The 72,089-nt window shown below is 39.0% G+C and overlaps 2 protein-coding genes across 7 annotated transcripts; both read right to left on the bottom strand.

Moving 5' to 3' along the window:
* Nucleotides 1-59,923: 59,923 nt before the first annotated feature.
* Nucleotides 59,924-64,187, bottom strand: LOC122022497 (pentatricopeptide repeat-containing protein At2g29760, chloroplastic-like). Of its 6 annotated transcripts, none has more exons than XR_006122988.1 (8): nucleotides 62,988-64,176; nucleotides 62,364-62,384; nucleotides 62,081-62,200; nucleotides 61,829-62,000; nucleotides 61,190-61,242; nucleotides 61,026-61,083; nucleotides 60,736-60,896; nucleotides 59,924-60,597 (listed from the first exon to the last, which is right to left on the bottom strand). XR_006122988.1 is itself a non-coding variant. In XM_042580520.1 (3 exons), coding segments are annotated over exons 1-2 (1,143 nt in total). In that variant the 5' UTR covers nucleotides 64,146-64,187; the 3' UTR covers nucleotides 61,947-62,200; nucleotides 62,364-62,383. The 6 variants fall into 6 exon arrangements, 3 of the variants coding, with proteins under 3 accessions (XP_042436454.1, XP_042436453.1, XP_042436452.1); XR_006122987.1 differs by having other exon boundaries at nucleotides 59,924-60,331; nucleotides 60,418-60,597; nucleotides 62,081-62,384; nucleotides 62,988-64,113; XR_006122986.1 differs by having other exon boundaries at nucleotides 62,081-62,384; nucleotides 62,988-64,113.
* Nucleotides 60,172-60,857, bottom strand: LOC122023137 (WAT1-related protein At5g07050-like). Its single transcript, XM_042581227.1, has 3 exons — nucleotides 60,685-60,857; nucleotides 60,418-60,597; nucleotides 60,172-60,331 (listed from the first exon to the last, which is right to left on the bottom strand). The coding sequence occupies exons 1-3, from the start codon at nucleotides 60,855-60,857 to the stop codon at nucleotides 60,172-60,174; spliced, it is 513 nt and encodes a 170-aa protein (XP_042437161.1).
* Nucleotides 64,188-72,089: the final 7,902 nt, after the last annotated feature.

The following is a 72,089-nucleotide window of genomic DNA, read 5'->3' as shown; positions in this document are numbered from 1 at the left end:
ATAGAGAGATTTTTTTTTCAACAAGCATAGAGAGATTTTTTTTTCAACAAGCATTCGTCCATACATATTTGCCTCCCCCACACTTAAACTTGTCCGTCTCGGACAATATAACAAATCATAATAAAACTCACAACAATAGGGGGCTTAAAAAAAATAATAAAGATATGCCAAAGAAAATGTAACTCTTCATGCAATCACCCAATGCTCTCATCAAAGGACTAGGGAATGAATGAATCGATAAAGATATGATAGTGAAAATATAACGACAATGAGAAGATATGACAAAGGGAAGTACAATGAAACATATAAGAAATAGGTGAAATGCTTACTGGTAAGAACAACAAAGTAGAGGAACAACTAAGAGATGAATAAGAAAATTTGCCTCTATCATATTCATGCAAGTCTATGTTACCATAATTTCAAAAAGAATCAAAGCAAGTTCTAGAGTGTCAAGTATCACAAGTGCTATCACACACAAGAGGATTAAGGATAAGCGTGGAAAAAAACCTCACTAGGTGAATAACAAAATATCATGCATAATCTAACAAGATAGAGTCCATCACCATAACAAATGACTAAATGCAATAAATGTACCCAACAATACCAAGGAAACAAAAACTTGATAGTCAAACTTAACTGTCTTTTTCGATTCTCAAAGCATTATAAAGGGACATCTAGGGAGATATGACTCAAAATCAAGCAAGGTATAAAAAAGACCAAACAAAATGCAAAACAAAAAAATCAAAGTATGAAAGCAAAGTATGGAAGCAAACAAACATGCAAGTATAAAGATAAAGAAAAGTAAGAAAAAGAAAGGAAAGGAACGAACTCCCCTTTATTCCTGGCGGTTGAAGACGATTCAGAAGTAGAAGCCACGCCAGTAGTGGAATGATCTTTCCCGGTGGTTGCAAACGATTAAGGTGCAAAATCTAAGTTGGGAGTGGAATATTTGCATTTGAAGTAAAGACCGCTCCCTTCCCCCTATTCTTTTTGAAAGTTTTTCCCGGAGGTTGAAGGCGATTCAACTTAAGCATCCACTCCAAGGGCCTGTAAAAACCTGCAAGGCCAAGGACAGGATGCACCTTCCACACGCATGTGGGGTAAGGAAGAGATAAAACACTATCAAACTTAGATAAGCATGAATCCAAATATAAGTCACATCCAATAAAATCAATATTCGGAACCTCTATGGAATTCTCTAAAAGATCACAAGAAATATTTACCTTGCTGTACCGAAATGTACCTGGAGGTTCTAGAATAGTGGATGTGACTTCCTCTTCATCAAGTAATAGCTCAGGCTCTGTTGGTGCATCAAACAGAAGTGATTCTTGGAGCTCTGCCTCTACAGCACAAGTCCCTACACTCTCATCATCCACATCTGATTCAAGTGATGATCCAATCAAAATAGGTGATTATTGGGGTATTGCTTCCAATTTGCAATTCCCTACACTTTCCTTATCAACAAATGTATAATCAGGCTCAGCTAGCTCCTCAACATCACCAACAACACCTGCATCAACAATATCTGCAGCAACAATATTAGAAGAAGTAAAATCATCTACAACTACAACATCATCACATAAAAAGGTAAAGGAGTCCTGTATAGGAGTAGAATCAGGGTCTGGGTTATGACATTCTCTAGAATCCATCTCCTCACTAGATAATTGAGCTTGTCGTTGGCTGATAAATGCTGCAATTTGATCCAGATACATCTGACAATTCTATAGTGATGCTTCATTCCTTTGCTGAGACTGGATATATGCCTCTTGTTGTTGTTGCATTTGCTGTATAACATCCTGCAGATGTTGAAATTCTGATGGACTAGGGGCATGAACTTCTTCAGTGCTCTCTTGAAATGTTCCCCAAGGTACTGGATCGATATGCTGGACTGAATTTGACCATGTGGACATAGAATCATCCTGAAATCCTTGTGACATCTGATATGCTAAAAAGATTGATTCAATTGTTGTTGTTCATTCCCATGCATAAAATTTGGATGGATCATCCAGTCTGAATTGTAACACTGACGAAGCTCAATAGCCTATTGTTGTGTATTTCCATATTGCTCAGGAATTTGTTGGGGTTGATAGCATTGAGATTGGAAGTATCCATACTGCTTTGGAATCTGGGGTTGAAAGTACTGAGTCGAATAATTACCCCAGTCATGACTATAGGTACTAGGAGCTGGAGCATATGCCTGTTGATATTGATGTTGGAAATACTGGGGTTCCATAGGAAATCTAGCAGTCTTTTGAATGAAATGACATATAGCAACTGATGCAATGGACTGCCATAATTAGTACATATGTGCCTCACTTGCCCAGTATTCAAATTATGATATGTTGGGTATTTCGGGTCGCGAAAACCGCTTTTTCACGTCGCGGAAACCCCGAAACTCCCTAGCCAACAAATCCGTGTAAAGAAATTTTTTTGAAAAACTATGAGTACGAGTTTACCTAGATCTACATTTAGATCTACATGGAGAAAATCTTATACCTTCGATGCGTGCCCTTCGCGAGTCCCGCTTGTCCAAGGAGATGTCAGATCTCTAGTTGTCAAAGTAGACAACTCTCTAGAAGTATCCACACGAACAAGATGTGTTCTCTAACACACAAGGATGGAGAAGAGAACACCACAACTGTGCTAGCACTTCTTGATGCTCTCGGATGGGATTGGAAGAAGAAGAAAGGAAATGAAGAGAACACACTCCTTTAAAATCTCTATGTGACTTTCACTAACCTTTCTTCTTGGATTAGATTCACTCTCCTTTCTTCTCCCTTGCTTGAAACCCACGACCAAGAGAAGAGAAGGAGCAAGAAGAGAGCTTAGGAGGAGGAAGATCACTTGAATGAGAGTTACTCACCAAAAGAAAACTTCTCTTTTTCCATCAAGTGGTGTAACCCCCTTCACATTAATCACAATTAATGTGGAGGCCATTAAAGAGAATAGTTGTAACCTCCATGAGGTGGCACATGTGATGATGTGGCACATCATCATTAGTTCTCCTAATGCCAAGTCACAAATGATTTGGCATAAAGTCAAGTCAAACTTGACTCTTCCTCTTCCTCTCTAGTCAAGTCAAACTTGACTTAATCTCTTTCATGGTTGATCTAATCCAACCATTTAATTCAAGCCAATTTAATATAATGAATCTAATTCATTTAATTAAATTGATTCGATGAGTCATAATCTAAATTAGACTCATTGAACATATGAATCAACTTGAGTCCAACTCAATTAGCCCAATTAGGATTACTCTTAATCCAATTTGATTCATCACATGAATCTAATCCTCTTGGTTCATCATATGAACCTAATCTCCATCCACTTGTTCTTTGTGTGTGACCCAATAGGTTCTTGTAACGTTGGCAATGCCCCTAAACTCATTTAGAAGCATAAGTAATGAGCGGTATCTAGCAATACATCATTACTACCCAAGTTACAAGAATGTTGAGAACCAACATCACCTTGTGACTACTAATTGTGACTCCTCTCAAAATATGACAAGTGTCCTTCTATCCTAGACATCTAGATTGATCAATGTGAGGCATAGATCGTGTCATCCTCTGATCAATCTAAATCCTGAACTCCAAGTAGACTCACTAAATAAAATGAGCTCAATATCTCATATTGACTCATTTGGGCATGGCCATGCACTTCGTGGTCTCACTCTATCAAGAATACCGATGTATCTCCCGTCATATAGGAGGGATAGATCTCATCTACATCACTCACATTCCTCCGCATAATTTGTTACATACCCAGTAATCGCCTTTATAGTCCACCCAGTTACGGGTGATGTTTGACGAAACCAAAGTACATAACTCCTTATGTAGGGAACCATGGTGACTTCAGGTCTAAGGACTAGTAGTCATACTAATAGCCACATGAGAAAGTATATGACACTCATATAACGATCCATGATACTTTCTCATGGCGGGTCATTCAGTATACATTCTCTAATGCATACCCATGTGTCAAATTGATATCTCTATATCCATGACTTACGATATCAAGTCATTGAGTTGACTTACATGCTAGTCTTATTGCATTAACATTGTCGCTGAATGTTAATATTCGACTAAGAATGATTAAGAGTAGTGTTCCCTATATCATCTCACTATCGATTCAACCAATCGATTGATATAGGTAAGAACCTTCTACTCAAGAACGTTATTTTACTTAGTTTATTTGGCACCAATACAAGTAAGTATAATAACCAAAAACCAAATGCCTTTATTTATATAAAATATTATACAACAAGTCCAAAATACAATCATCAAATGATTGGCTCTAGGGCTCTAGCTAACATGATATTCATTGAAACCTCCAAATTGCTTAGAATTAAGATACATGTTGAACTGAAAAAATTGTCCTGGTCTTACACTGAAACACTAACAGACAAGATTAGAAGACACAGGAATATATGATATCAAGTTATCAATAATGAATCTATGAACATAAAAGCATTTGACAATTTTTTTAACAAAATTTTATAGAAAAATAAGAAAGCAATCCTAAAATTATCAAACACCGCTACAAAATTTCCCCGGCAACGACGCCAAAATTTGATGTGAAACTCGAGTGTCGTGCTATGGGAGCTTATCAAATTACAATTAAAGTTACCGAACCCCCTCTACACTAAAGTAGTATAGAGATGACTCGGGTCGTCTCCCCAAAGAATGTAGCGGTAAATGATAAAATTAGGATCAATTATTGCTTTGAATTTTAATGTGAAAATGGAGGGGTTGGGTTTGAATTTTGAACTACGATATGAAATAACAAAACAAGTATGAAATTAAACCTAAGGAACAAAAGAGCAAAGCAAGTATGAAATTTAATCCTAATTAATGAAAGACATCCTATCTATCCATTAATAGTGAGCTCATAGCGCATTGTCACTCTACACTACGATTTCACCATCAACGAGATTAAACTAGGGAATGAAATAGCAAAGCATTAAATGAACCTAACCTAGTAAATGAAAGACAGTGCATGTAAAATCAAAAACCTAGTCTTACTTAAACAATGATTGCAAAGAAATTAAAGACAACATAAAGTAAGCATCGAATGAAATCTAGAGCATTAAAGAAATTTAATCTAACCTAACCTAATTGCATGAAAATGAAGCACAAACATCATGAAAATATAAATCACTAAACTAACAAACATTGCATGGAATTACACTAAAGAAATAGCATCAATTAGAATAGCACAATTGGTTGAGGCATTTCACCGAACATGTTGTGTGCGAAAATCAAACTAGCCAAAGTTTATGCAATCTAAGCATGGGGAGTTCTAATCAATACAAGCATTTCACATTCAACAATAACAATCCACAAAAATAAATCAATGCATAACCAAATCAACACAACCAACACATGAAGATCAAACTAATGCTGGAAGGAAGCTGCTGCTCGGAAGAAGGGCTGCTGTTGATCCAATGAAGAAGATCTACTGCTGGAAAACGCTGGAATGAAGTCAGCTGTGGATAGGATCTGCTACTGTCCAGATCTGAACCTGATGAAGAGCTGCGACTGGCCAAATCTGTTGCTAGGAGGCGGATGAGGTGAGGAATCTCACCGGACAACCCCTCCAGTGAGGTGGATGAACGGAGCAGAAGATTGCCGCCTGGACTTGCTTGTCGTGGTTGCTGCCCTAGCCCACGCGCCGTTGAGGATTGATCGTGAACAGAAAAAGAGTGGTGGATAGGAGATGACCACGAAAGGTGAGAGAAGTCCGGCCGGCGGCGATGGATGAGCCGAGATGGCCGTCGGCCGTCGGTGAAGGAGAAGAAGTGCAGCGAGGTGTTGGCGTCGGTGCGTGTGAGAAGTCGTGAACAGAAGACAACCAAAGCCACAAGAGAGGAGAAGAGAAAAGCTTATTTCCCCCGAATCTGATCCAACGGCCGTGATCACTCCAGATCTGATGGATGGTTGAGATCAAATCTGAGTAAATGGTTGAGATCAACTGGAACCCATTAAATGGTCAGGATGGCTAGATCAAGATGAGCGGCTCAGATCATGCCAGATCTACACAGATTGACCAAAATCAATCAGATCTTGATGAACAGCTAAAATTAATCTGATCTGAATCTTTCATTAATTTTCTTCAGATTTGATCCAATGGCTCAGATTTCTTCAGATTGGACTTCTCATTAACACTAGCCTTTATGTTCATTTTGGTTCAACTTGAGCTCAATTCCTACAAAAATAAAAGTGCACAATTATAAGTAGAAATCCATAAAAATAGGAAGAATTATAACAAAACTCATAATGTGAATCTAACTCAATAAACATGATAAGAATCAACAATTAATCATATGAAAGGATTATAACATGAGGACTAAGGGCAGAAATAATGTATCAAAATGCTAATTATCACACAGCTTACATCATCTCATAACAAACTCTAACAAACCGGGGTCTACTTCATGACTACGGAGGTTATATGAAGTGGTATAAAAGGGGAAATCTTTTCCGTTGGCAAGGTAAGTTCACATCACCAGGCACATTCGTAACCCTAATTTTTCAACTACTGTTCATCTTCTTCCACCTTCTTCTTCCACACCAAGAGAGATCACTGACTTGAGCGTCAAAGGGCCTAGCCAGGGATTCCCACCCCAGTCTTAGGTCACTGATGATAGTGTTGGTTGGTCTTTGGTGCGCAGGAAGTCTCGGAAGCTCCGGATTTTGGTGTCTCTTTAATTGGGTTTCTTTCTCATTACCAGGTCTTCGTGCCACGAGGGCATTTGGTGACCTTACTCTCCCTGATCCGCTTTGGGTTTCTCGGATCAGTATTCTACAGGTATTATTCTTCACCGGTGGTAGGTTTTTTCTCCCGGATCTCCGTCTTGTCCAGCTTCTCAGACAGGATCAGCGGCGGCGGCGACATCACCACCAGCATCGGGAGGAATACCACTTGGACTAGAGCTAAACTGCTGAAATTGTCGCATAATAAATTCTTGTTGTCGGCACATTGCTATTATATCTTGATCTCGTTGTGAGTCTTGTTGTTGTATTGCTTGAATTTGACGATCCCTTTCAAGTATTAAGCCTTTTAAATTATTGACTTCTTCAGTTAAGTCATGGATCTGTGTCATTACTGTTGATGGGGTAGAAGAAGAAAAAGATATACGAGGAACATTATAAGTTCTGATCATACTCATATCTAATATCCTTCCTCCTTTGACTCCCCTAGATGCCTCTTGCCATAGCTCTAAATTATTAGTAACATACAGTGTAAAATACTGAAATAATAATAATAATAATAATAATAATAATGATAATAATAATAAGGGGAATTTTCCATAATTTTTGGAAATTTTTCTAGAATTTTTCGGAGACCGTATGGACGAGTTTACGGGGATAAAATTTGGGTCCCAGAAAAGCCTGTTTAGGCTACCCCACTGAACGAGGAAAAGTTTTATTTTTCTTTTCCTATTTTCTTTTTCTTTTCTTTTTATTTCCTTTATTTCTTTCCTTCATTTCCTTTCCTCCCAGCGTGCCCTCGCGTGCCTGAGCCCCTCACTTGACGCCTACTCCCGCTGAGTCGTCCCCGATGCAGATCTGCCCTAACTGCAGCACGCGACGGTTTCCTCACGATTAAAGCCGCGATCGAGGGTTTGTCGATCCCCTTCCTTCTCTTCTTCGCACTCCCGATCCTTCCTCCCTCACTCTCTCACGACGCCGCCCAAGCACTTTCTTGCCCTTCCCCTCTTCAGATCTGCGTGCCGACGCCGATCCACCTCCGCCGGCCACTGGGTCCGACCTAGCGCCTTGTCGCCTCAGCCCTAGCGCCGTCCAAACCCCTCTACCCTAGATTTGTTCCTCTTTGTTGCATCTCTACACAGCGTCGCCGCCACCTGAGGTCGCGCCACTGTGTGTCGATCACCGGGCATCGACGCCGATCTTTACATCCCACCTCTCCGGCGTGCCTAGCAGTGATGTTTATGGTAGGCGATCTAACTAACTGTGGAATTAGGGATTTTGGTTGATTGATTGCTCTTGTTGTGATTTTCTTCCTGTTCTAGACTAGGAGGAAGATCTCGGATCAGTTCTTACTGTATTTCCAGGTCAGGGTGTGGATCTTCCCCTATGTTCTTGATCATCCCTTCCTTGCGGTGGATTTAGGTCATGGTTGAGGTAAGTTTGGGTTGTTGGTTTTGGATCTTCTATTCTTGATCCGAACATTGTAATTTGTTCCCAGCCATGAGTTGTTTCATTATGTGATATGGAATCTGTGCTTACTTGTTTTCTAGCAGCAAAGCTTTAAACTCCATCAGGAAACATTCTTCTCTGTGGGGTTTTCTTGGTCCATCAATTTAATCCAGTAGCTGCTCACATTAGGTCCAGCAGCAACAATCCTTGTTGTTGAGCAACAACGACTGTGGTTGAGGTATAGTGTAGGAATTGATCTTCGTTGTAGATGATTGCTAGTTATGTTAGCAATAGTTGTTAACTTAGATTTAGAATTAATCTAATAGTATGGTTAGGGATAATGAAGCTAACCCTAATTGATTAATGGGTTAGGATTTAGTTTAGTTATTGGATGCATGATAGAATTAACTAAACTAAATATTATGACACAGGACTTTGACGCGAGACGAGTATCTCGACTACTGGTTTGGACTTTTCGATTGGAGGCGGGTACTTTGACTTTATCTCATTTGATATGCATAGTAATGTTTTTAACAAATAGCAATGATTGTGTTTCTTATCTGCTTCGGTTGTCACTACCTGATCTGTTACATGCTTATTTGTTTATTTGTTATGCACTTCATGTTAGTACCTACTTGATTATACATGCTTATAGGGGTAGTGACACAACCATGTTTTTATTATGTTCTGGACCTAGGTTTTATACCTTATCTGATTTGTGTACCTTTGATTTGGTTCATTATCCAATGTTACACATTTTACATATATATGGATATTGCTATGCTGCTCAGGATTTTTCCATACTTAGTGTCATACACCATTTACATGATTGCATGCTACGCGATAGTCTGCTCCACTATTGTTGATCACATCGCCAGTTTCATCTCTGTCGGTGCTCCGCTGGTCCGCTCATGGGAAGCATGATGCAGCGTGGTAGCACGTCAGTTTGCTCGGTGGTGCTACGCTGGGGCGCTCATGGGTAGTGTACTGCAGCGTGGAAACACGTCGGGATCCCTCCCCGTCATCGTGTATCGGGAGATGAGAGCATTGAGCTCCCCCACTTATGATTTGGGGTAAGAGAATAGGTGTACTCCGACAGCATCCCATCCACTCGGTCACTTATCAGAGCAGTGATGGCAGAGTGCATGGTTGTCACAGCCCTACCCACTCGGTCTCACCATCGTGTGTGAGATGGCTGACTGGCATCAGGGGTGACCTTGTCATTGGCATCATATGCATGATGCATTAATTGCTTGTCTTTGCTGCATTTGGATGGATGCATATGATTGACATACATGCAGGATTTATGATACTCTCGGTCTGACGACCTTGTTATACTTATTCCCAGGTCCTGGTTAGTACAGTTTTCTCTTGTTTATTCAGTTGCATCTTTACCTTTCTTATATCAGGAGACTGTACGCATGATTACTGCTAGATGTTATTTTCTTACTATGCATGTCGATATTACCCGCTGAGGAGTTGACTCACCCCATTGATATTACCATTTCAAGTTGAGGCTGTACGGAGAAGTTCTAGTCGTTAGTCCCCTGTAGTCCAGGAGGACGTTTATTGGTCTTTTGGTTTTTCTTTATTAGACTATGTTTAGACTTGTTCTATTTTGATACTTTGGATCTTGTATGGATTTTTACTTGTCGATGGATTTTTATTCGATATGATCTTCTACATGCCTGCCTGGACGGCAGAAGAGGTAAGTTGATTTTATTTGTGTCGTTGAGTTTTTGTGCTTTATGAGTGTAGTTGAGTAGGATGATTTGAGATGTTTACTTATCATTTGTTTTAGTTCACTATTTAACTGTGTGGATGGTGTGATTGTTTGCTTATTTATTTATTGTTATATACATATGTTCCGGCCGTGTTGGCCGTGTATGACTATGGATGTAGAAAAGTTTCAGATTGTCACCTGTACTGGGGAGATGCTGTCAAAATTTCTTCGGATAGGGACTCCCCCGGGGCGTGACAATTTATTTGGTATCAGAGTCAGGTTGGCGATACTTGTTTGTATATCGTGTTACCAATTTCTAGATTTAGCTTATATCAATTTATTTGGTATCAGAGCGGGTTATGAATACCTGCTTTTGGTGTTCTGGATTTTTGGGGTAGCCCAAGTTTGCGAGTAAACTTGGGTACTTATTTTCGGATTTGTATGGGTTCCCGTTGGTTTTCTTGTACGGAATTCCGAAATAAAAGGGACCTGGACAACGACGGAACATCTCCAGACGGCAAATAGGTATAAAGGTAATTTAAGTAATCTTTTTACTTGTAGTGATATTTATGTTATAACTTAATAGATATGAGGAGGTCTACACGAATAGCTGTGAGTCGTGGTGCTGGACGACCACGTACGAGGAATTTGGGGTCTCTGGACTCGCCAGAGATGCCTATTGGGCTTGAGCCTGTCAGTTAGGGACAGACTCAGGATATTGCGGGCACGTCGGCTCTCAGACCTCGATGGCTCCTTTAGAGGTACCTACCTTGGCTGCACCGACAGTACCCACCCCTACTGTATTTACGGTACCACCAGGGGTACCACCGGCATACCCCACACCTGCTCCAGCAGAGCCTATGGCATACCCCACCGCCACCTGGACCTACCGTGTACCCGACACCAGCGACACCTATGCCCCCAGTACCTACGGTGTACCTAGCAGCACCTGTACCAGCGGTACCGGTTGCACCATATCCGGTACCACTACCTACCGTACATCCAGCCATGACTGTTGGGTTTTTTCTGTCCGCGAAAATCGCTTTTTCGCGTCGCGGAAACCCCGAAACCCCGCCATCGGATCCATACGAAGAATAAAACTTTCGAAAAACCTATGAGTACGAGTTTACAAACTCTAGATCTACATTAGAGTATGAGTTTTACCCTTGATGCGTGCCTTTCACGAATCCCGCTCGTCCAAGTTGACAGATCTCAAGATTGTCAAAGTAGACAACCCTCTAGAAGTATCCACACGAACAACTCGATGGAGGGAGAACCTTAGAGAGTGCTAGCACTCCAAGATGGTCTCGGCAAGATGAGGAGAGGGAGAGCAAGAAGAGAGAGCAAGGAAGAAGATGGAATCAAAAAATGCCTTGAATGAAAATGAATCCCATTCATTCCCCTTAGTGGTCGGCCACACATGTGTAACTCCTCTCATTTAATGTGGCCGGCCAAATTAAAGCAAAGGGAATTTGTAACCTCCATTAGGTGGCACACACATGTGCTAACTATGATGATGTGGCACATCATCATTGGCCACTTAATGCCAAGTCACAAATGATGTGGCATAAAGTCAAGTCAAACTTGACTCTTCCTCTTCCTCTCAAGTCAAGTCAAACTTGACTTAATATCTCTCATGGTTGATCTAATCCAACCATTTAATTCAAGCCAATTTAATATAATGAATCTAATTCATTTAATTAAATTGATTCAATGAGTCATAATCTAAATTAGACTCATTGAACACATGAATCAACTTGATTCCAACTCAATTAGCCCAATTAGGATTACTCTTAATCCAATTTGATTCATCACATGAATCTAATCCTCTTGGTTCATCATATGAACCTAATCTCCATCTAATTGTCCTTAGTGTGTGACCCTATAGGTTCTTGTAACGTTGGCAATGCCCCTAAACTCATTTAGAAGCATAAGTAATGAGCGGTATCTAGCAACACATCATTACTACCCAAGTTACAAGAATGTTGAGATCCAACATCACCTTGTGACTACTAATTGTGACTCCTCACAATATATGACAAGTGTCCCTCTATCCTAGACATCTAGATTGATCAATGTGAGGCATAGACCGTGTCATCCTCTGACCAATCTAAATCTTGAACTCTAAGTAAACTCACTAAATCAAATGAGCTCAATATCTCATATTGACTCATTTGGGCATGGCCATGCACTTCGTGGTCTCACTCTATCAAGAATATCGATGTCGCTCCCGTCATATAGGAGGGATAGATCCCATCTACATCACTCACATCCCTCTGTATAATTTGTTACATACCCAGTAATCACCTTTATAGTCCACCCAGTTACGGGTGACGTTTGACGAAACCAAAGTACATAACTCCTTATGTAGGGATCCATGGTGACTTCAGGTCTAAGGACTAGTAGTCATACTAATAGTCACATGAGAAAGTATATGACACTCATATAACGATCCATGATACTTTCTCATGGCGTGTCATTCAGTATACATTCTCCAATGCATACCCATGTGTCAACTTGATATCTCTATATCCATGACTTGTGAGATCAAGTCATCGAGTTGACCTACATGCTAGTCTTATTGCATTAACATTGCCCATGAATGCTAATACTCGACTAGTAATGATTAAGAGTAGTGTTCCCTATATCATCTCACTATCGGTTCAACTAACCGATTGATATAGGTGAGAACCTTCTACTCAAGGGCGCTATTATACTTTGTTTATTTGGCACTAATACAAGTAAGTATAATAACCAAAAACAAATGACTTTATTTATATAAGAATATGATACAACAAGTCCATAATACAATCATTAAATGATTGGCTCTAGGGCTCTAACTAACAATCTCCCACTAGCACTAGTGCCAATCAGTGTAGGCTCTAAGCCCCAATGACCTAGTGTGACCATCATGCTTCCTCTGTGCCAAAGCCTTGGTCAAGGGATCTGCGATGTTAGCCTCTGTAGGTACTTTGCAAATCTTCACATCTCCTCTCTCGATAATTCTCGAATGAGATGGAAGCGCTGTAGTATGTGTTTGGTCCGCTGGTGTGAGCGAGGTTCCTTAGCCTGTGTTATAGCTCCATTGTTGTCACAATAGAGCTCAATAGGGTCAGCGATACTAGGAACCACCCCAAGTTCAGTGATGAACTTGCGGATCCAAACTGCCTCCTTTGCTGCCTCTAATGCAGCAATGTACTCGGCCTCTGTCGTAGAATCAACGACTGTGTCCTGCTTCGAACTCTTCCAGCTCACAACACCACCATTAATGCAAAACACGAACCCTGACTGCGATCGATAATCATCCTGATCGGTCTGGAAGTTGGCATCACTATAACCCTTTACAACTAGCTCGTCATCGCCTCCATATAGCAAGAAATATTCTTTACTCCTTCTTAAGTGTTGGAATGTATACTGAAAGCCTAAGCTTTTGTAAACATTTGTTTTGAATAAAGAATCACATTTGGTCAAATAGTCTACATTTGTTTGTAGTTGTTCATTTAATTTATATTGTAAATAACATAGTATGTGGTATCACATACAGAAGATGATGTTATCAGTACCTTATAAATTATAAACAGTAGCTCACGACCAGAATGGAAAGGAACAAACTATTAGAAGGTCGTAGTGTAATTAGGTATTAGTTTATCTTGACTATATAATTACACTAGTGCACTCAGAGTGTATTGAGTAGGACCATTTGAGGTCGTTTCTTTTATACTGACTTTATAAAGGAACAAAAACCTCGGTTATTATGGAAGTGTGTGCTCTTAATCCTAATATAATAACAAACACATATATTTGATATTTATTTCTTTAATTTATCAATGGGTGAGATTTAGTTTGATGAATCAATAAGCCTGATAAGTTGAGAAATGATATCACTTATAGTGTGTGTTGTTTATTATAGAAGGAAACTGTGTATTAGAGATACTAGGTTGATAATGTCCCCAAGAGGAGCTCATAAGGATTGTCATGTTAAACCCTGCAGGTGGACTTAGTCCGACATGACGATAAGGTTGAGTGGTACTACTCTTGGACTTAGATATTAATTAAATGAGTTGTCAGTAATTCACTTAATTAGTGGACATTCGATATCTTAAACACAGGGAGACTAACACACTCATAATAAGAAGGAGCCCAAAAATGTAATTTGGGATTGGTGCGGTAGTTCAATGATAGTTCTCTAGTGGAATGAATTATCATTGATAAAATTAAGTTGTGTGTTCGGGGCGAACACGGGATGGTTAATTTTATCGGGAGACCAAAACCAATTCCTCCTCTCGGTCCCTATCGTAGCCTCTTATTTGTAGAGTTCTATACCCACCAATACCCACCTTCTATACCCACCCAATAGGGGCCGGCCAAGCTAGCTTGGGAAACAAGCTAGGGCCGGCCTAGGTATAAAATTGGGTGGCCGGCCCTAGCTTGAACCCAAGCTAGTGGGGGCCGGCCAAATTAAATTAAAAAGGGATTTTAATTTTAGTTTTTATTATGTGGAAGAAATAATTTATTAAAAAGAATTTAAATTAAATTATCTCTCATGTAAAAGATCTACAAAAGATTAAAGAAAGAGATTAGATCTCATTCCTTATTTGGTGATTGGTGAGTTATTTTATTTTCTCTTTAAAAATTATCCACATGTTGAGAAAATTAAAATTATAGAAATTTCCTTTTATCAACCATGAAGAAATTTTTAAAGAGAAATTTTAATTTTTAAAATTTCCGGAAACAAATTAGAAAGTTTTAATTGTTGATTGAAACTTGTCCAATTTGTTCTCCAATGATGTGGCCGGCCAATGTAGATTTAATTGGGAAATTTTGTTTTATTTTTCTCAATTAAATCATGTCAAGGAAATTAAGGAAATTTTATTGTAATTAAATTTCCTAATTTGCCTAGGCCAAGGAATATAAAAGAAGGGGTGAGGGTGCCTTCATGAGACACAACATCTATTATTTCTCTCCCTCTTTTGTTCCTTGGTGTGGCCGGCCATCCTTCCCCTCTCTTCCTCTTGTGGTGGCCGAACCCTTCTCTTCCCTTGGAGCTCTTATGGTGGACGGATACTACTTGGAGAAGAAGAAGAAGAAGGAGAGGAAGCTAGCATCTCTTGGAGCTTGGTTGGTGTTTTGATTTTCTTCCTTGGTGAAGCTTCTTCCTTTGTGGCCGAACCTAGCTAGGAGGAGAAGAAGGTGGTTGGTGGTTTCTCATCTCGGAAGATCGTTGCCCACACAACGTCCGAGGTTAGAAGAGGAATACGGTAGAAGATCAAGAGGTTTTTCTACAAGGTATAACTAGTAATTTTCTTTCCGCATCATGCTAGTTATTTATGGAAATAATACCAAATACAAGAGGCTTACATTCTAGAATTTCGAATATGTTTTTCGATGTAGTGTTCTTTTGTTTTTTCTTTTCCTTGTGATTTGATTATTCTCTTTGGTTAACCTAAAGTTATTTTAGGAAATTAAATATTAGATTTCTATAAAAGGTTTTGTCTAGTCGGTGGTGGTTGCTCCCATATCCAAGAAGGCCATGTGCCTCGCCACGTCAGTATTGGGAACCAATTATGGAAATTAATATTTAATGGAATTAATAACTTAAGGAGACTTGGGTCGAACGTGTTAAGTTCCGCAGGAGATCCAAGTCAAAACCTAAAAGAACAAATAGATTAAGTTTTGGATCAAACGTGTTAAGTTCCGCAGGCGATCCAAAATTTAATTTAAAAGAACACATGGTAGCTAGGAAAAGGTTCAGACCTTTGTACAAAATTTTTGTACAGTGGAACCTATAGGTTTTCCGAGTAGCAACCAACAATTGGTATCAGAGCTAGGGTTTTGTCTCTATGTATTTGGTATTAGGTTAATTATGCACATGTCATACATAATTTAGGCAGGTTAATAGTAGGATGTGCTAACTTTGTAGATGCAGGATCCAACTATTATAGCTTTTAGTTAATTATGTGTGTGATTGGACCCTTGGACATGTCATGGGCATTTATATGTGTGTGCATGATTGTATTATAATACAGCAGGAGCTGTATTTAGTTTTATTAGGATTTTATTTTTGATCTAGATACATGTACATTCCTTTTATGGAATATAGGATCAAAAATGTAAAATTCTATTTATGTCGCGGATCGAATCTTGCAAAGCGTGAAACCTTCTTAGGACCAGAGGCGCAGCGGAACTAGGAGCAAGATGGATGCAACAGCTAGATCCGGTGGCGGTGGCCAAATATGGCAGCAGCTTGAGATCACAACACACGGAGAACAACTAGAGATAAAAACTATAATAGTTGAAAATTAAATTTTCTATTTATTGCTTTTATATTGTGCTGTGTGTGCATGTTAGTTTACAAGTTTAGTAGGCTAGCATAGTTAAAATTCCTCATTTATAAATAACTAAGTGGGAGAGGGATTTTTAAATAAATCCCATGGTCTCCATTACTGGTTTGTAAGTGATGCAAACAAGCTTGCGCGTTGGCTCTGAGTGCCTTCCTCCATAACGGATGAGCTTGTTTGTGGATCACTAGAACAGACTTCCATTTTTGGATGACTATAGGAAATTATTTAAGAGCGTGTGATCTTCCCCAACGGAAGGGGCATAATCTTATTAATGGACTTAGTGTCAAGTAATGGTATACACTTAGACACATCTAATAGTATCCTCCCCAACGGAGTCACTACTATTATTTGTGTGACCAAATAATACCAACTATTAATTTTATTTGTCAAAAAGTTAGGTTGACAAGATAATAAAATTAATGGGTTAAAACCCTCCTTTTACAAATGTTGAATTTGTATACGTCCACACTAACGTGGCATACAAAATTCACGGTGTTATGAGGTGTTGGTTAATTTAAAATAGTATTGTTTGAGGAATCAATATTATTCTAAATTTAGAGTTCTGACCAAAAGTTATTTGTGATTCTTAGGATGACTTTCAACCCACTGTCCATCATACTTCAACAGAATAGACTTACTGGACCTAATTACATAGATTGGAAAAGGAACCTGGACATTGTTATTACTGCTGAAAGCTATAAATTTATATTGACTGAACCTTGTCTTGATGCACCTACTGGTGAATCTACCCAAGAGGAGATTGAATATCATAGGAAATGGGTAAAAACATATGAGATGGCGCGGTGTTACATTTTGGCTTCAATGTCAAATGTATTGCAACATCAGCATCAAGATTTACCAATGACTTATGATGTTATGAACAATCTCAAGGAGCTCTTTGGTCATCAGGATAGGGCTTCTAGACAAGAAGCTATGAGAAAGATAATGACAGCCACCATGCAAGAGGGTACTCCTGTAAGGGATCATATCCTAAAGATGATGGCTTATCTGAATGAGATATAGATCCTTGGAGGAGAAATTGATGGGGAAACCCAGATCAATATGATCCTCCAAACGCTACCTAGAAGTTTTGAGCAGTTCCGCCTGAACTATAATATGAATAAAAGGATTTATTCATTAGGGGAACTACTGACAGAACTTCAAGCAGCAGAAGGATTATTTCGTCACAATTCTCAAATTCACTATGCTGAAAATGGTTCTACTTCTAAACCGAAAGGAAAGAAGAAGAAGAAACAAGCTGGCTCAGCAAAGAAAGTGAATAAATCTCAGAGTACGGGATTTAAAGCTGGAGTGAAGAAGCCGAAGGGCAAGTGCTTCATCTGCAAGCAGGCAGGACATTGGAAGGCGGACTGTCCTCGTAGGAACCAAAACAAAGGTATATCTCATGCTCTAGTTGTTGAAACATGTTTAGCGGTGTTATCTACCAGCACCTGGTGTGTAGATACGGGAGCCACTGATCATGTCTGCAATTCCTTGCAGGGGTTCCAGGAAACCCGACGACTATCTGAAGGAGAAATTACCGTCTACATGGGCAATGCAACTAAGGTGGCAGCTGTTGGAGTGAGAGACGTCTACTTATCTTTTAGTAGAAATAGAAATTTGGTTTTAAGAAATTGTCTTTATGTACCCAGTTTTAGAAAGAATTTAATTTCAGTTTCTAAACTGTTTTTAGATGGATATTCAGTTTCTTTCAGTAACGATGTAGTTATTAAAAGAGATAAAGTGATTATCTGTTCTGGTGCATTGGTTGGCAATTTGTATACTTTAAATCCAAATTCTTCCACAAAGCAAAACATGGAAATTTATAACTCATCTTCTAATTCTAATAAGAGAAAAGAACCTTCGGAAATGAATCAAGCATATCTTTGGCATCTAAGGCTTGGTCATATTAACTTAAGTAGGATTCAGAGGCTTATAGCCGATGGACTTTTGAGTTCATTAGAGTTGGAAAATTTTCCAACTTGTGAATCTTGCTTAGAAGGTAAAATGACCAAGAGGTCGTTCAAGGCCAAGGGGTATAGAGCCAAAGAAGTATTAGAATTGGTTCACTCTGATTTGTGTGGTCCTATGTCTGTCCAGGCAAGAGGAGGTTTTGAATATTTTGTCTCTTTTATAGATGATTATTCAAGATATGGATATATTTACCTAATGCGCCGCAAGTCCGAGTGCTTTGATAAGTTCAAAGAATACAAGGCTGATGTGGAAAAACGATTAGGTAAAAGTATCAAGACACTACGATCTGATCGTGGTGGCGAATACCTCTTAGGAGAGTTTAGGAATTACTTATCAGAAGCCGGGATTCAATCCCAATTGTCTGCACCTGGAACACCCCAACAGAATGGTGTAGCAGAACGAAGGAATAGGACTCTTATGGAGATGGTTAGATCAATGATGAGTTATTCAGAATTACCAAATTCGTTTTGGGGATATGCTCTGGAAACAGCAGTATACGTTCTGAACTTAGTACCTTCTAAATCAGTTTCTTCTACTCCCATAGAATTGTGGAATGGGCGAAAGCCCAGTCTAAAACATATTCGGATTTGGGGTAGTCCAGCACATGTGCTGAAACCAGATGCTGATAAGTTAGAATCTCGTACAGAAGTTCGCGTGTTTGTAGGATATCCCAAAGGAACGAAAGGTGGTTTATTTTATAGTCCTAAAGACCAGAAGGTCATTGTTAGCACCAATGCCCAGTTTTTAGAAGAGGACTATATAATGGATCACAAGCCCAGTAGCAAAGTTGTTTTAGAAGAACTCCGAGAGGATACGTCTACTTCAGTACCAACAGTACAAGATGAAGTATCACAAGAGACTGCAACACGTGTCACACATGATACACAACCACAGACAGTACCTCGTCGTAGTGGGAGGGTTGTGAGGCAACCTGAAAGATTCATGTTTTTGGGAGAGTCTTCGGACTTGATCCCGGGTAAACATGAACCTGATCCACGAACATATGACGAAGCACTCCAAGATATAGATGCAGCATCTTGGCAAAAGGCAATGAATTCTGAAATAGAGTCTATGTACTCTAATAAGGTCTGGGAGCTTGTAGAACCACCTGATGGTGTAAAAGCCGTTGGATGCAAGTGGATCTACAAAAGGAAAAGAGGGACAGACGGGAAGGTAGAAACCTTCAAAGCTAGGCTTGTTGCGAAAGGGTACACTCAAAAAGAGGGAATCGATTATGAGGAGACCTTTTCACCGGTAGCCATGCTTAAGTCTATCCGGATACTCTTATCCATTGCTGCTCATATGGATTATGAGATTTGGCAAATGGATGTCAAGACAGCTTTCCTTAATGGAAGTCTTGAAGAGAACATCCATATGAAGCAACCAGAAGGATTTATTGAAAAAGGCAAAGAGCATCTAGTGTGCAAGTTCAATCAGTCCATTTATGGACTGAAGCAAGCTTCAAGGTCTTGGAACATCCGGTTTAATGAAGTAATCCAGTCGTATGGATTTATTCAAAGTCCGGATGAGTCTTGTGTATATAAGAAGTGTAACGGAAACGTGGTGGTATTTCTTGTACTATACGTAGATGATATTTTGTTAATTGGAAACAATGTCAAGGTATTATCAGACGTAAGGGTATGGTTGTCCAAACAATTTGATATGAAGGACTTAGGAGATTGTGCACACATTCTTGGGATCAAAGTAATAAGGGATCGTAAGAAAAGAATGTTGTGTCTGTCCCAAGCTTCATATATAGATACAATCCTTGCTCGTTTTAGCATGCAGGATTCCAAGAAAGGTTTTTTACCTTTTAGACATGGAATAGCTCTATCTAAAGAGATGTCTCCGAAGACGTCGAAAGAGATAGAGGACATGAAAGCAGTTCCTTATGCTTGGTGTAGGAAGCCTAATGTATGCAATGCTATATACGAGACACGATATCTATTTTGTGGCATGGTCAGCAGATATCAGAGTAACCTGGACAAGGACATTGGATGCGGTAAAGCATATATTAAAGTACCGAGAAGGACTAGAGATTATATGCTAGTTTACCAAGCACACGTTCCTGTGGGTTACACGGATTCAGATTTCCAATCAGATAGGGACAATAGTAAGTCTACATCAGGCTATGTGTTTACTTTAGGAGGTGGAGCCATTTCATGGAGGAGAGTTAAGCAGAAATGCGTATCGGACTCAACATGGAAGCTGAGTATGTAGCAGCCTCTGAGGCAGCTAAAGAAACAGTATGACTTAGGAACTTTCTAATGGACTTAGATGTGATTCCTGGTTTGCCCAAAATCATCACAATTTATTGTGATAATAGTGGTGCAGTTGCAAACTCGAAGGAACCACGAGCCTATAAGGCAAGTAAACATATAGAGCGCAAGTACCACCTGATACGAGATATCGTGAAGCGAGGAGAAGTTGTCATCGCCAAGATTGCATCAGCGGATAACCAGGCAGATCCTTTCACTAAGGCCCTTCCGGCGAAAGCTTTCGATCGGCATGTGGAGGGAATGGGAATCAGATGTATGGTAGAAGATATGGCAGCTTAGACACTAGTATAAGTGGAAGATTGTTGGAATGTATACTGAAAGCCTAAGCTTTTGTAAACATTTGTTTTGAATAAAGAATCACATTTGGTCAAATAGTCTACATTTGTTTGTAGTTGTTCATTTAATTTATATTGTAGATAACATAGTATGTGGTATCACATACAGAAGATGATGTTATCAGTACCTTATAAATTATAAACAGTAGCTCACGACCAGAATGGAAAGGAACAAACTATTAGAAGGTCGTAGTGTAATTAGGTATTAGTTTATCTTGATTATATAATTACACTAGTGCACTCAGAGTGTATTGAGTAGGACCATTTGAGGTCGTTTCGTTTATACTGACTTTATAAAGGAACAAAGACCTCGGTTATTATGGAAGTGTGTGCTCTTAATCCTAATATAATAACAAACACATATATTTGATATTTATTTCTTTAATTTATCAATGGGTGAGATTTAGTTTGATGAATCAATAAGCCTGATAAGTTGGGAAATGATATCACTTATAGTGTGTGTTGTTTATTATAGAAGGAAACTGTGTCCTAGAGATACTAGGTTGATAATATCCCCAAGAGGAGCTCATAAGGATTGTCATGTTAAACCCTGCAGGTGGACTTAGTCCGACATGACGATAAGGTTGAGTGGTACTACTCTTGGACTTAGATATTAATTAAATGAGTTGTCAGTAATTCACTTAATTAGTGGACATTCGATATCTTAAACACAGGGAGACTAACACACTCATAATAAGAAGGAGCCCAAAAATGTAATTTGGGATTGGTGCGGTAGTTCAATGATAGTTCTCTAGTGGAATGAATTATCATTGATAAAATTAAGTTGTGTGTTCGAGGCGAACACGGGATGGTTAATTTTATCGGGAGACCAAAACCAATTCCTCCTCTCGGTCCCTATCGTAGCCTCTTATTTGTAGAGTTCTATACCCACCTTCTATACCCACCCAATAGGGGCCGGCCAAGCTAGCTTGGGAAACAAGCTAGGGCCGGCCTAGGTATAAAATTGGGTGGCCGGCCCTAGCTTGAACCCAAGCTAGTGGGGGCCGGCCAAATTAAATTAAAAAGGGATTTTAATTTTAGTTTTTATTATGTGGAAGAAATAATTTATTAAAGAGAATTTAAATTAAAATATCTCTCTTGTAAAAGATCTACAAAAGATTAAAGAAAGAGATTAGATCTCTTTCCTTATTTGTAGATTGGTGAGTTATTTTATTTTCTCTTTAAAAATTATCCACATGTTGAGAAAATTAAAACTATAGAAATTTCCTTTTATCAACCATGAAGAGATTTTTAAAGAGAAATTTTAATTTTTAAAATTTCCGAAAACAAATTAGGAAGTTTTAATTGTTGATTGAAACTTGTCCAATTTGTTCTCCAATGATGTGGCCGGCCAATGTAGATTTAATTGGAAAATTTTGTTTTATTTTTCTCAATTAAATCATGTCAACGAAATTAAGGAAATTTTATTGTAATTAAATTTCCTAATTTGCCTAGGCCAAGGAATATAAAAGAAGGGGTGAGGGTGCCTTCATGAGACACAACATCTATTATTTCTCTCCCTCTTTTGTTCCTTGGTGTGGCCGGCCATCCTTCCCCTCTCTTCCTCTTGTGGTGGCCGAACCCTTCTCTTCCCATGGAGCTCTTATGGTGGCCGGATACTACTTGGAGAAGAAGAAGAAGAAGGAGAGGAAGCTAGCATCTCTTGGAGCTTGGTTGGTGTTTTGATTTTCTTCCTTGGTGAAGCTTCTTCCTTTGTGGTCGAACCTAGCTAGGAGGAGAAGAAGGTGGTTGGTGGTTTCTCATCTCGGAAGATCGTTGCCCACACAACGTCCGAGGTTAGAAGAGGAATACGGTAGAAGATCAAGAGGTTTTTCTACAAGGTATAACTAGTAATTTTCTTTCCACATCATGCTAGTTATTTATGGAAATAATACCAAATACAAGAGGCTTACGTTCTAGAATTTCGAATATGTTTTTCGATGTAGTGTTCTTTTGTTTTTTCTTTTCCTTGTGATTTGATTGTTCTCTTTGGTTAACCTAAAGTTATTTTAGGAAATTAAATATTAGCTTTCTATAAAAGGTTTTGTCTAGTCGGTGGTGGTTGCTCCCATATCCAAGAAGGTCATGTGCCTCGCCACGTCAGTACTGGGAACCAATTATGGAAATTAATATTTAATGGAATTAATAACTTAAGGAGACTTGGGTCGAACGTGTTAAGTTCCGCAGGAGATCCAAGTCAAAACCTAAAAGAACAAATAGATTAAATTTTGGATCAAACGTGTTAAGTTCCGCAGGCGATCCAAAATTTAATTTAAAAGAACACATGGTAGCTAGGAAAAGGTTCAGACCTTTGTACAAAAATTTTGTACAGTGGAACCTATAGGTTTTCCGAGTAGCAACCAACATTAAGTACTTAAGAATATTCTTGACTGCTATCCAGTGACTTTTACCTGGATCTGACTAGTATCTTCTCGTCATGCTCAAAGCATACGAGACATCAGGACGAGTACATAGCATGGCGTACATGATAGATCCTATGGCTGAGGCAAAAGGGATCTGATCCATGCGGTCTCTCTCCTCTCTAGAAGAGGGACCTTGAGTCTTCGAAAGACTCACACCATGTGACATCAACAGAAATCCCTTCTTGGAGTTCTGCATGGCAAACCGAAGGAGTACCTTGTCAATATATGTACTTTGACTTAGGTCAAGCAATCTCTTAGATCTATCTCTATAGATCTGTATCCCTAGAATGCGGGATGCCTCACCTATGTCCTTCATTGAGAAACATGTCCCTAGCCAAGTCTTGACAGACTGTAGCAAAGGGATGTCTTTCCCAATGAGTAGTATGTCATCCACATACAATATGAGGAAGACAACTATGTCCCCTAATGTTAGTTAGAGCTCTAGAGCCAATCATTTGATGATTGTATGGACTCATGTATATCATATTCTTGTATATATATTAAGGCATTTGGTTTTTGGTTATTATGCTTATTTGTATTAGTGCCAGATAAAATAAGTATAGTAACGTCCTTGAGTAGAAGGTTCTTACCTATATCAATCGATTGGTTGAATCGATAGTGAGATGATATAGGGAACACTACTCTAAATCATTCCTAGTCGAGTATTAACATTCAGGGACAATGTTAATACAATAAGACTAGCATGTAGGTCAGCTCGATGACATGATCTCACAAGTCATGGATATAGAGATATCAAGCTGACACATGGGTATGCATTAGAGAATGTATACTGAATGACCCGCCATGAGAAAGTATCATGGATCGTTATATGAGTGTCATATACTTTCTCATGTGGCGATTAGTATGACTATTAGTGTTTTGACCTGAAGTCACCATGGATCCCTACATAAGGAGTTATGTACTTTGGTTTTGTCAAACGTCACCCGTAACAGGGTGGACTATAAAGGCGATTACTGGGTATGTAACAAATTATGCAGAGGGATGTGAGTGATGTAGATGAGATCTATCCCTCCCATATGACGGGAGCGACATCAATATTCTTGATAGAATTAGACCACGAAGTGCATGGCCATGCCCAAGTGAGTCAACATGAGATGTTGAGCTCATTTGATTGAGTGAGTCTACTTGGAGTTCAAGATTTAGATTGATTAGAGGATGACACGGTCTATGCCTCACATTTATCAATCTAGATGTCTAGGATAGAAGGACAATGTCACATATTGTGAGGAGTCACAATTAGTAGTCACAAGGTGATGTTGGATCTCAACATTCTTGTAACTTGAGTAGTAATGATATGTTGCTAGATACCGCTCATTACTTATGCTCCTAAATGAGTTTAGGGGCATTGCCAATGTTACAAGAACCTATAGGGTCACAAACTAAGGACAATTAGATGGAGATTTGGTTCATACGATGAACCAAGATGATTAGATTCATTTGATGAATCAAATTGGATTAAGAGTAATCCAAATTGGGCTAATTGAGTTAGACTCAAGTTGATTCATATATTTAATGAGTCTAATTTAGATTATGACTCATTAGATCAATTTAATTTAATGAATTAGTTTCATTATATTAAGTTGGCTTGAATCAAATGGTTAGATTAGATCAACCATGAGAGAGATTGAGTCAAGTTTGACTTGACTAGAGAGGAAGAGGAAGAGTCAAGTTTGACTTGACTCTTTACCACATCATGAGTTAGGTGGCAAGATGTGGACCAATAGTGTTGTTCCACATCATCTTGCTTTTCCACCTCATGGAGGTTACAAGCCTCCATTGCATTTAATGTGGGTTGGCCACATTAAATGAGTGGAGGTTACTCATTTGCCACATCATTGTGAGGTGGCAAGATGTGGACCAATGGTAATGGTCCACATCTTCATGATGTGCCACATCATAGGAGTTATAAAACACCTCTTAATGGCTTCACATTAATTGTGATTAATGTGGAATGAGAGTTACAGTCCATGGAGTGGCCGGCCACACAAAAGTGGTGAATGAAATTTGATTTTCATTCAAGGCATTACTCCCTTCTTCTTCCTCAAGAGAGCTCTTTCCCTCTCCTCCTCTTGCCGTGACCACACAAGGTGCTAGCACACCTTTGTGTGAGGTCTTCTCCACCTACGTGTCCGTGTGGATACTTCTAGAGGACCGACGCTTGACGGTCTAGAGATCCGGCAACTCCTTGGACGAGCGGGAACGCGAAAGGGCACGCTTCGAAGGTATAACTCTCATCTAGTGTAGATCTAGAGTCTTTGAAACTCGTACTCGTAATTTTCGTTTAGTTTTCCTTGCACGGATCTACGGCTATGGGTGATTCAGGATTTCCGCGACGCGAAAAGCGGTTTTTGCGGCCCGAAAAACCCAACAGTGGTATCAGAGCCACGTGCAAGGCTTGTACGAGTTTAATTTTTGGTTTTATGAAAACTAAAGTTTCTGTAATTTTCTGTAAAATATGATTTTTATAGTTTTTATGGGTAATTTTTCCGTAGAAGCGAAGCACAAGTGTCTCGGCACTTGTAGGCTTCGGCTATCGGAAATATTGTTCCAAAACGGCTTCGTTTTACCCCAAATCCGTTTGGGACAGCGGGCTTGGGTGCCATTAGATCGTAAAGGAGCAACTCACGATGGTTAGATCGTGGGTAGGGGTACTGCCCTAACCCCGCAAGGGGATTTGCTCCGCGATTGCACCCGAAATCGCTAAAAACGAACCTGCCGGGAAGATTTTTCCGAAACAGCAATGTCTCGACCCAAATCGTTTTGGGACAATGAGTTTGGGTGCTGTTGGATCGCAAAGGAACCCTCACGATGGTTAGATTGCGGGTAGGGGCGCTGCCCCTGGCCCCGCAAGGGGATCCGTTCCGCGATTGCGCCCGAAACCGCTAAACGGGACCGCCGAGAAATTTTACTCGTAAAAATTGTAAAAATTATTTTTAAAATTACAGAAAATTATGAAAAATATATAATTTTGAATTATATATTAAATTTTGTGATAGTCATGGCCCAAAAACCCAATGTGATTGGATTGTGTTGTAATTCATAATACGGCCTGCGTGCCGTTATGTGTTTGCGCGTGTTGTATGTTTTTATTTTTTCGCGACCTGCGCGTCGTGCCTTTCTCTTATATTCTTGTTGTAAATTAGATTTAGACTCGAATGTAACTCGAGTTTCAAATTGTAATGTACAAATTGGAGCGGTGGAGGGTCCACACGAGACGGAGTTCCGAGGCGGGCACGAGCAACACAAGGTGGTCAAAGGGAGGAGCTTGGAGAAGCTGTTGACCCTAGGTTGACCATTCGATCTTCTCATTGGCTTGAGAAGATCGTAGTAGGGCCATGACTAAATCACAAATAGATTAATTAGTTAATTGCTTATGTGTATGATGCATGTTTAATAAGTAATTAATTAATTAGTGTCTTACGATTAGATTAGATCTAAGTCGTGCACATGATGCACCCTTGCGATTAGATTAGATCTAAGTCGTGCACAAGATGCATCCTTTTCGATTAGATTAGATCTCGATCGAACCAACTCTAAATGCCTAACCGTGCCGTGATACCTATCACTACCTCGATCACATGTATTGTTGAATCTGCCAAAGCAGAGCAATACATATTATCTTGGTAGGGTACGGAGGAACAATCTTGGTCCCGCCTATCAACGCTTGGGTGAATACAACCTCAATTAGATTGAGTATTCCTAGTTGCTCGGTTAGATCGAGTCAACTATAGGCATTCTTCCAACGGTTGGAAAAGATAGGTCAAAATCACATCTATATTAACTCTCGGGCGTATTAGCCAAAGCTAACTCGAGTTTTAATATAAATGCGGATATTGATTTTATAAACAAGAGTTGCATAGAGATGTAATTGGTAATCGTTACCTACCGATCATACTAAACCTTGGGCGTATTAGCCAAAGCTAACTCAAGGGTTAGTATGATGTGGATCTTGTCCCACAAGAATTATAGAATTCAGTGGGAGCATCATTTAATTAAAGGCCTAATTAAATGATTTTAAAAAAATATGATATTTATTTCTGCAAATTTTCTGTTGTAGATAACCATGACGTCGAACACGAATTCCTTCTCCCTGCGATCTGTCCTTGAGAAGGACAAGCTCAACGGAGCGAATTTCCTGGACTGGTACAGGAACTTGAGAATAGTTCTCACCCAGGAACGTAAACTGTACGTTCTGGAGCAGCCCATTCCGGAGGCTCCTCCTGCCAATGCCCCACGAGCAAACAAAGATGCTTACAAGAAGCATCAAGACGACGCATTAGATGTGTCCTGTCTAATGCTCGCGACCATGAACTCTGAGCTTCAGAAGCAACACGAGTTGATGAGCGCTTACGATATGGTTGAGCATCTTCGCCAACTATATCAGGGACAAGCGAGGCATGAGAGATTTGAGATCTCTAAGGCACTGTTTCAGTGCAAGATGTCAGACGGGGCTCCTGTAGGTCCTTATGTACTCAAGATGATTGGGTACATAGAGAACCTACAAAGACTGGGGTTCCCACTTGGCCAAGAGCTGGCCACTGACTTGATCTTGCAGTCCTTGCCGGATAGCTATAGTCAATTCGTTCTCAACTATAACATGAACGAGATTGACAAGCCACTGCCCGAGCTACTTAGTATGTTACGAACTGCTGAGATTAACCTTAAGAAGGTTAAGCCCATTCTGATGGTCCAGAAGCACAAGGGCAAGGGCAAGCCTAAAGGTAAGGGAAAGTCCCAAACCAAGGGCAAAGGCAAGGCACTGAAGCCTAAAGGAGGGGTCGTCAGACCGGGCACTGGAAGAGGAACTGCAAGGTATACTTGGAGGATCTTAAGAAGAAGCGAAGTGAGACTTCCACTTCAGGTATATATGTTATAGAAGTCAATCTATCTATTTCTACATCATGGGTATTAGATACTGGATGTGCTTCTCACATTTGTACTGATGTGCTGAGAAATAGCAGAGCATTGGCAAAGGGCGAGGTGGACCTACGAGTAGGCAATGGAGCATGGGTTGCTGCTGTTGCTGTAGGAACTTATCAGCTATCTCTGCCCTCTGGGCTTGTACTAGATTTAGATGATTGTTGTTATGTGCCTGCTCTTACTAAGAACATAGTTTCAGTTTCTTGTTTAGACAAGAAAGGATACTCTTTTATAATAAAAGACAAATGTTGTTCTGTTTATTTAAAAGATATGTTCTATTGTAGTGCACCACTAATAAACGGACTCTATATTCTAGACCTTGAGAGCCCTATCTATAACATTAGTACCAAGAGGTTCAAGTCAAATGACTTGAACCAAACCTATCTCTGGCACTGTCGCTTAAGTCATATAAATGACAAGCGCTTATCCCAGCTCCATAAGGATGGTTTGCTGGACTCATTTGATTTTGAATCATATGAGATATGCGAGTCATGCCTGAGAGGCAAGATGACCAAGACTCCCTTTAGTGGGCACAGCGAGAGAGCGACTGATTTGTTAGGACTCATACATAGTTATGTATGTGGCCCTTTCAATGTCGCTGCTAGAGGAGGTTATAGGTACTTCATCACATTTACTGATGACTTCAGTAGATATGGTTATGTGTATTTGATGACACATAAATCTGAATCCTTTGAAAAGTTCAAAGAATTCAAGAATGAAGTACAGAACCAGCTTGGCAAGAGTATTAAGGTACTTCGATCAGATCGAGGTGGTGAATACTTAAGCCATGAGTTTCGTGACTACTTAGCTGAGTGTGGGATTTTATCTCAACTCACTCCTCCTGGAACACCACAGTGGAATGGTGTATCAGAAAGGAGGAATCGTACCTTATTAGATATGGTACGATCTATGATGAGTCACACAGATCTTCCGACATATCTATGGGGATATGCTCTAGACACGGCAACTTTCATTCTCAACCGAGTTCCATCCAAGGCCGTGATAAAGACACCATATAAGATATGGACTGGGAGAGATGCCCAGGTGTCTTTCATGAGGATTTGGGACTGTGAGGCTTACGTACGACGTCAAGTCTCAGACAAATTAGGACCCAAATCCGACAAGTTCTATTTCATCGGATATCCCAAGGAAACAAAGGGATATTACTTCTACATTCTCAGTCACCACAAGGTAGTTGTGGCAAAGACTGGGGTCTTTCTAGAAAGGGACTTTGTTTCTAGAAAGACTAGTGGGAGCACGTTCGATCTTAGAGAAGTTCAAGATGCGAATACTAGCACTGAGGCCTCGATGGAATATGAACTGGAACCACAAAGTGTTGTGGATGATGTTGTTCCACAAGGAGTTGAGGAACAACAACCAGTTCAAGTAGACATACCTCTTCGCAAGTCTGATAGGGTACGTCGTCAGCCTGAGAGATACTCATTTCTCTTGTCTGACCATGATGACATTGTGCTCATAGAGGATGAGCCTACCACCTATCAGGAAGCTGTGATGAGACCAGATTCTGAGAAATGGCTAGAGGCCATAAGACCACAGCATACTAGCAGAGTATGCAAGCTGTATAGGTCCATTTATGGACTAAAGCAAGCTTCTCGGAGCTGGAATCTTCAATTCGATGATGCAATCAAACAGTTTGGTTTCATCAAGAATGAAGATGAGCCTTGTGTCTACAAGAAGGTTGTAGGGGATATAGTTGTCTTCCTCATATTGTATGTGGATGACATACTACTCATTGGGAAGGACATCCCTATGCTTCAATCTGTCAAGACCTGGCTAGGGAGTTGCTTCTCAATGAAAGACTTAGGTGAGGCATCCCGCATTCTTGGGATACAGATCTATAGAGATAGATCTAAGAGATTGCTTGGCCTAAGTCAGAGAACATACATTGACAAGGTACTACTACGGTTTACTATGCAGAACTCCAAGAAGGGATTTCTTCCGATGTCACATGGCGTGAGTCTTTCGAAGACTAAAGGTCCCTCTTCTAGAGAGGAGAGAGACCGCATGGATCAGATCCCTTATGCCTCAGCCATAGGATCGATCATGTACGCCATGCAATGTACTAGACCTGATGTCTCGTATGCTTTGAGCATGACGAGCAGATACCAGTCAGATCCAGGCGAAAGTCATTGGATAGCGGTCAAGAATATTCTTAAGTACTTATGAAGGACTAAAGAATATTTCTTGATATATGGAGGCAATCATGAGCTAACTGTAAAGGGTTACAGTGATGCCAGCTTCCAGACCGATCAGGATGATTAAAGATCACAGTCGAGGTTCGTATTTTGCTTGAATGGTAGTGTTATGAGCTGGCAGAATTCACAGCAGTTCTACAACGTTTCCATCTCATTCGAGAGATTATCGATAGAGGAGATGTGGAGATTTGCAGAGTACCTACAGAGACTAACATCGCAGATCCCTTGACCAAGGCTTTGGCACAGAGAAAGCATGATGGTCACACTAGGTCATTAGGTCTTAGAGCCTATACTGATTGGCACTAGTGCTAGTGGGAGATTGTTAGTTATAGCCCTAGAGCCAATCATTTGATAATTGTATGGACTCATGTATATCATATTCATGTATATATATTAAGGCATTTGGTTTTTGGTTATTATGCTTATTTGTATTAGTGCCAGATAAAATAAGTATAGTAACATCTTTGAGTAGAAGGTTCTTACCTATATCAATCGATTGGTTGAATCGATAGTGAGATGATATAGGGAACACTACTCTAAATCATTCCTAGTCGAGTATTAACATTCAGGGACAATGTTAATACAATAAGACTAGTATGTAGGTCAGCTCGATGACTTGATCTCACAAGTCATGGATATAGAGATATCAAGCTGACACATGGGTATGCATTAGAGAATATATACTGAATGACCCGCCATGAGAAAGTATCATGGATCGTTATATGAGTGTCATATACTTTCTCATGTGGCTATTAATATGACTATTAGTCCTTTGACCTGAAATCACCATGGATCCCTACATAAGGAGTTATGTACTTTGGTTTTGTCAAACGTCACCCGTAACAGGGTGGACTATAAAGGCGATTACTGGGTATGTAACAAATTATGCAGAGGGATGTGAGTGATGTAGATGGTATCTATCCCTCCCATATGACGGGAGCGACATCAATATTCTTGATAGAGTTAGACCACGAAGTGCATGACCATGCCCAAGTGAGTCAACATGAGATGTTGAGCTCATTTGATTGAGTGAGTCTACTTGGAGTTCAAGATTTAGATTGATTAGAGGATGACACGGTCTATGCCTCACATTGATCAATCTAGATGTCTAGGATAGAAGGACAATGTCACATATTGTGAGGAGTCACAATTAGTAGTCACAAGGTGATGTTGGATCTCAACATTCTTGTAACTTGAGTAGTAATGATGTGTTGCTAGATACCGCTCATTACTTATGCTCCTAAATGAGTTTAGGGGCATTGCCAATGTTACAAGAACCTATAGGGTCACACACTAAGGACAATTAGATGGAGATTTGGTTCATACGATGAACCAAGAAGATTAGATTCATTTGATGAATCAAATTGGATTAAGAGTAATCCAAATTGGGCTAATTGAGTTAGACTCAAGTTGATTCATATATTTAATGAGTCTAATTTAGATTATGACTCATTAGATCAATTTAATTTAATGAATTAGTTTCATTATATTAAGTTGGCTTGAATCAAATGGTTAGATTAGATCAACCATGAGAGAGATTGAGTCAAGTTTGACTTGACTAGAGAGGAAGAGGAAGAGTCAAGTTTGACTTGACTCTTTACCACATCATGAGTGAGGTGGCAAGATGTGGACCAATAGTGTTGTTCCACATCATCTTGCTTTGCCACCTCATGTAGGTTACAAGCCTCCATTGCATTTAATGTGGGTTGACCACATTAAATGAGTGGAGGTTACTCATTTGCCACATCATTGTGAGGTGGCAAGATGTGGACCAATGGTAATGGTCCACATCTTCATGATGTGCCACATCATAGGAGTTACAAAACACCTCTTAATGGCTTCACATTAATTGTGATTAATGTGGAATAGGAGTTACACTCCATGGAGTGGCCGGCCACACAAAAGTGGTGAATGAAATTTGATTTTCATTCAAGGCATTACTCCCTTCTTCTTCCTCAAGAGAGCTCTCTCCCTCTCCTCCTCTTGCCGTGACCACACAAGGTGCTAGCACACCTTTGTGTGAGGTCTTCTCCACCTACGTGTCCATGTGGATACTTCTAGAGGACCGACGCTTGACGGTCTAGAGATCCGGCAACTCCTTGGACGAGCGGGAACGCGAAAGGGCACGCTTCGAAGGTATAACTCTCATCTAGTGTAGATCTAGAGTCTTTGAAACTCGTACTCGTAATTTTCGTTTGGTTTTCCTTGCACGGATCTACGGCTATGGGTGATTCAGGGTTTCCGCGACGCGAAATGCGATTTTCGCGACTCGAAAAGCGATTTTCGCGGCCCAAAAAACCCAACACCTAAAACCTTCTTGTAGACACAAGGTTCATCTTCATTCTTGATGAAACCAAACTGTTTGATTGCATCATCGAATCAAATATTCCAGCTCCGAGAAACTTGCTTTAGTCCATAAATGGACTTATGCAGCTTGCATACTCTGCTAGTATGCTGTGAATCTACAAAACCCTCAGGTTGTGTCATGTACACATCCTCGAGCAGGTTTCCATTCAGAAACGCGGTTTTGACATCCATCTGCCATATCTCATAGTCATGGTATGCTGCAATAGCAAGCATGAGCCGAATGGACTTAAACATCGCTACTGGAGAAAAGGTTTCATCATAGTCAATACCATGAATCTGTTAGAAACCTTTAGCTACCAAGCGACCCTTATAGATAAGTCCATCCATGTCAGTCTTTCTCTTAAAGAACCACTTACACCCAATGGGTTTTACCCCTTCGGGTGGATCAAGCAAAGTCCATACTTGGTTGGAGTACATGGATTCCATTTTGGATCTCATGGCCTCTAGCCATTTCTCGAAATCTGGTCTCATCACAGCTTTCTGATAGGTGGTAGACTCATCCTCTATGAGCACAACGTCATCATGGTCAGACAAGAGAAATGAGTATCTCTCAGGCTGACGACGTACCCTATCAAACCTGCGAAGAGGTATGTCTACTTGAACTGGTTGTTGTTCCTCAACTCTTTGTGGAACAACATCATCCACAATACTTTATGGTTCCAGTTCAACTTCCATCGAGGCTTCAGTGCTATAGTCCTCATCTTGTACTTCTTCAAGATCGAACGTACTCCCACTAGTCTTTCTAGAAACAAAGTCCCTTTCTAGAAAGACCCCAGTCTTTGCCACAACTACCTTGTGTTGACTGGGAATGTAGAAGTAATATCCCTTAGTCAGAGTACATACATTAACAAGGTACTCCTTCGGTTTGGCATGCAGAACTCCAAGAAGGGATTTCTGCCGATGTCACATGGCGTGAGTCTTTCGAAGACTCAAGGTCCCTCTTCTAGAGAGGAGAGAGACCGCATGGATCAGATCCCTTATGCCTTAGCCATAGGATCGATCATGTACGCCATGCTATGTACTCGACCTGATGTCTCGTATGCTTTGAGCATGACGAGCAGATACTAGTCAGATCCAGGTGAAAGTCACTAGATAGCGGTCAAGAATATTCTTAAGTACTTAAGAAGGACTAAAGAATATTTCTTGATATATGGAGGCAATGATGAGCTAGCTGTAAAGGGTTACAGTGATCCTAGCTTCCAGACCGACCAGGATGACTATAGATCGCAGTCGGGGTTCGTATTTTGCATTAATGGTGGTGTTGTCAGCTGGAAGAGTTCGAAGAAGGATACAGTAGCTGATTCTACAACAGAAGCCGAGTACATTGTTGCATCAGAGGCAGCAAAGGAGGCAGTTTGGATCCGCAAGTTCATCACTGAACTTGGGGTGGTTCCTAGTATTGCTGACCCCATTGAGCTCTATTGTGACAACAATGGAGCTATAGCACAGGCGAAGGAACCTCGCTCACACCAGCGGACCAAGCATATACTACGGCGCTTTCATCTCATTCGAGAGATTATCGATAGAGGAGATGTAAAGATTTGCAGAGTACCTACAGAGGCTAACATCGCAGATCCCTTGACCATGGCTTTGGCACAGAGGAAGCATGATGGTCACACTAGGTCATTAGGCCTTAGAGCATATACTAATTGGCACTAGTGCTAGTGGGAGATTGTTAGTTAGAGCCCTAGAGCCAATCATTTGATGATTGTATGGACTCATTGTATCATATTCTTGTATATTAATAAAGGCATTTGTTTGGTTATTATACTTATTTGTATTAGTGCCAAATAGATTAAGTATAATAGCGTCCTTGAGTAGAAGGTTCATACCTATATCAATCGATTAGTTGAATCGATAGTAAGATGATATAGGGAACACTACTCTAAATCATTCCTAGTCGAGTATTAACATTCAGGGACAATGTTAATGCAATAAGACTAGCATGTAGGTCAGCTCGATGACTTGATCTCACAAGTCATGGATATGGAGATATCAAGCTGACACATGGGTATACATTGGAGAATATATACTGAATGACCCGCCATGAGAAAGTATCATGGATCGTTATATGAGTGTCATATACTTTCTCATGTGGCTATTAGTATGACTATTAGTCCTTTGACCTGAAGTCACCATGGATCCCTACATAAGGAGTTATGTACTTTGGTTTCGTCAAACGTCACCCGTAACAGGGTGGACTATAAAGGCGATATGTAACAAATTATGCAGAGGGATGTGAGTGATGTAGATGGGATCTATCCCTCCCATATGACGGGAGCGACATCAATATTCTTGATAGAGTTAGACCACGAAGTGCATGGCCATGCCCAAGTGAGTCAACATGAGATGTTGAGCTCATTTGATTGAGTGTGTCTACTTGGAGTTCAAGATTTAGATAGATTAGAGGATGACACGGTCTATGCCTCATATTGATCAATCTAGATGTCTAGGATAGAAGGACAATGCCACATATTGTGAGGAGTCACAATTAGTAGACACAAGGTGATGTTGGATCTCGACATTTCTTGTAACTTGGGTAGTAATGATGTGTTGCTAGATACCGCTCATTACTTATGCTCCTAAATGGGTTTAGGGCATTGCCAACGTTACAAGAACCTTTAGGGTCACACACTTAGGACATTTAGATGGAGATTTGGTTCATATGATGAACCAAGAGGATTAGATTCATTTGATGAATCAAATTGGATTAAGAGTAATCCAAATTGGGCTAATTGAGTTTGATTCAAGTTGATTCATGTATTTAATGAGTCTAATTTAGATTATGACTCATTAGATCAATTTAATTTAATGAATTAGATTCATTATATTAAGTTGGCTTGAATCAAATGGTTAGATTAGATCAACCATGAGAGAGATTGAGTCAAGTTTGACTTGACTAGAGAGGAAGAGGAAGAGTCAAGTTTGACTTGACTCTTTGCCACGTCATGAGTGAGGTGGCAAGATGTGAACCAATAGTGTTGTTCCACATCATCATGGTTTGCCACCTCATGGAGGTTACAAGCCTCCATTGCATTTAATGTGGCCGGCCACATTAAATGAGTGTAGGTTACTCATTTGCCACATCATTAGTGAGGTGGCAAGAGGTGGACCAATGGTAATGATCCACATCTTCATGGTGTGCCACCTCATGGGAGTTACAAGACACCTCTTAATGGTCTCCACTTAATTGTAATTAAGTGGAAATGGGGGTTACACAACCAAATGTGGCCGGCCACTTTAGTGAGGGGAAGAAAATGAATTTTTTGATTCAACTCCTCATTTACTCCTTTCTTCTTCCTCAAGCTCTCCCTCTCCCTCTCCTCTTTGCTTGGCCGAATCTCACCAAGGTGCTAGCACACCTTTTGTGTGAGGTTTCTCCACCTACGTGTCCGTGTGGATACTTCTAGAGGACCGACACTTGACGGTCTTGAGATCCGGCAACTCCTTGGAAGAGCGGGAACGCGAAAGGGCACACAACAAGGGTAAAGTTCTCAACACATAGATCTAGGAGTAGATCTAAAGATTTTGAAACTCGTATTTGTATTTCGTTCGGTTTTTTCCTTGCACGGATCTACGGCTTTGGGTGATTCGGGGTTTCCGCGACGCGAAAATCGGTTTTCGCGGCCCGAAAAACCCAACAGTTACTCCATGCTAAAAAGGTAAGAAACCTTTCTTGGAGTTTTGCATGCTTAAAACGAGCAAGGATTTTTTCGATACATGAAGCTTGGGATAACTAAAATATACTTTTCTTGCGATCCCTTATTACTTTGATCCCAAGAATATATACATTCTCCCAAGTCCTTCATATCGAATTGTTTGGACAACCATACCCTTACTTCTGACAACATTTTGATATTGTTTCCAACTACCAAAAATGTTATCTACGTATAGTACAAGAAATACCACCACGTTTCCATCACACTTTTTGTATACATAAGACTTATCCGGTTACTAAATAAATCCATAGGTCTAGATTATTTTGATAAACCGGATGTTCCAAGACCATGAAGCATTGCTTCAGTCCATAGACTGATTGAGCTTGCACACAAGATGCTCTTTGCCCTTTGCAATGAACTCTTCTGGTTACTTTATATGGATGCTTTCTTCAAGACTTCCATTAAGGAATGTTGTCTTGACATCCACTTGCCAAATAGATAAAAGAATCCAGATAGACTTAAGCATGGCTACCAGTGAAAAAGTTTCCTTTTTCAACAAGCCTTGCTTTGAAAGTTTCTACCTTCCTGTCTATCCATCTTTTCCTATTGTAGACCTATTTTTACCCAATGACTTTTACACCATCTGGTGATTCTACAAGCTTCTAGATTTTATTAGAATACATATATTAAAATTCTGTATTCATTGCTCTTTGCCAAGATGCTGCATCTTTATGTTGGAGTGCTTCATCATATGTCCGGGATTAGACTCATGTTCATTTGGGATCACGTCCAAAAACTCTCCCAAAACATGAATTTTTAGGTTTGCTTGACAACCCTCCCACTACGATGAGCCACTGTCTGTGTATCATTTATGATACGTGTTGCAGTTTCTTGTGATATTTCATCTTGTACAGTTGGTACTATATTAGACATGTCCTTTATAATTTCTTTAAGAACAAATTTACTTATGGGCTTGTGGTTTATTACATAGTCCTTTTCTAAAAATCGGTCATTGATTCTAACAATGACCTTCTGATTTTTAAGACTATAAACCTACTTTCGTTTCTTTAGGAGAACTCACAAAGAAGTGAACTCCTGCCCAATTTATCAGTGTCTCTCATGTGCTAGACCACCCAAATCCGAATATGCTTCAGACTAAGCTTACGCCCATTCTGCAATTCTATGGGAGTAGAGAGTTCTGACTTTAGAAGGTATTATGTTCACTTCTGTTTCTAGTGTATATCCTTAAAACGAATTTGGCAATCATCAATCTACTTATTTCCATAAGAGTCTTATACCTTCTTTCTACTACACCATTCTGTTGGGGTGTACTAGGTGCAGTTAGTTGGGATTGAGTCCCGACTTCTGATAAGTGACTCCTAAATTGTCCCAAGAGGTACTTGCCACTACGATCTTACCATAGTGATTTGATACTTTTACTTTAACATTTCTCCGCATCAGCCTTGTACTCTTTGAACTAATCAAAGCACTTAGTCTTGCGGCACATCAAGTAAATGTATTTGTATCTTGAATAGTTGTCTATAAAATAGACGAAATATTCGATACTACCTCTTGTCTGGATAGTCATAGGATCACACAAATCAGAATGAACCAATTCCAACATATCTTTGGCTCCATACCCCTTAGACTTAAAAGCTTCTTGGTTATTTTTCCTTCCAAGTAAGACTCGCAGGTTGAAAAGATTTCCATTACTAATGAACCCAAAAGTTTATCAGCTACCAATGAATCCTACTCAAGTTAATATAACCTAGCCTTAGATGCCAAAGATATAAATGGTTCATTTCCGAAGGTTGCTTTCTCTTATAGTTAGAAGATGTGTTACTAATTTCCATTTGTTGCATTGTGGGAGTTATTGGATTTATAAATTGCCAACCAACGTACCAGAATAGATAACTTCCCTATTTTTCTTGACAACAACTTTGTTATCAAAATAGACACAATATCTATTCTTTAATAGTTTAGAAACTGAAAACAAGTTTTTTCTAAACTTAGTACGTAAAGACAATTTCTAAAATCCATATTTTATTCCTATCAGAGGATATGCATCTCCCACTGCAATAGCTACCACTTTTTGCAGTAGTGCCCATGTAGACGGTGATTTACCTTTCATATAGTTATCAGGTTTCTTGGAACCCCTGCAATGAATTGCAGACATACTCAGTGGCTCCTGTATCTACACACCAGGTACCGGTAGATAATACCACTAAACATGTATGAATAAAATACATCTATCTTGTTCTTAATTCTAAGAAGACAGTCTACCTTAATGTCCAAGTCCTATTTCAAGTCATTACAATTGGGACTACTAAGTCTTTTCTATAGTATAACAACTAGGGGATTGACAAAAATTTTAAATCCTAAGAGTCACAAAAATATTTGATCAAGATCAACTCTTTAAAATTCCCATGAATTTTGTATGCCACGATAGTGTGGACGTATACAAAATCAAAGAGGAGATTTTATCCATTAATTTTATTATCTCATCAACTTTACTTTATGTCGAATAAAATTAATAGTTGATCTGTTTTTGATCAAATATTTGGTCAAAACTTTTGAATTTAAAATAACATTGATTCCTCAAACAATATTATTTAAATTCACCAACACCATGAATTTTGCATGCCACGATAGTGTGGGCATATACAAAATTTAAACATTTGTAAGTGGAGGGTTTTACCCATTAATTATCTTGTCAATAAATCTTTATGACAAATAAAATTACCTCAAACACCGTGAATTTTGTATGTCACGATAGTGTGGACGTATACAAAATCAAACATTTGTAAGAGGGGTTTTTTTAATTTTATTATCTTGTCAACTTATTTATTTGTCAAATTAATAGTTGGTTTTCTTCGGTCACACAAATAATAGCAGTGATTCCGATGGGGAGAATACTATTAGACGTGCCTAAGTATATACCATTACTTGATACTAAGTCCATTAATAAGATTGTGCCCCTTCCGATGGGGAAGATCACACGCTCTTAATTAACTTCCTATAGTCATCCAAAATGGAAGTTTAATCTAGTGATCCGCAAACAAGCTCATCCGATATGAAGGAAGACACTCAGAGGCAACGCGCAAGCTTGTTGTGTAACGCCCCGCCCCTCCTGCTAAGGCGACGGGGGTTACTTGCGACACATACATACTTAACACAGCGGAAGTCTTACTTAGAGAATTTAAAAAAACATTTTCTTACTTAAAAATTCACCATAGATATAAAAGAACCACATAGCATACCTATCATATTTTTGAGTCTTAAATACCCAAACACATACTTAAGGTCATGGAGTCATAAGGTAAAATCATCAGCATGGTAAATTTCTTATTAAATAAAAGCAGGTCATTTCTTTTAGCCAGTCCACTACCGCACACATCCTTCTAGCCCCTCCTGCTGCTCCCCTAGTCCATCCATGTTTTTCCTTTATCTGTGGTACAAGAAAGTAAGCTGTGAGCACTCATGGCTCAGTAAGTTCCTTTCCTACTCACAAAAACCGTAAAGCATATTAAAAACATAAGTCATAAGGCATAAAGACAAATGTATCATGTCAAGAGCATATCATGGCATATCATAACATAACATAAAGAATCATGGCATAATCATAAAGCATAAGCATGGTAAATTCCTAAACATATATCATGCAACATATGCAACATGTCTTTTGAAAACTTATACAATACATACTTAAATATAATCTCAACATGATTGGGGGCCCCGGCTTGTACCACATACATAAATGCGCGCGTCCTATGTAGGTCCAAGGTAGCAAATCTTGAACCCTACAAGGCATACATACTAGGCTCGTTTCTTAGTCCATCGACCTAGGGGCACTTAGGAGCCCATCCCTAACGAGGCCCGTTTCTTAGTCCATCGACCCCGGGGCGCTTATGGAGCCCACCCTTGGTACAAGCCATACATAAAGTAAAGTAGCATGTCATACATATCGTAGTTCTTATTCTTACATGCATATCATGTTTCTTGACATATCATAAAACATGAATTTTTTTGGGCACACAGCACATGCATGAATCATAGCATACATCATGAACATATCACTTAGCATATCACAAGCATGCATATTTGGGCACACAGCACATGCATGAATCATAGCATACATCATGAACATATCACTTAGCATATCATAAGCATGCATATTTGGGCACACAGCACATGCATGAATCATAAGCTTGCATAATGAACATATCATTTTTATCATATCCTAAAGCATGCATGATTGAGCACATAGCACATACATGGATCATAAGCATACATAAGAGAGCATATCACTTATCCTAAAAGACATAACCATTCATGGAATCATTAAATAACATCTCTTGATTCATTCATAACATGTGAGGTACGTCTAGGTCACTAAACCCATATGGCCGAAAGTCATGAATAGGGGCATGATATCTAGACAACATACAAATATAAAAATCTCATGATATCTTCACATACTAGCATAATAAAGGTCATAAGCATGTTAACCTAAATTTTTTAAGCCCTCCTAGGTTTCAAATTCTTCATGGCCGAAACCTTTCATGTAGAGCAAACAAGTTCTAAATAACATGCAAACATGTAAACCCTAAGCTCATATCATATCATATTTCATAAGGAACCACTTAAGCATATTTAGTTTGGGTTCTAAGTTCCTTAAGCTCCCAAACTTATCATGGCCAAACCCTAACATGTCTCCTTCTAGGTTACAAGTAGCATGGGAGTATTGAACCTTAAGCCAATATCTTATACATTTTCATGAGAAACAACATAAGCATATTTGTTTTAAATTCCAAACTTCCTAGACCCTTTAACTCAAGGTGGCCGAAACCTATAACTCATGGAATTAGGTTTTTAGTGGCATAAGAGCATGGTAACCACAACTACATTTCATAGCATATATCACAAGACATCATAAGCATATATAAGTTGGGTTCTAAGTTTTCTCTAGGCTTTTAAACTTGTAATGGCCGAAACATATAAATCATGGAACTAGATTTTTAGTGACATAAGAGCATAGGAATCACAACTACATTTCATGGTACTTATCACAAAAAACATCATGAACAAATGTAAGTTGGTTTCAAGATTTCTCTAGGCCTTTGCACTAGTATTGGCCGAACCATAACAAGCATGAACTACATTTCTAATGGCATAAGAGCATGGAACCACAACTACATTTCATAGTACTTACCACAAGGAGCATCATGAACATATATAAGTTGGGTTCTAAGTTTTCCTAGTCCTTTAATCCAAAGGTGGCCGAAACATATAAATCATGGAACTACACAATTTTCATGACATCATAACAAGGAACAACATTAGTAAACTTAGTTAAAAACATCTACTAGTTCCATATTATTTTATCAAGAAAGTCATGAGCTTCCTAGCCTTGGTTTAAACTTTCCTAGACTTCAAATCTCATCATAACCGAACCTTTATAAGCATGAAATAAGATTTATAACTAACATACAATCATGGCATAAAACATCATACCTTGTCTTAGGAACAATCTTAGCATGCTTAGCCCTAGATTTAAAACTCTCTTAAGCCTTTACTTCTTACATGGCCGAATACTCATGGGCATGAAAAATGGAGTTTCAACAATATACAAGTAGGATAAAAAGTTAACAACATCATTATCATAGGGTACATATCTCAAGAATAAGGAAACATGCTTAGTTTGAGTCTTAAACTTACCTAGTCTTCTTGTTCATGCTTGGCCGAGAGTTTAAAGCTTATGGATCTAAGTTTTCATCATCTATTCTAGCATAGAAACCTTAGATTAACTTTTTTACATAAAATACATATCACAAGAAAGATAGTAAGCATATCTAATTACAACTTTCTTAAACTCTTCTTCTTCTTTTGGCCGAATTTTCTTAAGGCAAGTCCTAGGTTTTTAAGCGGTCTAACTCCATGAAAAACCATACAAACTATTGTACCACAGGTGAGGGGAAGCTTACCTAGTAATCACTTGTTAATCTTTAAAGAAACTTGGTGAAGAGGAAGTAGGGGGCTTCTTCTTCTAGCACTCCTTTTGATTTTCTCTTGCTTGGAAGGGTACACCTTGAAGGCTCCTTCTTGTAGTTTAGTTTTCTCTTAGGGAGAAACCTAAACTTGGCTTGTGGAGATGAGGGAGGAGGCTTAGAGTCTCGGCAAGGGTGAGGGAGAAGGAAAAAAAATGAAAACCTTTAGTTCCTTTCCTTTTTATGCTAAGTAGGTGGAAGTTACCAAAATGAACTTTGCTTCCCTTCCTCCTTATCTCATGCATGTATTTTCTTAATGAGAATATGTCCTCATTCCCTTCCCTAAATTCTTCTCTTTATTATCCTCTTAAACCCCACGAAAATAGAGAAGGAAAGGGAGAAGGACAACTTGTCTTTTGCTACTCTTTTTCCTTAACCAAGAGGTAAACAAGAGAAAGAAGCCACTTGATTTTCCCTTTGTTCCTTCACTAAATTTTAGCTCTACATTTAACTACAATTCCCATCATTTCCCTTTCACATATTATTCATTATCCTAGTGGTTATCATACATAATTTTATTTCTATCCTTTGTGAGAGGTTCAAGGTTCAAACCTTCACCTCTTCTTTTATTTCTCTTATTTTTTTTCTTTTTGATTCTTCAAATTTTTAGGCTCTAAAGCAAATAACACTCATATACTTATCTCATAATCTTGTGGGTGTTACATGTTGCATCACTTATAAACCAGTAATGGAGACCGTGGAATTTATTTAAAATAAATCCCTCTCCCACTTAGTTATTTAAAGTGAGGAATTTTGACTATGCTAGCCTACTTAACATGCATACTAACAAGCACACACAACACAGCATAAAAAGTAATAAATAGAAAAACTAATTTTCAACTATTATGGCTTTTATCTATTGCTGTCCTCCGTGTGTCGCCTACCCTAGCTGCTGCCATCTTTGGCCACCGCCACCGAGTCTAGTTGTCGCATCCATCTTGCTCCTTGTTCCGCTGCGCCTCTAATCCTCAAAAGGTTCCACGCCTTGCAAGATTCGATCCGCGACATAAATAGAATTTTACATTTTTCAATCCTATATTCCTCGAAGGAATGTACATGTATCTAGATCAAAAATAAAATCCTAATAAAACTAAATACAACTCCTGCTGTATTTTATAATACAATCATGCACACACATAAATGCCCTTGACATGTCCAAGGGTCCAATCACACACATAAAACTATAAGCCATAATAGTTGGATCCTGCATCCACAAAGTTAGCACATCCTACTATTAACCTGCCTAAATTATGTATGACATGTGCATAATTAAACTAATACCAAATACACAGAGGCAAAACCCTAGCTCTGATACCAATTGTTGGTTGTTACTCGGACAGCCTAACGGTTCCACTGTACAAAATTTTGTACAAAGGTCTGAACCTTTTCCTAGCTACCATGTGTTCTTTTAAATTAAACTTGGATCGCCTGCGGAACTTTACACGTTTGGTCCTAAGTTTAACTTATTTGTTCTTTTAGGTTTAGACTTGGATCTCCTGCGGAACTTAACACGTTTGATCCAAATCACCTAGGTTATTAATTCCATTAAATATTAATTTCCAAAATTGACTTCCAGGACTGCATGGTGAGGCACATGGTCTTCTTGGATATGGGAACAACCACCACCGCCTTGACAAAGCCTTTTAAGGAAAGCTAATATCTAATTTCCTTAAATAACTTTAGGTCAACTAAAAGGAACAATCAAATCACAAGGAAAAGAAAAATAAAAGAACACAACATCGAAAACTAATTCAAAATACTAGAATCGCATGCCTCTTGTATTTGGTATTTTTACATAGAGATAAAACTAACATGATGCGGAAAACTATATTAGTTATACCTTACTTAGTAGATAATGACCTCTTGATCTTCTATCGTATTCCTCTTCTAATCCCAGACGTTGTGTGGGCAACGATCTTCCGAGACGAGAACCACCAAGGCACCTTCTTCTTCTTTGCAAGGTTCGGCCACCACATGACTCCAAGAATGGATGAGGTTCGGCCACCACCACCAAGCTCCAAGGGATGCAAGAGCGAAGCCTCCTTTCTCTCCTTTTCTCCAAGCTAGATCCGGCCACCACAAGGACTCCAAGAGAACAAGATGGTTCGGCCACAAGAAGGAGAAGAGAGAAGAGGAAGAGGCCGACCACCAAGGAAGAGAGGGAGGAAAAGAATAATAGAGTCGTTCACCATAAAGCCTCCTCTACCCCCTCTTTTATAATCCTTGATCTTGGCAAATAAGGAAATTTAAATAAAAACTTCCTTAATTCTTTTGCCATGAAAAGGAAAATTTTATTTAATTAAAAATAATTTTTCTTTTCATTATAACATGGACGACGACTTATTTCCCTAAATCAAGGAGAGTTTTAATTAAACAAGAATTAAAACTTCCTAATTTGTTTCCGGAAATTTATAAAAATTTCTCCAATAATTTTTATCCCTTCATGATTGGTTTATAAAAAGGAAATTTAATAAATTAAAATCTTTCTTTTAAACATGTGGATAAAAAGAAAATTATCTCTAAAAATTAAAATCTCTTTTAATCTACAAATAAGGAAAGATATCAAATCTTTTCTTAATCTTTTGTAGAAACTTATAAAAGAGAATATTTAATTTTTAAACTCTCTTTTAAATCATGAACTTGGTTAAAAAGGAAAGTTTTCTTAAAATTTAAAATCCACCTTTTAATCAACAAATAAGGAAAGATTTCAAATTTTAAACTCTCTTTTAAACATGTAGATGATTTACAAATAAGGAAAGTTTTTACCAAAAATTAAAACCATCCTTTTAATCTACAAATAAGGAAAGAGATTAATCTCTTCTCTTAATCTTTTGTAGAAAGATATAAAAGGAAATTTTTAATTTTAAACTCTCTTTTAAAACCATGATATCCACATAAGAAATAATTTTAATAAAAATCCTTTTTAATATTTTAGTGGCCGACCACCTAAGCTTGGGACCCAAGCTTTGGCCGGCCACCAACTTGGCTCATCCACTTGGTCTTGGCCGGCCCTAGCTTGGGTTCCAAGCTAGCTTGGCCGGCCCCATTGGATGAGTAAGAAGGTGGGTATGTGGTGGGTATAAATCTCTATATACAAGAGGCTACGATAGGGACCGAGAGGAGGAATTGGTTTTGGTCTCCCGATAAAATTAAGCATCCCGTGTTCGCCCCGAACACACAACTTAATTTTATCAATAATAATTCATTCCACTAGAGAACTATTATTGAACTACCGAACCAATCCCAAATTATATTTTGGGTTCCTTCTTATTATGAGTGTGTTAGTCTCCTTGTGTTTAAGATGTCGAATGTCCACTAATTAAGTGAGTTACTGACAACTCATTTAATTAATATCTTAGTCCAAAAGTAGTACCACTCAACCTTATCGTCATGTCGGACTAAGTCTACCTACAGGGTTTAACATGACAATCCTTATGAGCTCCTCTTGGGGACATTCTCAACCTAGATTACTAGGACACAGTTTCCTTCTATAATCAACAACACACACTATAAGTGATATCATTTCCCAACTTATCGGGCTTATTGATTTATCGAACTAAATCTCACCCATTGATAAATTAAAGAAATAAATATCAAATATATGTGCTTGTTATTATATTAGGATTAAGAGTACACACTTCCATAATAACTGAGATCTTTGTTCCTTTATAAAGTCAGTATAAAAAAAAATGACCTCTAAGGGTCCTACTCAATACACTCTAAGTGCACTAGTGTAATTATATAGTTAAGATAAACTAATACCTAATTACACTACGACCTTCCAATGGTTTTTTCCTTTCCATCTTGGTCGTGAGCTATTGTTTATAAGGTACTGATAACATGATCATCTGTGTGTGACACCACACACCATGTTATCTACAATATAGATTAATTGAACAACTACATTTATCATAAATGTAGACATTTGACCAATGTGATTCTTATTTCTAGATAAATGTTTATACCAAAAGCTAGGCTTTTAGTATACATCCTAACACATAATAATTCTCATCAGATATGAATGACTCACCATGACATGTCTAATTATAATAATTCTAAGTAAAACCAAATCTATAAAGATTCTCTGAAATTTTACTAGATGGTAAAAATTGACCATTATGAAACTTTCTGCATATACACCGTATCTAATTACCATCCATAACCTCAAAATTACAAGATGCAAAATTTAAAAACTATCTCAACCCAGTGATAAATTCATCAGTAAAATCTCGACATTCAGGTAAATTTTTATTATACATTCAACTTTTTTCATTATGCATTTTGCCTATTTTCAATAAATTATATTAATAAAAACTCCTAGACTGTTACACTAATGGCCAATATGTACTTAGTTCATATACAAATAAAAATAAAATATAAAAAATAAAAATAAAAACATGAGATAGTACAATAGAAAAATTGGTAACATTATTAAAATAAGGGTGGATGTTTTACCTAGCAAAGGTAAAGAAGGACAAAGGGATGCCACGACCAATAAGGGCTAGCGGCGCCTTCCCTCCCTCCATTATCCAAACACTATTATATCATTATCAAAATATATCTGTAAAATATTGAAATTGGTGAATAATGATAAGGGAATTTTTCAAAATTTTTAAAAAAATTTCTAGAATTTTTTGGAGACCGTATGGCTTCGTTTACGAGGATAAAACTGAGCCTTGGGAAAGCCTGTTTATGGTACCCCATTTAAGCGAGGAAAAGTTGATTTTCCTTTTTCTTTTATTTTATTTTATTTTTTATTTTTCTTCTCCTCCCTGCGTGCCCTCACCCGACGTCTCCCCTCTTCCTTCGCGTCGAGCCTCCTCTCACGTCGTTTCTCCCCAAACCGCTCGGCGGCTAAGCCTTGGCCTGATCCCCTTCCTTCTCCTCTTCCCCTTCTTCAGTGCCCTAACGCCGCTGCCTCCCTCACCCTCTTGAGACACTGCCGGCCTTCTCTTCTCTTCCTCTCTTCTAAGCCCTAGCCATTTCACGCCGCCCGATCGACATTCGCGCTGCGCTACCCTTCGCCGGAGCAGTGACATTGCCGATCTTGCTGTTCCAAGTAGCAAAGGGTCGTGCCCTAGATCTGTCCCTCGCTGTCGCACCTCTAGACAGTGTCGCTGTCGCACGAAAACTGTGTCGCCGTACCTCTGCACATCACTGTTCCGACCACCGGATCTAGTTCAGCCACGCTATGCCCTAGTCTTGCCCTCTTCTGATTTTCTTGCGTCGTGCCCTAGATTTTCTCTTGCTGTCAGATCCGAACAAAATAGCAGTGAGGTGAGCAGCGTATCCTTGTTGATTTCTTGGATTTTAATCTTGATCAGATCAATTAATTCCTGGTGGTGTATCTGGTTTTCAGCGGCTGCCCCTATTCCGACAACAACTACCTGTTGTGGACCAACAGAAGAGACTTTGGTGTTAAGGTAAGATATTTAATTAGGTTGGATCAGGTATGAGTTGGATTGTGTAATTGGTTGTACATGTGTAATTAGAATTAGGTTTATGTTATTGTGTTGATTAGGGTTTTGCCCTAATTTAGTGTAAGAAATTTTATTTAGCTATTTATAGGAATGTAGCTATATTAAATATATATTTATTAGTGACACAGGACATTGACGTGAGACGAGTATCTCGACGTCGGATTTGGACCGGAGTCGATCTATATTGGAGGCGGGTACCTTGACTTATCTTTTAGATTTGTCATTTGATGTGCATAGTAGTTTTTAACAAATTGTAATTATTATGTTTTGTATCTGCATCGGTATGTCATTATCCATTACCTGTACATGCTTGATTGTTTAATGTTTGCATTCATGTTTTTACCTTCAAATTACTTATGATCATAAAGGTAATGACATACCATGCCATAGGATTTACCAAACTTATTTAATACCATATCTGACCTATGTACCTAGATCTTTTGATATGATCTATGTATATTTTTTGTACATATTTTATGGAGGTAGATATGGTCAGGACTTCCATGCTTAGTGTCATGCATCATCTCGCATGATTGCATGCTGCGCGATAGTCGACTCCATTATTGTTGAGCACATCGCTAGTTATATGGATCTGCACACACAACCACTCATGGGTTAGTGGTTCTTATTAGGCAGGGTGTGTTGCAGCAGGTTGCTCTGTCAAGGGCTCTGTTGGTCCACTCATGGATTGTGTGACGCAGCGTTGTAGCAGGACAGGGATCCCTCCTCTGGACTTGCTCAGGGAGATGAGAGCATTGTCCCCCACTTATGATTTGGGATAGGAGGATAGGTGTACTCTGACAGCATCTCGTCCACTCGGTCACTCATCAGGAGCAGTGATGGCCGAGTGCACGGTTGTCACAGCCCTACCCACTCGGTCTCACCAACGTGTGTGAGACGGCTGACTCGAGAGTAGGGGTGACTAGTGTTAGGAGATCGGACGACCAGCTTGAAGGGGGGTTGGATAGACAGGACCCCTAAATGAATTGCTTCCTACACTATCTTAGCTTGCGCAGCGGAATAATACAAATAAAACAAGCAAGCTAAAGACTAAAGGAAAGAACAAGAAAGCAAACCGTTAACACGTTTGTTTACGTGGTTCAGAGATAACTTGCTCCTACTCCACGGCGTGTTCGTAAGGTGGACGATCCCTCAATCCGTCTATGGATTAGTCCCCGACAAACTCCGGCTAGCTCAACCTCCTTATGGGTGGAGAAACCTCACCACAACTCCAAGCAAGACCTCTTGGCACACAAATATCTCTTGAGCACAAAAGACTACTAATTAGATTTTAACCAAGTCCAATGTCGTCAACTATAACCAAGATCCCAAGCTTTGGTTATATAGGTCGTGGGTTGAAAACCCCGCCTACCAGTTGACTGCCAAAACATGCAGTCGACTGCCCTCTATGGAAATTCGATCGTTACATCCCAACGGCTCGATACCAGTCGATTGCTAAAACATGCAGTCGACTGATCCACACTGACCGAACGAACAGAATCATTCTGTTCGCACCCAGTCGATTGCGCGGTCGACTGCACCAGTCAACTGCTAAAACATGCAGTCGACTACTACAGTACTGCTACAGTAAAACCCTAAAACTAGGATTTTTACTCTGAGTACAATCTCTCGTGCACTCGTACCCTCACCCTTATGACTCACTTGACGCTTCTTTTGCAGCTTTAACCTCTTGCCTTCAAGCCTACATTCTTTGGCTCTCACCCTCGGATGCATTCACGCTCGCGTCTTGTCCCCAATGTCATCCTTCGCATATGCCTTGAAGTCGCTTCCCTCAGCCCTTGTCCTCGCTGCCTTGTACACGGTCCCTCGGATGCTTCATCCTTCACCGGACCCGAAGCCATAAACCTGAGTCACATGTGTATCCTACAAACCTACACAACTCAAATACACATATCAAATACAAGGGTCAACCTAACTTAAACCCTTTGCCCAAACACCAAAACACATAGTCGCACGGACCATTGGGATTGCTCTAACAATCTTCCCCTTTTTGATGTTTGCCAATACGTTTAAGTTAGGGAAAACAAATAGCAAATAAACATGCTAAAAACAATGGACTTACGATGCCAAGGTTACACACTTGGACTTACAACGCCAAATGGACTTACGATGCCGAGGCTACACACTTGGACTTACAACGCCGAATGGACTTACGATGCCAAAGCTACACACTTGGACTTACAATGCCGAAACAAAGCATCATGCATTGGAACCTATCCCAAGGCTCCCCCTACACCTATTGTAACACCCGTGGGGTTCCTAGCAAGTTCATATATTTTGCCATGGTTAGAAAGTAGGCCTTAGGTGGGAATTTGAAAAAAAATAATAAAATGGAACCAAAAAGAGATGACCAAGGTTTGAACCTTGGACCTTTTACTAGATACATGTATGTGATAACCATTAGACCAAGAGAAAGAATTGTTATAAAAGGAAGAGGCATAATAATTAAGAGTAAGGAAAGGCTCCCTTCACTTGGTAAGAGAAGTTGGAGTTGCCTTCTTCCTCTCTAATGAAAAGAGGAGTTTGCTTTCTCCCTTCATTATGGAAGAGAAAAAGGAAAGGGAAGGCAAAATCCATGTTGTCTTCTTCCTCTCCTTTGGAATAAAAGGAGAAAGGAAAGAGAGAATTTCATTTTTTTTCTCCTCCTCTCCACCGAAACCTCTCCCTCCTCCACACCATTGCCGAACCAAGAAAGAGGGTTTCCTCTCTAGGAAGGCTCCACAAGAAAGGGTTCTTCTCCTAGTAAATCAAATACAAGGAGGTAAGCATCCCCTCACCTGTGGTACAAGTTGTTTACGAAATTTCCGTAAGGTTAGAATGCTTAAGGGAAAAAGAAAAAGAAACCTAGGATCCCTTCTTGAATTCCAAACCTAATTTAGCAGGCTCATGGATCTCATTATGTTATGATATGGACTTAGTTAGAGATTTATGTTGGATGTTGTTTAGAGCTTGATCACCTTCTTTATATGTTTCGGCCATGAATATTCTAGGGCTTCAAGAAGCTTCAAACCTAATGTAACATGCTTATAGACTCCCTTATGATATGATAAGAACTTGGGTAGGTATTCATGTTTGTATGTTGCTTGGAAATTTATTTTCCTTTCCTTGAAGTTTCGGCCATGATAGATATTTAGGGTTTCAAGAAGCTTAAAACCTAATCTAACATGCTTATAGATTCCCTTATGATATGATAAGAACTTGGCTAGGTATTCATGTTAGTATGTTGCTTGGAAATTATTTTCCTTTCCTTGAAGTTTCGGCCATGATAGATATTTAGGGTTTCAAGAAGCTTAAAACCTAATCTAACATGCTTATAGATTCCCTTATGATATGATAAGAACTTGGCTAGGTATTCATGTTAGTATGTTGCTTGGAAATTTATTTTCTTTTCCTTGAAGTTTCGGCCATGATAGATTTTAAGGCTTCAAGAAGCTTAAAACCCAATCTAACATGCTTATAGACTCCCTTATGATATGATAAGAACTTGGCTAGGTCTTCATGTTGGAATGTTGCTTGGAAATTTTATTTCCTTCATTGTAAGGGTTCGGCCATGATAGATTTAGGGTTTCAAGAAGCTTAAAACCTAATCTAACATGCTTATAGATTTCCCTTATGATATGATAAGAACTTGGCTAGGTATTCATGTTTGTATGTTGCTTGGAAATTTATTTTCCTTTCCTTGAAAGTTTCGGCCATGATAGATTTTAGGGCTTCAAGAAGCTTAAAACTCAATCTAACATGCTTATAGACTCCCTTATGATATGATATGAACTTGGATAGAAATTTATGTTGTATGTTGCTTAACAAGAATTTATTTCCTTCATTGTAAGGGTTCGGCCATGTATACACTCTAGGGTTCAAGGAAGTTAAATTTAAAGCCTAGCATGCACATGAATCTTCTCATGATATGATATGAATGTAACTCAATATTTATGCTTGTATGTTGGTTAGAGCTTACTTTTCCCTTTCATGAACTTTCGGCCATGACTATATTCTAGGGTTCAAGAAAGTTTAAATTTAAACCTAGCAAGCTCATGGATTTCCCTTATGATATGATATGGAGTTAGCTTGGTATTCTTATGCTTGTATAGAACTTAGTTTCATGCTCTAAAGGTTCGGCCACAACTAAGTTAAAAGGCCTAGGAAGCTTAGAACCTAAACTACCTATGCTCATGATATTCTTTATTGTTTATGATATGAAATTGATTTAAGGTTCACAAGCTTATATGTTGTTGTAACCTAGAAGTAAGCATGATAACTTTCGGCCACTATATGGAATTAGGGTTAGAGACCCAATTATGATTTTGCTAGGTGTCTCACATACTATGATATGAATTAGGAGATGCTAGTGGATGTTTTCCATGTATGATTATGTTTCCCTATGATACATTATATGCTCATTTAAGTATGCTTATGAACCATGCATGATGATGACCCTTATGATGTATTTTATGCTTAAGTATGCATGCTTTAGGGTAAGACAAGTAATATGCTCATTTATGTATGCTTATGAACCATGCATGAAATGATTCTTATGATGGCTATGTGCCCAAGTATGTATGATTTCAAATATGTTGCATGCTCATTTATGTAAGCTTATGAACCAGGCATGAAAATGACATTTATGATGATAAGATATGACAGTTATGATGATATGATATGCACGACATGTATGTGCCCAAGTACGCATGCCTTATGATATGATAAGAAAATGGCTAAGAGTTGCTTCCCTTAAGTTGGGATTAAGAGCACTCTTCATGATAAGACAAGAGCATGACATTTATGATGATAAGATATGACAGTTATGATGATATGATATGCAAGACATGTATTTTACTTTGTATGGCTTGTACCAAGGGTAGGCTCCATAAGCGGCCCTAAGCGACGGACTATGAACGAGTCTAGTAAAAAGGGATGGGCTCCTTAGTACGCCCCTAGGGCGATGGACTATGAACGGGTCTAGATCCCTAGTAGGTTCGAGGCTAGCTACCCTGTCCTGGGGATTGCACGCATTTATGTATGTATGTGGTACAAGCTGGGCCCTCATGATGATGATATTATGTTTCAGTATTAAAAGATATGTTTAAAGACATCTTGCACCTGACATGGCATATGTTTTAAAAAGACATTTTGCATGATGCACCTATTCATGATATGATATGTTTTTATGAATTATATGACATGATGTTATGTTATGCTCTTATGACTTATAGGGCATGATGTTATGAGATGTTTTGTTTATGATTCATATGACCTGATGATATGTTATGCTTTTATGATTCACATTACGTGATGCCTTTATTTATGATATGTTATAGTATGATGTTTCTTAATGATATGATATGATAGGAGGCCATGTTCACATGATATAATGTTAGATGATTATGTCTCCATTGTTATATGCTTATATGACTTTGCTATGAAATACGATTTTTATGAGTAGGAAAGGATCTTACTGAGCCTGTGTGCTCATAGCTTACTTCCCTTGTACCACAGATAAAGGCAAGGAATGGATGACCTAAGGGAGCTGCAGGAGAGGCAAGGAGATGTGTGTGGTAGTGGCTAGGCTAAGACAAATAAAGACCTGCTTATGTTATTTTGTTATGATTGACATGAACCAAGTGTATTATGTTAATGTCCAGTATAACTTCATGATATTTCCGCTGCTTTACTTTAGAAAGAAATTTTAAATATGCATGTGTGTCCTGGAATAGTTAAGTAAGTAAGTAACCCCGTCCCTTTAGTAGCAGGGAGGGCGGGCGTTACAGTTTGGTATCAGAGCCAAGTTAGCTTTCCCATTGCACACACATCAAGCCTCTTTCTGCCGCTCCAAGTAAGAAATTCTATGCTTATTTATTTCTTTTATTCATGAAAAGTAATGTCTTAATTTAAGTATGCTTGTTATTTTATTTTTATAATTCATGGTTTAGTCTAAGGATGCCTGATGGTAGGATAGGAACGGCAATAACTTATACTAGGTTTTTGGTTAAGAAGATGGCAACCACCTTATGATAGCTTAGTTAAGTATGATAATAAACTTATTTTAGTTTGGATAGGATTAAAGATAACTTATGCTAGCCTTGTTGTCATTCATGATGATAAGCATGGCTAGAAGACGCAATACCAGAGCAGAGGAGATAGTACCTCCACCTGACCTGATGCATGTAGTCACCGAGCTCCAGCGTCAGGTTACGGAACAACAACAGATAATCGCTGCTCTAATGAATCAACAGGGGAATACTGCTACACCACCTGGAAATCAGAACGCGATACCAGTCATACCGGTAGCTACACCAGTACCACCGGTACCAGTACCACCAGTAGGCCCAGCTCCAGGGGTTCGTCAGGAGGCATATCTAATTCAGTGGCAAAGACTGAAACCGGAGGCTTTCTCTGGCAACTGTGAACCATGGGATGCCCAAGCCTGGCTCAAAACTGTGGAGAGCATAGTGGAGCTATTGGACTGGCCTGAACACGAAAAGGTCAAATGCGCGTCATTCTGCCTTACCGGAGATGCCATGATGTGGTGGGACAGAGTGAAAGCAAAAAGACAAATAAATCAGATGACCTGGACAGACTTCGTGATGGAGTTTTTCGAAGAATTCTTCCATATGCGAGTCACAAATAAACACTATGACGAGTTCACCGAGTTCCGGCAAGGTGATCTATCGGTCAATGAAGCTGTTAAGAAATTCAACCGCCTAGTACGTTTGTGCCCAGAGTTGGTCAGCACAGAGAGAGAAAGGGTTAGACTTATGTTGAAGATGCTCAGACCTGAGATAGCCCTGAACGTGGCCGGCGGAGTTAATAGACCGCAGACCTCCGAAGAATTAATCAGCAGTGCTCTGATCACGGAACACTATCAAAAGGCGATGAATGAGGGCAAGAATCAAACTCAGTCGGGAGGACAGAAATCTCAAAGTGCCCGAACCAGCTGGAAAGGAAACCACAGTGGCAAGAGGAAGCAATGGAATGACTCCAAGAGTGGTCCAGCAAGCAAGCAACTCACGTTTCCTCAATGTACCACCTGCGGAAAGAAGCATCTAGGAAAATGTCGGATAGGCACAAATAGGTGCTACAACTGTGGAATGGAAGGACATATGGCTCGGAATTGTCCTACTCAGATTCAGACACCTCCCCCGCAGCATGTCCAAAACAGAGGTGCTCCCCCACAGCTACACCTGATGCAAGCTACGATAGAAGGGCCATAGATAAGCCAAGGGAGACTGGAAGCTCCGCCAGTGACAACAAATGCTAGAATTTTCTTCATCACCAAGGAAGATGCGGCCAATGCTTCTACGGTCGTCACAGGTCAGCCACCTAATTTTGGTCAATATGCTAAAGTTTTATCTGATACTGAAGGCGAACCAATAATCAAATTTATCGGGAAGCCGAGAAACATTACGTGTCACTGGGTCAAAAATATGTCCGGGCAACTCTTGACCCTGACCTTAGCACCGACATTATTCGACAATATATTGGAGAAGCAAACTAGTGACCAAAGCCTTCAAAGAATTAAGCAAGAAACCTTAGAGGGAAAGAATGACAGATTCTGTATCGCGGACAGTGGAATATTATATCTCAGGGATCGATTATGTATTCTTGGGGATCCAGAATTGCGAAAGAAGATACTGGAAGAGGCCCATGCAACACCCTTTGTGATGCATCCGGGTTCCACTAAGATGTACCAAGATCTGAAAAAGAAGTTCTGGTGGCCCGATATGAAAAGAGACGTGGCTCAGTATGTCAGTACCTATTTGACCTACCAGCAGGTTAAAGCAGAACACCAGAGACCTGGAGGATTACTGCAGCTAATCTGAATTCCAGAATGGAAATGGGAAGATATCTCTATGGATTTCATCTCGGGACTACCCAAGACGACGAATGGTTACGACGCCATATGGGTAATCGTGGACAGATTGATGAAATCTAGCAACTTTCTAGCAATTAAGATGACCTACTCTGTTGGGCAATTAGCTCAATTATAAGTCAAAGAAATTGTCAGATTACATGGGATTCCTAAGACCATTATTTCTGACAGAGATGGTCATTTTATTTCACATTTTTGGGAATGTGTTCAAAAAGCCCTTGGCACCAAGCTATTGTTCAGTACTGCCTTCCACCCTCAGACCGACGGACAAACAGAAAGAGTAAATCAAGTACTAGAAGACATGTTACGGGCTTGCGCCTTAGATTTCAAAGGGAGTTAGTGCCTATATTTATGTTTAGCGGAATTCGCCTACAACAATAGTTACCAGGCTACTATTGGAATGGCACCCTATGAGGCTCTGTACGGAAGGAAATGTAGGTCCCCTATATGCTGGTACGAAGGTGGTGAAAAGAAGGAGATGGGAGTTCAAACAGAATTCATTGACAACACCACCCGTGCTATACAGAACATCCGCCAAAGAATAGAAATAGCTCAGAGTCGACAAAAGAGTTATGCAGATAAAAGACGAAGGCCCTTAGAATTCAATGTCGGAGATGCAGTATTCCTTAAAGTAGCTCCTATGAAAGGAGTGATGAGGTTCGGAAAGAAGGGAAAACTAAGCCCGCGCTATGTAGTCCCATATCAAGTTCTGGAAAGAGTTGGCAAGGTGGCATATGAAATAGCGCTACCTCAGGAGATGTCCGCTATCCACAATGTGTTCCATATTTCGATGCTAAAAAAATGTATTCCGAATACGAACCAAATGATCGTACCACAAACCGTACAAGTGCAAGGGGATCTAAGTTATGAAAGTCGACCGGTTCAGATATTGGATCGAAGTATCAAAAGACTAAAGAACAAAGAGGCACCCTTAGTAAAGCTCCTGTGGCAAAATCAACGGTTCGAGGAAGCCACATGGGAACGAGAAGATGACATGAGCCAAAAGTACCCGGAGCTATTTTAAGTTCGAGGACGAACTTTTATGAGGTATGGGGGACTGTAACACCCATGGGGTTCCTAGCAAGTTCATATATTTTGCATGGTTAGAAAGTAGGCCTCAGGTGGGAATTTGTAAAAAAATAATAAAATGGAACCAAAAAGAGATGACCAAGGTTTGAACCTTGGACCTTTTACTAGATACATGTATGTGATAACCATTAGACCAAGAGAAAGAATTGTTATAAAAGGAAGAGGCATAATAATTAAGAGTAAGGAAAGACTCCCTTCACTTGGTAAGAGAAGTTGGAGTTGCCTTCTTCCTCTCTAATGAAAAGAGGAGTTTGCATTCTCCCTTCATTATGGATGAGAAAAAGGAAAGGGAAGGCAAAATCCATGTTGTCTTCTTCCTCTCCTTTGGAATAAAAGGAGAAAGGAAAGAGAGAATTTCATTTTTTTCTCCTCCTCTCCACCGAAACCTCTCCCTCCTCCACACCATTGCCAAACCAAGCAAGAGGGTTTCCTCTCTAGGAAGGCTCCACAAGCAAGGGTTCTTCTCCTAGTAAATCAAACACAAGGAGGTAAGCATCCCCTCACCTATGGTACAAGTTGTTTACGAAATTTCCGTAAGGTTAGAATGCTTAAGGGAAAAAGAAAAAGAAACCTAGGATCCCTTCTTGAATTCCAAACCTAATTTAGCAGGCTCATGGATCTCATTATGTTATGATATGGACTTAGTTAGAGATTTATGTTGGATATTGTTTAGAGCTTGATCACCTTCTTTATATGTTTCGGCCATGAATATTCTAGGGCTTCAAGAAGCTTCAAACCTAATGTAACATGCTTATAGACTCCCTTATGATATGATAATAACTTGGGTAGGTATTCATGTTTGTATGTTGCTTGGAAATTTATTTTCCTTTCCTTGAAGTTTCGGCCATGATAGATATTTAGGGTTTCAAGAAGCTTAAAACCTAATCTAACATACTTATAGATTCCCTTATGATATGATAAGAACTTGGCTAGGTATTCATGTTAGTATGTTGCTTGGAAATTATTTTCTTTTCCTTGAAGTTTCGGCCATTATAGATATTTAGGGTTTCAAGAAGCTTAAAACCTAATCTAACATGCTTATAGATTTCCCTTATGATATGATAAGAACTTGGCTAGGTATTCACGTTTGTATGTTGCTTGGAAATTTATTTTCCTTTCCTTGAAAGTTTCGGCCATGATAGATTTTAGGGCTTCAAGAAGCTTAAAACCCAATCTAACATGCTTATAGACTCCCTTATGATATGATATGAACTTGGCTAGAAATTTATGTTGTATGTTGCTTAAAAAGAATTTATTTCCTTCATGGTAAGGGTTCGACCATGTATACATTCTAGGGTTCAAGGAAGTTAAATTTAAAGCCTAGCATGCACATGAATCTTCTCATGATATGATATGAATGTAACTCAATATTTATGCTTGTATGTTGGTTAGAGCTTACTTTTCCCTTTCATGAACTTTCGGCCATGACTATATTCTAGGGTTCAAGAAAGTTTAAATTTAAACCTAGAAAGCTCATGGATTTCCCTTATGATATGATATGGAGTTAGCTTGGTATTCTTATGCTTGTATAGAACTTAGTTTCATGCTCTAAAGGTTCGGCCACAACTAAGTTAAAAGGCCTAGGAAGCATAGAACCTAAACTACCTATGCTTATGATATTCTTTATAGTTTATGATATGAAATTGATTTAAGGTTCACAAGCTTATATGTTGTTGTAACCTAGAAGTAAGCATGATAACTTTCGGCCACTATATGGAATTAGGGTTAGAGACCCAATTATGATTTTGCTAGGTGTCTCACATACTATGATATGAATTAGGAGATGCTAGTGGATGTTTTCCATGTATGATTATGTTTCCCTAAGATACATTATATGCTCATTTAAGTATGCTTATGAACCATGCATGATGACGACCCTTATGATGTATTTTATGCTTAAGTATGCATGCTTTAGGGTAAGACAAGTAATATGCTCATTTATGTATGCTTATGAACCATGCATGAAATGATTCTTATGATGGCTATGAGCCTAAGTATGTATGATTTCAAATATGTTGCATGCTCATTTATGTAAGCTTATGAACCTGGCATGAAAGTGACATTTATGATGATAAGATATGACAGTTATAATGATATTATATGCACGACATATATGTGCCCAAGTATGCATGCCTTATGATATGATAAAAAAATGGCTAAAAGTTGCTTCCCTTAAGTTGGGATTAAAAGCACTCTTCATGATAAGACAAGAGCATGACATTTATGATGATAAGATATGACAGTTATGATGATATGATATGCATGACATGTATTTTACTTTGTATGGCTTGTACCAAGGGTGGGCTCCATAAGCGCCCCTAGGCCGACGGACTATGAACGGGTCTAGTAAAAAGGGATGGGCTCCTTAGTACGCCCCTAGGCCGACGGACTATGAACGGGTCTAGATCCCTAGTAGGTTCGGGGCTAGCTACCCTGTCTTAAGGATTGCACGCATTTATGTATGTATGTGGTACAAGCCGGGTCCTCATGATGATGATATTATGTTTAAGTATTAAAAGATATGTTTAAAGACATCTTGCACCTGACATGGCATATGTTTTAAAAAGACATTTTGCATGATGCACCTATTCATGATATGATATGTTTTTATGAATTATATGACATGATGTTATGTTATGCTCTTATGACTTATAGGACATGGTGTTATGACACTACAACAAAATCGCTCATAGACATCGGTTTTCCACCGGTGTCTATTTGATTTTCGACCGATGTCTATGAAGCCGATGTTAAAAGTCTGCCATTTTAGACATCGGGTTAAAACCGATGTAGTATCACTTAACGACACCGGTCTTCGAATCGGTTATTAACCGGTGTAGTATCACTTAACGATACTGTTTCATCAACGGTGTAAAACCGATGTAATATTACTTTATAACACCGGTTTTACATCGGTGGAAAACCGATGTAATATGTATATATTTTAACAGCACAGATTTGATTTTAAAACCGACAATAACAAAAAAAATACACAAATATTCACAAATTGTACAAATATTCTTCATTCAATAATATCCATAAAATACACAAATATTCACAAATTATATAAATAATCTTCTTACAACAATATCCATAAAATACCCAAACATTCTTTTTACTTCAAAAGCGATACATGTGACAACACAAGGGACACCATTGACGCAATACCTGAAGAACAAGTGATACACTGCATGTAAAATAGCCGAATAGCATAAGAGCAGAGCCTTTAAGCCAGGCATCGCCTTTCTCAGGACTTTCGAAATGAAGTTGGATCATAGGTGAAGTAACAAAGGCCCCCAACAAAATGACCTTTCCAAAATGTGAAGATCAGGGAACCAGTGATGCAGAAGATGGCCCCTGCAAGCTTGGCCCTCCCTCTTACAGTCTTCAAGTTGAGCTTTTCCATCCTGAGCAAAAAAAGACCAAATATAGAATGATATTTGAATGAACTAAATTCACTGTAAAATTACTTGGAATTAATATCTGAATCAACCTCAGTACAATTGCCAATAAGAAAGTAAAAGCAGGAACGACATTGCCCAAGGCACTGGCAACAGTTGGAGAAATGAGATGGAGTCCAACGTAGTATACATTTTGCTGAATTGTTATACCCAACATAGCAAGAATGAATATTTTTAGCATGACACCAAATGAGAAGCTGGGTCTTCGATTCCTACAACCATGAGATGAGTTTAAAAACATTCAATTTGTAGTCATATATCTTATTCTCAACAATTCTAATGAGACATGCTCCTTGAACCTTTCGAGCACATAAGCAAGAGGAGCCAAGATGAGCATGGCAATAAGGTACCTGTACACTACGAAGACAAGTGCACTTAGTCCTTGTCCTAATGCAAGCAGCACGATTGGAGGAATAAGAAATCCAAACAGAATCAACGATTGAAATAACAGTTGCAATCGTTTCTGTCTCATTTGATTAGCAACAGTGTTCTCTACCTGCTCTCGGACTACCTAAAATCAAACTGCGAGTTAAAATTATCTTATCTGCTTACATAAAGCCATGTTTAGGGATTGGCGTAAAACTATAACAGGATAAAAATATATAACAGATGAAATAAAAATGAAAAAGCTAGCTAAAACCTTAAGATCATCAGGAATTGTCCATTGGGATTGCTTTGTGGCCGTGTTATAGTAATATCTACAACAAATACAAATAATTTTACCACTGGAATAAAAACAATACTGCTCGATTGAGGAACTTAGAAAACTAGAAGAAATTGTTAGAGCGAGAAATCAGTGCATACATTTGACCCTCTGAGGTAGTTAACTCCCTCCAGTCAGTGGATGCATCTACCCTCTGATAAAAATAAAAAATAAAAAAATGTTACTGCAAAGACTACTGAGATTTCCAATAAAAGAATAAGTGAGGAGCAAGAAATAAAGACCAATAAAAAATTATGTAAAAAGGAAGTTCAACCAGATACATTTAAGTAAAGAAAGCAAGATGAAATTTGGCATAATAACATCTCAAATTTAAGATATACAAGTCACGAATGAAACAATAAACAATCTTGTAGTGAAATATTACAAGATATTACAGTATAATATGAACCACCAAACTCGTCCAAGTTAAAGAATAATGTATTTGCAGGAGCTAGATCTATTTTTTTTTAAAAAAAAAAAAAACCCTTGATCAAGCAAAGAATGAAACACATGTTTGAGGGCAGAAGAAGAAGGATACAAACACCATGTGTGTCTGATCATATAAAACGGGTAAGCAAATACCATGCTTGAGAAGAGTTGTACTTTAAAATAGGAGGCAAAGAATATATATCCTACTTATAAGCATAGTACCTCTTAGTTAAGAACACTTAGTGACAATTTGGCTAATTAATTATAGTACAATCAACGTGTTATTAGCAGATGTATGACAAGATACTCACCCACAAATTCAATACTGTAGAAAATAACCATATAAAAAAATGGAGGATGAGCATATCAGCTCCCACATTCATGAACCTCGTTCAACCATGCAGCAGCATGATGTTTCCTTTTTGAGTCATACCCATGCAGTAAGTATGCATGTCGTTTCTTAAAAAGAGAATTTAACACTTCCTGTAACAAACATAGGGAAGCAATTAGATGCTACGCAAGTATCATCAGTGAACTCTATGAATGCTGGTCACAATTCTGACCTAAATGAAGATGACCACTACTGTCGTGGGGTTTGGAACCTAGAAACATTGCTGATGAAGCTGATGCATTTGATGTAGGTTTCAATAATCCACCTTCACATCCTTTCCAAGGTTACCAATCTGCAAGTCATCCCAGGGAGCAGTTAGAGTTCCTGAACTGATTATCTAAATCTGATGATTTCCCCTGGCTCTCAATATTTAATAAATCATGCGTGCTTGCTTGCAGCTCAAGAATCCATTGCTGAAAGAGTTGATAACATAATTGAGGGAGAGATGGTCTCACATTCTGAGAAGTCTTTATTATCTGCAAAACCACCATGCCAAAGTAATGAAACTATCAAAGATGATTTCATGCAGTTTGAAAAAAATAAACAATTGATTAGTACACCTAGTCAAGCTAATATCTGTTGAAGTATATTATAAATATGTAAAATTCATAAGCAAAACGATAGTTTGATCTCTATCTATAGCACAAGTTAGTGATTGATCCATCTAGAATTAAACAAAACAAGCTACGAAAGTGAATTAGCCTTTCAAAATCTCTCTAACAGCATGACATAGGTCTCTGCAGGTGGTGAACTATCCCAATAATGAAACAATGCAAAAGCGAGCAGCACTAAAAGCTAAGTAAACTCCAGTCAAACTGGTATCTTGCAATCCCAACCGCTTTCAATCTACAAAAATCTATGAACCCTAACTTCTGATAGATCACAGAAGATCCACAGTAACTTATGGCGACAAATGCCCAATACAAAAGGAAGGAAACGTGCTAGGAGCTAAAAATGACCGGTTTCATTAAAATCACGTCTAAAAATGGAATTTGCAGCCGGATCCTCACAATGCAATTCAACCACGAGAAAAAACCAAGTCACGAAGCAGCTGAAGAATAAAGAAATAAAATAGTTACTTGATGTAAGCCCGACCATCTCCGATCCGTAGGGGACCAAGGGCGTCGAGGCGGGACGCGACGATGCCCTCGCTGCCGCCGGAGAGGAGGAGCGCGTTCCCTACCTCCCTGAAGGGCTCGAGGTCGTAGGCAATGCCTAACAAGCATGGTAGTCCAGGAGATGGAGTCCTTCGTGTCCATGCTCTGGAAAAGCAACTCTGCGTCCTCCAAGCTTCCGCACTTCACGTACATGTCGAGCAAAGCGTTGTCGAGTATTGAGCTTGCCTCGATGTCATCATTTCGCTGGATGTAAGCATGGATGCGCCTTCCGAGTTCCAAGTCACACTTTTTCCCACAGATGGAAGCGACGCTGACCATGGTGACGTCGTCGGGCCTCACGTTCTCCCGCTGCATCTCCTCGAACAATCGCAGAGCGTCGTCCCAGCGGTCTCCCAGCGCGAAAGCAGTGATCATGGAATTCCAGGACACGACGTCTCGGGACGGGATATTGTCGAACACCCCGAGGGCAAGACTGGAATCGCCACACGCCGCGTAGAAGTGGACGAGCGTGTTGAGGATGAAAATGTCGGAGCTAAAAAAAGGGGACTTGACGACCATGCCGTGGAGCGCGGCGCCTTCGCGGAGGGCGGAGAGCGCCGCGGCGGCCTTGATGGCGAATGGGAAAGTGAACTTGTCGGGGCCGTCGGGACCTTCGGAGAGTAAGCGGGCGAAGAGGAGGAGCGCGAGGCGGGGGTCGGGGCCGGGGGCGTGGGCGCGGATGAGGGTGTTCCAGGAGAAGAGGTTGGGGAAAGGGATGCTGTCGAACAGGCGGCGGGCGTAGGCCAGGTCCGGGGAGGGGGAGAGAGAAGCGCCGACCAAGAGGCGGCTGGCGGAGAACGGGTGGTGGAGGAGGCCGAGGCGGAGCATGCGGCAGTGGATGCGGTGGATTGCCCTGGTGTCTAGGCGGCGGTAGTCGTCGAGGAGCTGGAGCACTGGATGGTCGTCGCCATTGCTATTGACGCGGACGCAGTTCCTGTTGCTGTCATTGGATGCGCGCATTGGAGGAGCAATGGAGGAAGGGAAGGAAGGCAAGAGTTGACTCGCCATGGATGAGGACGACGATGAGTTCAAACTTCGAACCGATTCGAATGTGAGTAAATGGTACAATATTTCAACCATATATTCACTTTCTCCAAATATTTTAGGTTTAGATTTACGCGAGAGAGATGGTCGCACGGAGGAAGGGGCAGGATAAAGATTTAGGTTTGGAGGGAATTCACAGTGTGCAGATTTTGGCTTGTGGGGAAAATTAAAATATTTTATTTGGGTTTATTAACATCGGATTTTAAAAACCGATGTTAAAATCGGTGTCTATTAACGAAAAAAAGGGTGCTCATAGACATCGCCTAAAATACCGATGTCTATGAGCTAAAATTTACGCTCATAGACACCGATTTTTAGAAAAACCGGTGTAAAATACTCAAAGACATCGATTTTAGCCTAAAACTGTTGTTGTTCCACTGATGTCTATGAGGGATTTTGTTGTAGTGTGAGATGTTTTGTTTATTATTCATATGACCTGATGATATGTTATGCTTTTATGATTCACATTACATGATGCCTTTATTTATGATATGTTATAGTATGATGTTTCTTAATGATATGATATGATAGGAGGCCATGTTCACATGATATTATGTTAGATGATTATGCCTCCATTGTTATATGCTTATATGACTTTGCTATGAAATACGATTTTTGTGAGTAGGAACGATCTTACTGAGCCTATGTGCTCATAGCTTACTTCCCTTGTACCACAGATAAAGGCAAGGAATGGATGACCTAAGGGAGCTGCAGGAGAGGCAAGGAGATGTGTGTGGCAGTGGCTCAGCTAAGACAAATAAAGACATGCTTATGTTATTTTGTTATGATTGACATGAACCAAGTGTATTATGTTAATGTCCAGTATAACTTCATGATATTTCCGCTGCTTTACTTTAGAAAAAATTTTTAAATATGCATGTGTGTCCTAGAATAGTTAAGTAAGTAAGTAACCCCGTCCCTTTAGTAGCAGGGAGGGCAGGCGTTACACCTATGCTCCCCATTGAGCTAGGAATTTTCCCACAGAGATTTTTAAGAACCTATCCCAAGGCTCACTACAACAAAAACTGCAAATGACAACGGATATTATCCGTTGTCGTAGGGTCAAAAAACCGTTGTAACTGAGGGTGTTGTAGAATGTATTGCCCTACGACAACGGTTTTGAAACCATTGTCTTTGTAGACATTTGACAACAGTTTTTATTCGTTGTTGTTTATATGCTCAAAATTTGGCTACGAAGGATACGACAACGTTTTAAAATCGTTGTGGTAGATAATTTCAACAACAGAAATAAACCGTTGTGGTAGACTTTTTTTACAACAGATATAAACTGTTGTGGTAGATAATATTTGACTCGTTTTATTTTTTTACAACAGTTTTAATATATTTTACAACGGATAAAACCGTTGTCTTTTATCACTTTTTACAAAAAAATTCCGTTGTGATTTACCTAGTTTTTACAACATTTTTAACTGTTGTCTTTAATGCTCATTAATACCAAACAACTAATCTTATTTTAATATAAGCAAACCACCAATACAAAACTAAATATTTACTAGATTAAATCCAAAATAAACATCCATATATAATTTATCTTGTAGCCACATATATTACAAAAATATACAAAATGAGTTGTTACTCATCAAAATACACCTGTTTTCCATTACTGTTCTCCATATACATTAAATCACATGTTTTCCATTTGTTGTTCTCCATATGACTTTTAATTTACAAATTAGCAAGGCAAGCTACATCCTAACAAAGCTCACTCCTTGCATAAAAAATCTCAAGCCTCACGAATTGGCCGAGTTATGTACCTGCAAGAGGAAAATTAAATAAAACTTATCAATTCCAGATTTAGATTTATTCATATAAATCTACATAAAATACAAGCAATATAACTAACTTATAGTCTAAGAAATAAAACTTATGCAATACAAACTTATGCAATACAAGAAATTTCAGGATTTCACATAGCTCTAATATAAAGCAATTCCATGACGACACTCAATTCCAGAATTCCATAATTCTGATTTAGATTTATTCATATAAATCTACATAAAATACAAGCAATATAACCAACTTATAGTCTTAGAATTTAACTTATGCAATACAAACGTATGCAATACAAGCAATTCCAGGATAAAAGAAACAAATCAGCTATTCAAATGTCTATTTAGGATGTGGACTTGCTGAGTTATAGGCAGGATTGACAAAATGACAAGAACTTGTCTAGACAAATGTTGAAAACAGACAAGGAATTTGATATATGCTTTGTTCCTAGAAAAATGTCTATAGTGACACTAAGAGTGAACAATCACTAATCCTATTGAACACATGTACAATTTGTAAAAATAGTAATGTCAGAGATTGCGATCATACTCATGTTGAACACTATATCAAGTCTAAGTAACATAGACATGGAACAGTTGCAGCACTGGCACCATATTCAACTACACAAGCATTATCATACTAGAGATTTGAATGAACATTATTTATCAAATTTCGTAAACAGTAAGCAGTAGAGTACTAGCCTTGTATGTTAAACTTGTTGAATGTACAATATCTCATAAGAAAGTTTACCTTTAATGCTATCATAATAATCACATCAGAGAGAATACACAAATCAATGAACTGATCCATAGTGAGTCTTAGCTCTTCAAGAACCAAAAAATAAGGATGAGGATAAATACAGTAATTCAATTAGCAATAAGCAGAATAATTCCATCACAAAGATTTTTTTGGAACTAGGATCCATTAAATGACGGAGAAACCTCAATGCCCCAAAAGTTAAAGTATCCATGTCTTCTGAGGCAACCGCAAACACCTAGAGATTGATAACAAACAAATATGTTTAGGATATTAAAGTTAAAAAAATAAAATAGATTGTGTTACATTGCATCATTTTACCTTGTCACTTTTGCAAAGAGCTGCGCATTGCATGTTAACTTCATGTTGATTACATCATAATCAATAAGATCCTCATTTTACCTTATCACTTTTGAAAGTTCAAAATATATTTAAAGAAACTCTATGTTACATATGAAGAAAACAGACAATCAGCATGCTGACTTCATGCTGATTGCATCATATTCAATAAGATCCTCATGGTAATTTCCAATAAAATAGCAATATCAAAGATTACCTTGACAGTCCTTTTTCTGTACTTTTCAATTCCCTCCAGATCACCAGTTTGCAAATAGCAAATGTAAGCAACTAAGACAGCAAAAGAAATTCTAGCACACTAAAGTGTCCCAATAAAAGTACTTGTTATGCACAAGCAATGACCTCAATTGTTGTGTTAAGATCGTTAGATGCATCTTCCCTCTTTGAATATCTAAAGAATAAAATAAGTTTAAAGATTATCATTATCTTGCAAAAAAAAAAAAGGAGGGGAACAATGACAAAACTGTAAAGACTAGCTTTTTGGCAAGTTCTTGTTTCTTCAGCTTTGGAGATTGACCGTCAAATACATATCTGGCATCAAAAAAATGATAATAAAATATTATGGCTTAATGAGAAATAAAATGATATTTAGACAATGCAAATGGACTTACATTGGCTCGATACATGCTTCTAATAATCTGATAGTTCGATTGAACATCCCTTGCAAATGACTTATTGGCCATACAAAATGTCAAGAGTTAGAAGAAGAAATAAAGAAGTCCAAGTCAAGCATAAATTTTTCTCAAAATTAGAGCACTTTAACATTTATCATCAACAACAAGATGGAATAGAAGTGTAAGATCACCTTGTAACTTCGCCAGTCTGGTTTGTAAGAGTGTTCATGCCAATTCTTCTGACAATGATCTGACAACTTTCACTAACCAAACATGACCAATTTTCTTTGTCTACAAGTCGGTTGAGAAAGAAACGACTTTAAACTCATTGTTTTCACAAGCTCTGCTATAAATTGTGTTCATCATACAAGCTTTCTTCTAGAAGTGCAGGAGATGGATATGGCAAACAAACTAATTAAATTGTTCTAGCCCATGGCAATGACAGACTAAACCATTAGAAGTTTGTAAGATTATCAGTTGCTTCACTCAAACCAATTCTAACTCTCAGGCAACAGTATTCAACTATATTCCTCGATGATAAATATGGCTAACACAGTTCCCAAGAAAAAAAAGCATTTTCCAGATTCATATAAAGTCAACTCACATGAATAGAGTCTAATTGCAAATTACCATCATGGCATACACAAGGACTATAGAACATAAACCAAAAAAGGAAACTAGTTTACCTGAGCATCGTACAATAACTAGAGTAGCAAATACAACAGACATGCCAAAGATGGAGTCAGAGAATCCCCTACACAGTTAAGTTAGTACACTTCAATTACAAGACCTTGAAGGGAATAACAATAACTACACACTGGGGAATTTCATCAAACAATTTTACATACCTACCTCTCCAGCCCAAGCAAAGTAGCCACAGTAGTAACAACCTAGAAAAATCCAAGCATAATTGATTAAAATTCCATAGTTCAACCTCACAAATTGCAAAATAAGGGGAAAATAGAGAAGCGATGGCCTAAAAAAAAAGAAACGCTTCTGACAGAGGAATGAGTAGACGACATGCCTCCCGACCGAACTGTCGCCCTGAAGTCATGTAGTGTGTGTATCGATTACATGGAAACTGGCCAGCATTGTAAATTGTGAAGTCCGGAGTACTGAAATCCTCTAGTTCTTCAGGCATAGGCCGGATGCACCTACGATCCTTCCAATTATTTCATGCAAAGAGAGTTTTTCTTCTTCTAGTTTACATGTTTTCCCTTGACATTAAGGAGAGAAAGAGGAGCTAGTTAGCTCACTAACACTAATATATGCATATGTATGATCCAGCCTGCTACTAACATAACTATGATTCACTACTAGAGATCAACAGAACCAACGCAAAGATGACTTATCTGGATAACTGTCGAACTGTAGAATTGAAGAGCATCTTTAGCATTCTTATTAGTACTATTTTTCACTTACATGTTGTGCATGAACACGGAATGATAGGCCCTAGCAGAGACAATTTGAACTTTGATTCGATGCTCGGGATCCCAGTTGAGGAATTGGTCATTCACAAATACCTTGTATCATTCAGATGACATATTAGGATCTATGAGGAATTACATCAAACACTTGATGTGCATGTGTACCTTATCCAAAGAGTTGAGGTGTTAATAGATCAAACTTCAAATAACTATGAAGGATAAGTGTTAGCAAATCACTTCTTTGATAAATGAAAGAAGGCTTTTAACCAAAGTAAGAAAGATTTCCAAATTATTAAAGTGGGACTGATATCAAATTCAATAGAAAACAATTACCAACTTCGGTGAATAGTGAATTTTGCAATATCAATGCAAATTATAAGTGCTTCAGATAATCCATTTATCCATATATATTTCCTGTCTTTCTGGAATGAAGATATGTAGCATATATTCTCACTAGGGACAACAAAGACAAAACGTTGACATTACTCGTGCTATTACAAAATTTGCTTCATGCTCTTGACTTGTCAGAACATCTAGTAGACCACAGAATTACTAAGGCATCATTCAACTGTCAACATTCGATTCTGGTAGGCACAACAACCTTAACGTCCTTAGACAGGAATTTATGAAAAAGGTAATGAAAAAATACACAGGTGAATGACGGAAACTTATTAAGGAAAAGTGTCGATCCTACAAGTGTCACCATGTATAATGAAAAATGTATCAGATGAGAAAAAGGGATATCTCCCTATTGAACAAACTTCAATTTTCCATTTTATTTTCATTTTATGTCAAGTTGGAATAAGCTTCTCCTAAATCAATTAAAAAGGATAGATAATCGTAAGGCTTATCCTTAGCAAATCAGGAGGTAATAGCTAACTTCCGTAGAAAAATTCCAATGCTAGTTGGGAACTTACCTACAGCTGATTCCTAATACCTTCATATCATACATAAAATTGAACATGGTATCAAGGTGCCAGTTAAATTTCAAGATTCCTTAAAAGAATACTCACTGAGCAGCTTACAATTTTGCAACTATATTGTTGAATCTCAATTTACCATTTTTAACCTAAGGCTTTGAATGTGTGCTATTTATGAAGATCATTTTCTTGTCCAAGGGGGTTACATTGATCCTATTTGTGATAGTAATCACTCATACTTCCTAATAAAAAACACAAGATATTTTGCTCATATCATGTGTATATTCAACATATATATTTTGCTCCATCAGATAATTCTTATGGATAAATCATAGAATTCGAAGATTGACCCTGCATCCTCCCTCAGATGAAGTGAAAAACTACAGGTCTTGGATATGCATCATATTGTTCAATTCTAATCAGCATGGCAGCTGATCCAATGATTTCTCATGTCAAATGATGAGCTCTCATATCAGTGGATGATTGATTTCATATGCATTGCAAGGATTCGACTCATAAACACTGGTTAACAGAAACCAATGGCAATATAATGCGAGAAAAGATTCGGCACTAGTTATGATCAGTGCTTAACAAATAAAGAACACAAGAAAAAGAATATATAGCCAAAAATATCTGAAACATCGACATCACTGTGTCATCCCCTAAAAGAAGAAGCTCCTCAAACAAAAATAAAAAAAAGGACAGAAGAAGAAAATATTCAGTGAAGAAACGATACGAAATGGCATTATCTAACCACCAAAGAAGATCAACGGCAAAATCATTCTTTTTCTCCTAGCAGAAAACAAGAGTAAATGCAAAAATCTCTCGGAAACAGAATCTTGACATGGAATCAAGGAAGCGAAACCTAAAGTGATCACCTTCGAAGCGCCAACCAATCTGGAAGAAGCTTCCTCTGCCGCTCCCCTGCGAAACTCCACACAAACCGCGCTGTCATCTTCGGCTACTGCCCTTCCCAGACCGATGACAAGGCGACAGGAGGCAGCCTTAAAAGGACGAGGGAGGCGGTGAGAAGACGCCGAATGAAATCTGGATGTTTCCCCCTTTTTTATTATTTAGAAAGAGATGCTTGTTTGGAGATTAAATATTAACCTGATGGATTGGAGCTGGAGCTTCTGGCGCTCCTCCTCTGAGATGGTGGCGAAGGCAGCATTGCCCTGCTGCGCGCCGTCCTTGATGGGGGTGGTCGGCGCCATCCTCTTCTTCTGCAGGGAGTGCAGTTCGTCAATGGTCTTCACCTTCACCAGCGGCGCGCTGTCGTCGTGGCAGATCCCGTTCTCCGGTTTCTCCCTCCCGTGCGTCTAGATCTTCGGCAGCCCATTGGAGAACGCCTCCGCTCACCAGGAAACGAGAAGGAGCACAACGTCGTATGAGGAGAGGGAAAGATAAATGGCTTACGTTTGGTAACGCGAAAACACGGCGCCGAAAAGAAAACAGCAAGGGAAAGGAAAACAGCGAAGGGGGGAAATGACCAAATTCAATTACAATGGTTTTTTCAAAACTGTTGTCGTAGCCGCTAAAAATGCGGATAAAGACAACGGTTTATAAAACCGTTGTAAAAAGTGTTGTCGTTTTAAAAAAAGGTCGCTCAATGACAACAGTTTTGCTAAAACCGTTGTCTTTTATATTTAATGGGGAGTTCAAAGACAACGGTTTTGGCAAAAACCGTTGTCTTTGAGCAAATACGCAACGCTTTCTCTTAAAACCATTGTCGTAGGGGTGTTGTCGTTTGTAGTTTTTGTTGTAGTGGCTCCCCCTACGCAAAGGCACTAAGGTTTTCCCAACTAAACCTTACTTCTCCCCCTTTGCCTAACATCCAAAAATCTTTCAAACAATATCCCAATTGTTGAAAACTTATCATCCAATTGACCCTAAACTCATGTATTTATCCCCCATGGATCCCATACATTTATACAAGCTGACCCGGTCAAAATCCAGTGCTGAAAACACTTTCAGACTAGTATCAGTCGACTATCCTATAAAAACGAGCATACAGAGACATTCTGTGCTCAAAAATACTATTACCAGTCGACTGGTACACTATTCATGCAAAAATCAGCCTTTTCTGGCCAACTTTAGAAATGCGCCAGAAATTCC

This window comes from Zingiber officinale, chromosome 9B (genome assembly GCF_018446385.1).
Source record: "Zingiber officinale cultivar Zhangliang chromosome 9B, Zo_v1.1, whole genome shotgun sequence".
Classification (NCBI taxonomy): Eukaryota; Viridiplantae; Streptophyta; class Magnoliopsida; order Zingiberales; family Zingiberaceae; genus Zingiber; species Zingiber officinale.
The sequence above is the reverse complement of the archived record's forward strand: the minus strand, read 5'-3'. Positions and strand labels throughout refer to the sequence as shown.

What these genes read in the sequence shown, in the direction of transcription:
- LOC122022497 (XM_042580518.1), bottom strand. Translation starts at nt 64,073, where the DNA reads ATGGCGAGTCAACTCTTGCCTTCCTTCCCTTCCTCCATTGCTCCTCCA. An exon ending in GATGGTCGGGCTTACATCAA is followed by an intron (nt 62,385 to 62,987) that starts GTAACTATTTTA and finishes GTGGTTTTGCAG; the next exon opens with ATAATAAAGACTTCTCAGAA.
- LOC122023137 (XM_042581227.1), bottom strand. Translation starts at nt 60,857, where the DNA reads ATGAGACAGAAACGATTGCAACTGTTATTTCAATCGTTGATTCTGTTT. An exon ending in CTTGCTTATGTGCTCGAAAG is followed by an intron (nt 60,598 to 60,684) that starts GTTCAAGGAGCA and finishes TCATGGTTGTAG; the next exon opens with GAATCGAAGACCCAGCTTCT. An exon ending in TTATTGGCAATTGTACTGAG is followed by an intron (nt 60,332 to 60,417) that starts GTTGATTCAGAT and finishes TTTTTTGCTCAG; the next exon opens with GATGGAAAAGCTCAACTTGA.